The sequence below is a fragment of the Solanum lycopersicum genome, chromosome 10 (genome assembly GCF_036512215.1).
Source record: "Solanum lycopersicum chromosome 10, SLM_r2.1".
In the NCBI taxonomy this organism is placed as follows: Eukaryota; Viridiplantae; Streptophyta; class Magnoliopsida; order Solanales; family Solanaceae; genus Solanum; species Solanum lycopersicum.
Window position 1 is genome coordinate 57,550,350 of NC_090809.1, and position 60,948 is coordinate 57,611,297.

General features: G+C 33.7%; 4 protein-coding genes, 1 long non-coding RNA gene and 1 pseudogene across 8 annotated transcripts; 4 read left to right on the forward strand and 2 right to left on the reverse strand.

The window, feature by feature from the left end:
- Positions 1-4,020: 4,020 nt before the first annotated feature.
- On the reverse strand, positions 4,021-5,412 carry LOC112940166 (uncharacterized). The gene is made up of 2 exons (XR_003244101.2): positions 5,228-5,412; positions 4,021-4,442 (listed from the first exon to the last, which is right to left on the reverse strand). It is a non-coding gene; the product is annotated as an uncharacterized lncRNA (long non-coding RNA).
- A 21,535-nt stretch (positions 5,413-26,947) lies between these two features.
- LOC112940084 (organic cation/carnitine transporter 3-like) lies at positions 26,948-28,782 on the forward strand (annotated as a pseudogene).
- A 1,990-nt stretch (positions 28,783-30,772) lies between these two features.
- LOC101259686 (NADH dehydrogenase [ubiquinone] 1 alpha subcomplex subunit 1) lies at positions 30,773-35,893 on the forward strand. Its single transcript, XM_004248978.5, has 3 exons — positions 30,773-31,035; positions 31,142-31,250; positions 35,578-35,893. The coding sequence occupies exons 1-2, from the start codon at positions 30,928-30,930 to the stop codon at positions 31,238-31,240; spliced, it is 207 nt and encodes a 68-aa protein (XP_004249026.1). The 5' UTR covers positions 30,773-30,927; the 3' UTR covers positions 31,241-31,250; positions 35,578-35,893.
- Positions 35,894-38,696: 2,803 nt separating this feature from the next.
- On the forward strand, positions 38,697-47,257 carry LOC101259991 (KH domain-containing protein At3g08620). The gene is made up of 7 exons (XM_010329398.4): positions 38,697-38,989; positions 39,082-39,173; positions 40,956-41,107; positions 45,199-45,315; positions 45,418-45,534; positions 46,197-46,340; positions 46,719-47,257. The coding sequence occupies exons 1-7, from the start codon at positions 38,910-38,912 to the stop codon at positions 46,863-46,865; spliced, it is 849 nt and encodes a 282-aa protein (XP_010327700.1). The 5' UTR covers positions 38,697-38,909; the 3' UTR covers positions 46,866-47,257.
- A 1,855-nt stretch (positions 47,258-49,112) lies between these two features.
- On the forward strand, positions 49,113-51,097 carry LOC101260284 (protein RETICULATA-RELATED 3, chloroplastic-like). The gene is made up of 2 exons (XM_004248980.5): positions 49,113-49,524; positions 49,705-51,097. The coding sequence occupies exon 2, from the start codon at positions 49,720-49,722 to the stop codon at positions 50,806-50,808; it is 1,089 nt and encodes a 362-aa protein (XP_004249028.1). The 5' UTR covers positions 49,113-49,524; positions 49,705-49,719; the 3' UTR covers positions 50,809-51,097.
- Positions 51,098-51,431: 334 nt separating this feature from the next.
- On the reverse strand, positions 51,432-60,254 carry LOC101260587 (probable LRR receptor-like serine/threonine-protein kinase At1g06840). Of its 4 annotated transcripts, none has more exons than XM_004248981.5 (21): positions 60,059-60,254; positions 59,703-59,819; positions 58,770-58,920; positions 57,989-58,060; positions 57,799-57,870; positions 57,234-57,377; positions 57,072-57,143; positions 56,842-56,913; positions 56,266-56,340; positions 55,935-56,003; positions 55,749-55,814; positions 55,434-55,505; positions 55,242-55,325; positions 55,051-55,119; positions 54,364-54,872; positions 54,112-54,267; positions 53,718-54,001; positions 53,439-53,490; positions 52,503-52,753; positions 52,280-52,414; positions 51,432-51,914 (listed from the first exon to the last, which is right to left on the reverse strand). In XM_004248981.5, the coding sequence occupies exons 2-21, from the start codon at positions 59,803-59,805 to the stop codon at positions 51,561-51,563; spliced, it is 2,862 nt and encodes a 953-aa protein (XP_004249029.1). In that variant the 5' UTR covers positions 59,806-59,819; positions 60,059-60,254; the 3' UTR covers positions 51,432-51,560. The 4 variants fall into 4 exon arrangements, with proteins under 4 accessions (XP_004249029.1, XP_069146590.1, XP_010327701.1 ...); XM_069290489.1 differs by lacking the exon at positions 60,059-60,254 and adding an exon at positions 59,941-60,050; XM_010329399.4 differs by lacking the exon at positions 60,059-60,254 and adding an exon at positions 59,901-60,050.
- Positions 60,255-60,948: the final 694 nt, after the last annotated feature.

Sequence of the window (60,948 nt, forward strand, 5' to 3'; positions counted from 1 at the left end):
AAACTTCCTTTTCCTGTCAGCTCTCATATGTCTAAGAATGTGTTTGAATTACTACATTGTGATGTTTGGGGTCCCTATAGGGTACCAACTCATAACAATAAAAGATACTTTGTTACAATTGTGGATGATTTTAGTCGATACACTTGGATATACTTAGTTACTTCTAAAGCTGATACAGTTGTAGTGCTGAAACATTTTCTTCTTCAAGTTCAGAATGTGTATTCCACTAAGGTTAAAATATTGAGAACTGATAATGGATGTGAGTTCTTCAGTACTGCTGTTCAAAGTTTATTAAGCGAGTTGGGAATTCTTCACCAGAGTACATGTGTTTATACACCTCAGCAAAATGGGATAGCTGAAAGAAAACACAGAACTATTCTAGCTGTGGCCAGAGCTCTCAGGTTTCAAGCATCTATACCTCTCAGATTTTGGGGTGAATGTGTCATGACTGCTGTGTATATTCTGAACAGACTTCCATCTAGGCTTCTAGCCTACAAGTCTTCTTTTGAGAAACTCTATATCCATTCTCCATCACTTACTCACATCAAAGTATTTGGTTGCCTTTGTTATGCTGCTTGTCCAAATGTGCAGGACAAATTTTCATCCAAAGCTATTCCTGCAGTGTTTATGGGGTATTCTTCCACACAGAAGGGTTATTTACTATATGATTTACACAATCATTCTTTCTTTGTGAATAGAAATGTAGTATTTCAGGAACATATATTTCCCTTCAAACATATCCAAACTTCCTCCAACCCAATGTTTCCAGTTCTTGACATGTTACCACCTGATGATGTTTCCTTATCAACACATATAACTGCAACTCCTCCTTCAGACAATGTTACTTCTTCCTCTAGATCTTCTTCTCCTCTTTCAGTTGTACCTCTAAGAAGATCCGGTAGAACAAGTAGGCCTCCATTATGGCTACAGGATTTTGTGACACATACTATGAATACTAGGTGTTCCTATCCTCTATCCAATCATATTACTTACTCCAACTTGTCATCTGGCTATCAACAAGTGTTACAAGCTTATTCAGCTGTAAGTGAACCTACTTCTTTTAAAGAAGTTGCCTCTGATCCTGACTGGGCGAAAGCAATGGAACTTGAAATAGCTGCATTGGAGAGTAATCAGACTTGGACTATTGTTGATTTACCACCTGGTAAGAAGTCTATTGGCTGTAGGTGGGTATATAAAATCAATTTTTTAGCCTCTGGAGAAGTGGAGAGATTCAAGGCTCGACTTGTTGCCAAGGGTTATAATCAGAAGGAAGGGGTTGATTATGGAGAAACCTTCAGTCCTGTGGCTAAAATGGTGACAGTCAGAGCTGTTGTAACTCTTGCTGCTTCTAAAGGCTGGTATATCTATCAAATGGATGTCCATAATGCCTTTCTGAATGGTGATTTACTAGAAGAAGTATATATGGATATTCCTCTTGGTTTTGCTAGACAGGGGGAGTGTAAGAAGGTCTGCAAATTAAACAAATCTTTGTATGGTTTAAAACAAGCGCCAAGGCAGTGGAATGTCAAATTAACTGAGGCATTAGTACAAATGGGATTCAAACAAAGTCACTATGATTACTCATTATTTACAAAGGATGTTGATGGTGATATTGTGATTGTGTTGGTATATGTTGATGATCTACTGATCACAGGAAGTAATCATCAATTTTTGAATGATACTAGACAGGAAATTCAAATGAAGTTCAAAATGAAGGATTTAGGGGAACTAATGTTTTTTCTAGGAATTGAGTTCTCTAGATCTAGTGAAGGTATCTTGATGACACAAAGGAAGTATGCACTTGAATTGATCTCAGATTCTGGACTAGGAGGAGCTAAACTTGCTGGCACACCACTAGAAGTCAACAAAAAGCTCACCTCTCTTCAATATGATGAACAGGTTTCTAATGAATGTATCAAGAGTGACAGAGTTCTTACAGATCCTACAAAGTATCAAAGACTTGTAGGTAGGCTTCTTTATCTCACCATGACAAGACCAGACTTAGCTTTCTCTACTCAAGTTTTAAGTCAGTTCATGCATTGTCCTAAGGAATCTCATATGGAGGCAGCACTGAGAGTGGTTAGGTATATCAAAGAAGCTCCCGGTTTAGGATTGCTAATGCCAACAGACAATACTACACAACTTACTGCTTTTTGTGACTCTGATTGGGGAGCATGTATGGAGACTAGAAGATCAGTTACAGGGTATTTGGTTAAGCTAGGAGAAGGATTAATCTCTTGGAAATCTAAGAAACAAGAGACAGTTTCAAGAAGCTCAGCAGAGGCAGAGTTTAGAAGCATGGCTGCTTGTGCAGCTGAAGTTACTTGGCTGATAGGTTTGTATAAAGAATTAGGAATCAATGTGAGTCTTCCTGTGAATATGGTGTGTGACAGTAAAGCAGCTATTCAGATTGCTGCAAATCCAATATTTCATGAAAGAACAAAGCATATTGACATTGATTGTCATTTTGTTAGAGAAAGAATTTGTCAAGGAATGTTGAAGACAACACATGTAAACACCAAGGAGCAATTAGCTGATCTGCTTACTAAAAGTTTGGGAATGATACAACATGATGTATTGTTAAGTAAACTGGGAATGAAGAATGCCTTTCAACCATAAGTTTGAGGAGGGGTGTTGATCAGTGAATGATATCAACAAACTTATGGTGTGAAGAATCTGTTAAAAGTTAGTTAGAAACAAGTTTAGTGTGAGTTAGTTAGTTAGTTACAAATAAATCAATAGATTAGTAATTGTATAAATATAGTTAGAATGTAGTCCAGATTCAATGTAACAAAAACTCTTCTCTTTGAATATACTTCTTCTTCCTCTTCTCTGTAAAACTTCCATAATTCAAACTCCATCAATGGAGTTATCAGGAAAAAGGTTCATCCATGGATTTCGTAGGAGTAATATCCTTCACCAATTCACCATACGCCTTCTTCTCCGACGCTTCGTCTAGTTTCCTCAACCGAGCTTTGAGTTCCTCACTTTTTTCTCTAGGTTTTGGACTGCAGAAGACGAAATTGGATCCGGATAACAAGCCCATCAGATCAGGTCGTGTTACAAGGTTAGACCCGATCCAAACCCACCTCAAATGTTTGTATGGTACCGTGGGCTGATCGGAAAGGGAAGATGCGAGTTCTCTCAGGTCATTGGAGAGTTCAACTCCGGCGAGAAACAAACGTATTTTATAAATAATTTTTCGCCACTTTTCAGTTTACATAATATTAGCTTGAAAAAAATAATCAAGCGTTGGGTCCAAAAGATAGTGCCGTAAAAAAAGAATAGAAAAATATCTATAAAAAATAAGCTCAGGGATAATAGGCAGTGGCGTAGCCACATTATGTCATTAGACACCCTTCGTCGGAAAAAAATTAGCACATATACAAGTAAAATGATATACGAAATGATTAAATAACCTATTTTGAACATCCTTAACAGAACAAATTGCTATTTTGGACACTCTTTAAAAAATTTCTGGCTCCGCCACTGATAATAGAACCTTAGTATAATATAGCGTGTCTTTAAAATTTCAAATATAAGTTGAGGGGCTATTTATGCATTTTCTCTTTATTTTACAAAGTATGTTAAAAAAAGGAAAAGAAAGCTTAGGTCTCTTTTTGAGCGTCAAAAATCACAAGGCTATACAAAATCTCGTTATGTTAAAGGTATCCATGATAGGTTATTTAATCAGTTTGTAAATTATTTTACTTTTATATATATATATATATATATATATATATATATATATATATATAATATTTTTTTTTGTATTCAATTGGACATCTTGACTATAATATAGCTATGCCACGATTAACTGACTCATATCCTATCTGTCATATCTGCCATCAAACCAAAGTATCACCCTAGCTTATACAAATCTAATTTGAAATTGATACGTATAATCTTATAATGAAGTAAGTTTTTTTTTTAAAAAGTATTGGTATAATTTATTAATTTGTCGTATCATTTATGTGGGAACAAGTACATGATACATATTATATAAGCCCAGCCTAGATCTTGATAATCAAAATGATAAGGTTTTATTAAAATTTGAAAGTACAAATACTGCAACAACATTTGTAGGGCAACAGAACCCATCTTGCCGTTACATTTTTAGCTAGAACTAGAACTAAAACTCAATCAGTCCTTTTATTTAATTTTTCAACGAAGGAAGTTCAAATAGAAAAAAGAAAAACACAAATAATTGACCATATTGTATATAATATTGGTCATACATCAATTATTTTTTTAGCCACATCCATAGGTATGACGAATAACATCGTAGTAACAATATTTGCAATATCTATCATAGCAGTCACTATTCACTCGACAATATCCACCACAACCACCTTGCAAGCTTTGGCCAGTTAGTTTTGATTTGAGTTCTGCCAAGTCTCTCACAGCAAGGATTTTCACTTTTGGTGAATGAGCCAAGTAAACTATAATCCACACAAAAAGAAAAAACAAAAAACAAATCTAAGTGTTAAAATCAATATATTATAGAGTATAATAGTTAATAGCATCTGTATATGTGGTTCCGATTTGAATTTTGCAAAAAAATGTCATGTCATTACAACAAAAACAACTTTTAGCGCCAATAAATAGACACATTAATAAAGAGTACTAAAGTCTTTATCGGCATTAGTTAAGTGTCATCGGATCCAATGTCGTTAAAGCCTTTAGGGACATATACAAAGTATGCTAATTGCCGCTAAAAATACATATTTAATGATAATTGCTAATTAATCGCTGCTAAAGCTCATTTTTTAATGTAATGTGTCAAGAAGTGCCTTTTTAGAGAATTGAAAAGACGAGTTTAACAACATCTTTTTCAGAATTTTAAGCAACTTTAGATATCATTGTTGTTTGAATATATGCAATAAAATCTTGCATAGAGATCTTTATAGTATTGTGCCACAAATATATCATGTGAAATGTTAATATAAGGTGAAGTGAACATTTTCAACTTTATGAGTTCTAAATAGGTTTTACGGTAGCAATATCATGTGTCAGTTATTGGATACCATTATTTTTATATATGTATTTAAAGAATTTCTTAATTAATACAAATATTTGAACTAAAATTATTACTGAGTATGTTACTTATTAATTTTTCCATTAGATCGATATACTATTGAATTAAAAAGCTATTGAATGTATATAAAAGAGATACTCATTTAAAAAACAATAAGATAAGATAAATAAATTAAAATGAAGAAGATACCAGATATCACCAAGAGTGCAAAAGTGAAATAGAAAGCATAATTGCGAGCCATGGCAACAATTTTATGTGTTATGAAAGAAATATTACTATGTGTTATTATTGAAGTGTGATATTTTTGTTTCATGAAGGGCCATGAATTTATAGGCCTCTCTTTCAATATAATTCTCCCTATTAATTTACAACTTGTCTTTAATTAAATTAGTTTTACCAAGTTGAATTTTATTAAGGATTAAAGAGGAGGATCAAGTCTGGGTGATGAGCACCTATTTAATTAGTAGAGATTCCCCAATTAATGGCATGCTAATTAGTTACCAAGTGGGGATAATATATAGATTTTGATTTCACCTAGATTAAACATTCTAACCAAAAAAAACAAACTAGATTAACAACTAAAATAGTATTACAAGTGGCTAAAACTGTTAAACACTGGTACTAATTAAGTTCTTGCAACCCTAACACTTTGTTCTAATGATTGTTACCTATTATTTCTTTATATATTGTATTGTAATGCATTGTGTTATATCATATCATACTACACTATTTTAATAAATAATGTCGATAGAACTATGATGAAAAGGTAGATAAAAGATATAATATAATTATTAAATAATGAATAAAGACAAATTAAAAAGAAAATCTTAAGATAATCATACGATCATACCATAAAATGGGTCTTTTATTTGTTACTTAACGATAATTTAAACTATACGATACACTAGAATTTAAGTAACAACTCTTTACTTCAATTTTGAAAAATAGACATTATTCAGATACATGTCGATTTACTTTTAAAATATTTATTCTATCCTTATATTATCAGTATTTTTCTTTTTTATTTCTTTAAGATTATGATACCTTTTTTTTAAAAAAAATGTATGTAATAAATTAATCTATAGAAAAATAAATATTATTTTCAAAATGAAAAAAAAAACTGAAAAATATTTAAACTACAGGTCAATACCAAGGCTAAAAAATCAAATATTTTGTATGATATAAAAAGGTATTACATAGATTGTGATTAAAAAAGTCAAGAGTAAAATAGACATCGCATTAAATAGAGGAGACAATATTATATTCGTTCAAATTTGAAGGAGAGAGTTTGATTTTTAAGCATAATTAGGGGATTAAAATGATTTTCACTCTCTCTTTTACTTTACACTATTTAATTTAGTATAAGCATTTGATTATTATATACTCTGTTTGTCTCTAAGTACTTCTTCACTTTAAAACTAACACATTTATTAAGAAAATAATTATTGACATAATAGAATTATTATTTTATTTCTATTAATTATAAAGTAGATGAATTAAAACTTAATATTTTTAATTTTTTTTTATTTTTTCAAAGTAATTAACTAAGGATATAATAAGTAAAAAAATTAACTTTTCTTTATTTGTCAAAATAGACAAATAATTAACAAGAACTAAAAAAATGAACAAGTAATTCAGGAGAGACAATCACATTCCTACATAATCAACCGTAGAAAGGATATACTCTCCGTCCATTTTTATTTGTCATAATGAGTTTTTCAAAAATTGATTTGACTTATTTTTAAAGTTAAATTATTGCATTAATTTGATTTTACAAACAAAAAATTTAGATATTCAAAAATTATACGAAAAATACTACACATTGCAATCTTTTATATATCAATATGATTAAAAAATATATTTTAAAATATTGATAAAAATTTTTAAAATTTGACTCTAAAATGAAAAGTATGACAATTAATAGTGAACGGAGGGATATATTATTTTCCAAAATAGAAAGGACTTTATTCTTGTGGAAGGTGCAGGGAAATTGCTGAAGATTTCGAGAGAAAAAATAAACTTATTGGTAATTAAATTTAGCAACTTTGTTTATTTTAAGTATTGGTAATTAAATTTAGCAACTTTGTTTATTTTAAGTATTGGTAATTAAAAAATCAACTTAATTGATGAAACAAAATTTTTGGTAATTAAAATTAGCAACTTTGTTTATTTTAAGTATTGGTAATTAAAAAATCAACTGATCAATTGATTAACGTGCATCGATTGGATCTTCAATTTAAAGATAGTTAACTAATCCTAGTACTTCACACATATGACTTATAGTTTTTTTTTTTAAAAAATTAAAATAAATTGAATTAGAGTCATACTTATTTGGGCATTTCAAATTGAATATGAAATTTCTATTTGAATCCAAATCTATTTGGTTTGGATTGGATCAGGTTAGATCAACTTTTAAGTTTGCTTTTGGATTAATCGATACAAATATTTCGAATTTTTGATAGTATATATATGGCCTCAGGCAAAGGATTTCTGGAGTTAATAACTTTTATCATTCTTTTGTTAAAGTGTAAACTTTTTTCCGGAGTATGATCAAAATCTAAAATATATTCTTGTGTATATAAGTGTAGAAATTTTTTTTGGAACTATCCAAAAAACTGCAAGATTCACTCTTTTGTCTTTTTTTTTTTGATAATGTACAAGTATCCCTTCAACCTATGGTCAAAATCTCAGAGACACACTTATGTTATACTAAGTACCTATTACTCCTCTAAACTTATTTTTTAATAATCCCTTATCGGCCGCCTACGTTAATAACATATAGTATTAAATAAATAGTATTAAATCATATTAGTATTTACTGTGTACTAATCCTAGTCCTATTAGGATTAGTACTCCTTAATCCTAGTCCTATTAGGATTAGTACTCCTTCCTATATCTCCTATATATATCTCCCATGTATTCCCTTATTAGGTTAATACTTCAATACAATCAATATTCCTTCATGGTATCAAGAGCCAGAAAACCTAGATCTTCTTTTCTCTAGGTTTTTTCTCTTTAGAGCACCGATCGTTCCCTCTCTTCTCTTGGGCGGCGGCAGCCATGACAACCGAGGTGGATCCTCTCGATTCACTTCCTTCAGGCGTTAAACTCCTTCTCAGGCATCTTCATGCCCTGATTCCCGAAAAATTATCAGACATAAATTACCCTATATGGAAAATCACCGTTCTTACAGCCCTTGAGGCCAATTACCTTCTCAAATACGTCGATGGAAGCACAGAACCGCCGCCGACAGTCATCACCGCCACGGACAAATCAGAAAAAACCAATCCGGCCCATGCCGCTTGGAAAGCCGTGGATGGCCAGATCCGATCATGTTTGATTGCGGTCATCTCTCCCACAGTTCAGAAACACGTCCGATCCTACACAACTGCTTTAGCCCTGTGGACGGCCCTCGCAACATGCTATGCATCAATTTCCCACTCTCATATTTTTCAATTGCGTGATCGTCTCCACACAATCACCAAAGGCACAAAAACTATGACGGAGTATTTAGACGAGGTCTCCACCATCATCACAGCCCTCGACACCGTGAACAAAATCATTCTCGAAAAAGATCTCGTCATGTGCGTCGTTCGGGGGCTCCCATCAGCTTACTCCTCCATTAAACGCCCGTTGACCTGCTACTCTCTCCTCGTGGCTAAAAAGTGAAGATATCAATGTGGATCTGGAGAGCAAACTTCTTCTCCGAGAAGCCGCTGTTATGGAGCCGGCCACTGCCCTCATCGCAAGCCATAACTATCGCGGGGGGCGTGGTGGCGGCCGGCAGGGGAGCCGCAGCGGCTACAGCAGAAACAGCGGAGGCCGCGGGCGCGGCGGTCGGCAGGGCAGTCGTCCGCCGTACGACGGTCAGCAGCACGGCAGCAATAACAGCCTGCACTCCTTCGGCAGCAGTGGACAGTCATCTTCAAGCGGCGGGCAGGGCACTTACGAGCAGGATTGTCCAACTTGTCAAATCCGTCAGAAAATAGGACACACCGTTGTTCGTTGCTGGTTTCGGTATGAGGAGAGCCGAAATAGTGATAACCGTGCCAATTATGCATCTCAAGCTGGCCCTTCCTCTGAATGACTGTTGGATACTGGGGCCAACATGCACGTTACTTCTGATCTATCCAAGCTTAACACTCCAAATCCATATCATGGCTCCAAATGGTATTACTGTTGGCAACGGTGAGTCCCTTAATATTTCTCACACTGGCACGGGTACCATTAAAACCCCCACCGCTATCTTTCACCAAGGTAACCTTACCCACGCCCCTTCTATTAAAATCAATCTCCTTTCAGTTCACCAATTCACAAAAGACAATAATTGCTCACTCTTGTTCACCTCTAATGATTTTCAGATCCTAGACAATACTACCAAGAGGGTGATTTTTCAGGGCCCCTGTGAGCATGGTCTGTACGTTCTTCCTGGCACAAGTTCGTCTGCCCACCCAGTTTCAAAAAACGTTTCTGTGGCTCCGGTGGCTCTTTCGGCTGATGGCCACAGTCTTTTGTGGCATAGTCGTCTGGGTCACCCGTCTACTCAAATAATAAATTCTTTAATGTCTCAATTAGGTTTTTCTTCCATTCATGTAAACAATTGTGACTCCTGTTCAATTGCTAAATCTCATAAATTACCTTTTACTTTATCTGAGAAGCGTACAACGGCACCTTTTCAACTTATTCATTCTGACCTATGGGGTCCTACTGCTGCTCCTTCATTTGCTGGTTTTCGCTATTATATTTGTTTTGTGGATGATTTTACAAAATACACTTGGTTGTACCCACTAAAACACAAATCACAGGCATACACCACCTTTGTCACTTTTGAAAAAATGGTCAAAACACAATTCAATTCTCATGTTAAACTTTTTCGAAGTGACAATGGAAAGGAATATGTAAATAACATCTTTGGCCAGTTTCTGCAATCCCTGGGAATTATACATCAAACCTCCTGTCCATACACTCCCGAACATAATGGGGTGGCTGAGCGTAAGCATCGCCATCTCATTGAAACGGTGGTTACTCTTCTACATCAATCTCATCTCCCTGTCTCCTTTTGGGTAGAAGCTCTAGCTACCGCAAACTACCTCATTAACAGAATCCGCAGTCACACCCTCTCCAACAAATCACCCTATCAACTCCTTTACCAAGAACTTCCCAATTATACCAACCTCCGCGTCTTTGGGTGTCTTGCCTACCCTTGGCTACGCCCTCATATTACTCACAAATTACAACCCCGATCCCGTCCTTGTATTTTTTTGGGCTATCATCCTACCTCCAAGGGTTATCGCTGTCTTGACCCACAAACTCATAAAGTCTACATATCTCGTCATGTCAAATTTGTCGAAAATGAATTTCCCTACGAGTCTATTTCCTCCTCCACAAATACATCATTCATTGGCGTCCTTCCCCTTTTTCCAACATACTCACAGGGTCCCTCACCACCTTCCCCCACACCTCCACCCACTACCTAACCACCCCTCATCATCCCTTCGACCGTCACACACAATACACCTGCAACCACCACCCACACTCACAACCAACCCGAACCACCCATACCCACAACATCTCCAGCCCGATCCATTTTAGGTCCTTCCAGGCCACCCCCGAATCACCACCGCCGTGCCACCCCCCAATACTCATCCCATGTTAACCCGTGGCAAAGCCGGTATCTTTAAACCCAAAACTTTTCAGGCTACATTCTACCAAATACACCCCTTCCCGATAGTGAACCAACAACCTACTCTGTTGCCTCAAAAAATGCTTCTTGGCGTCATGCTATGGATGACGAGTTTAAGGCTTTGATTGATCAGAAAACTTGGGTTCTTGTACCTAAGCCCCATGGGTGGCACCCAGTGGGCTGTAAATGGGTGTACAAAATTAAACACAATGCAGATAGCAGTATTTTCAGGTACAAGGCTCGTTTGGTTGCTAAAGGCTACAATCAGGAGTATGAGCTTGATTACTCCGAGACATTCAGTCCTGTTATTTGGCAGGAAACCATTCGCCTGGTACTGTCACTCGCCGTGCACAACAATTGGCTCATCAATCAGTTGGATGTTTCCAATATTTTTCTTCATGGCATGCTTGATGAAACTATCTACATGACGCAATCACCGGGCTATGTTGATCCCCGCTTCCCTCAACATGTTTGCAAACTTCAGAAGTCTCTGTATGGGCTCAAGCAAGCCCCCCGTGCTTGGTACACACGTCTGAAAACGTTCCTCCAGAGACTCGGCTTCACGTGTTGAGTACACGACACGAGTCTGTTTACTCGACATTCAGCACACGGTACAGTCATTCTTCTTGTCTATGTAGATGATATCATTATTACAGGCTCTACTGCAGCTCTCATTCAGGATGTCACTCGAGCTATGCATACTACCTTCAAAATGAAGGACCTTGGCCCGTTACATTATTTTCTGAGAATGGAGGTTTCTCGGACAGGCAGCGGCTTGTTTCTTCATCAGTCAAAATATGCTCGAGATCTGTTGCAGAAAGCTGGACTGGAAAAATGCACCAGTCAACCAACACCGATGGCAGTCTCTTCGTCTACGAATGGAGCCGACACCCCCTTTGCCGATATCACCCACTTCCGCAGCCTCATTGGGGCTCTACAGTATCTGGCCATTACCCATCCTGACATCCAGTTTGCTGTCAACCGAGTTGCTCAGCGCATGCATCAACCAAGTGAACATGATTACCATTGTCTAAAACGCATTCTCAGGTACATTTTTGGCACTCTTGGTCGTGGTTTACTCATTCGACCCTGGGACTTGGAGCTTCGGGGTTTCTCAGATTCAGATTGGGCGAATGATAAAAATGACAGAAAATATACATCGGGGTTTCTCGTTTTTTTGGGGCCGAACCTGATCTCCTAGTGTAAAAAAAAACAACCCAAGGTCTCTCGGTCCTCGACTGAAGCTGAATACCGCGCCCTTGCTCTTCTTGCTGCTGAGACCATGTGGGTCACATATATTCTTCGCGAACTCCGCGCCACTCACACTGTTCCTACTCTCTATTGTGACAACAAATCAACCATCTGTGTGGCCAAGAATTCCGTCCTACACACCAGAATGAAGCATGTTGATACCGATTGTCTCTTTGTTCGCGATGAAGTTCAGGCCGGCACCATGACTGTGCAGTATGTACCCACTGAAGAACAACCGGCTGATATTCTCACCAAGCCTCTCCCGAGCCGACAACACGATTACCTCAGTTCCAAGCTTCCGTTCGCTTCCGCTCAGCTCAGCTTGAGGGGGGATAATAACAGATAGTATTAAATAAATAGTATTAAATCATATTAGTATTTACTATGTACTAATCCTAGTCCTATTAGGATTAGTATTCCTTAATCCCAGTCCTATTAGAATTAGTACTCCTTCCTATATCTCATATATATATCTCCCATGTATTCCCTTATTAGGTTAACACTTCAATACAATCAATATTCCTTCATATGTGACACTAACTTGTAGGCCCAACTCTGGTTGAACTTTTTTTATCCGATACCTTTAGTAACTCTCTTGAAATTATCCACTGAATAGAGAATTTTGGATTATCAATCCCTAAAAGAGGTTTTAAGAACAACAACAAGTCAAAAAGATTTTAAAAAACAGTAAAATCAGTAAGCAAATAATAAAAAGTATGATAAACATGAATACCCAAAAATGTTAATCTTCAAATCCAATCTTGAAACGAAAGTAAAGGAAAATAATCAAAAATTAAAATATATTGAATCTGAAAATCTGGTGATAATTGATTTGGATTAATCTTATAGAGAGAAATTTTAAAAAAAAAGCATAATTAAAGGACTTTAATATCTAACCAATTACCAAAATATAGGGGCCGGTGTAATGTATGAGGGAGAAAACATGATTTGTATTAGAATATTCTTTTATTTTTAAAATAATGATATTTTTGATATATTTACTAATATTATTAAAGTACGGAAATTATCACGAAATAAGTTGATTTTTTTTTGATTAATTAACTAAATTTTCCTATTTATAATGAACCAAAGTCCAAAAGTCAAAATCCTCATTAAAACAATATAATATCGTCACGTATCTTTTCACCTTTTGTCTTTCTTTCTTATTTTTTTCTATTTATATATATATTAATTATATTGGTGAACCAAAAAGACATAATTTGTTAAACATTATTTTCAAATCAGTTACAAACTAATTTACTTTTTCTAACATCTCCTATATATATTTTCTAACCCAATATTCACGTGTGTTTATATCCTTTTATATTTTCTTCCTCACGTTGGTTTCAGTAATTTGACTTATCAGCTTATTTTATGACTTTTGATATTCAAAAGTTGATTTAACATTAATTTACTATTGAGAATTTTGTTTCTATTCATTTTGTGTAGAAAAAATCAAAATTATAATAATATTGGTATAATATTATTACGATCCAAAAATGAATATGATGGCATACATCTTATCCCATTAAGACAGAGTAAGTCTAAAATTCAATCGTTGCAATATAATGTGGAAATAAAAAAAAAGTTGTATACTCAGTTACTTATGCAGATAATAAGTCTACTTGACTAAATCTCCAAAAGTTGGTTGTCACGTGTACAAGTCTCTAATGTATTACAATGGATTTAAAGAAATACAAGTCTAAAATGATGTTGTAACTAAAGTAAAACAAGATCATAAATAGGAGTAAGAAGGTCTACTGAGATTATAAACATCTACCTCATCACAAATCTCCATAGGAAGCCTCGAAAAAAGAAGAGAATAGAAAGTATCACGAATATCCAAGCTCGTAACCTACAAAAATGTAGAAGAAAGGGGTGAGTATCAAACCACACAGCACTCAATGAGTATCAAATCTCCATAGGAAGCCTCGAAAAAAGAAGAGAATAGAAAGTATCACGAATATACAAGCTCGTAACCTACAAAAATGTAGAAGAAAGGGGTGAGTATCAAACCACACAGTACTCAATGAGTAAACTTTCAAACACATGCCAAATGAATGGAATATGGATATACCTATCATTCCAACTGAACCTCTACAACTACAGCCTGTATAAAACCAACTCAACCTTACAATTCACAATTTACATGTCACATATCTCAATAACAATACTCCAATAATTACAAATCAACAATACACGAGATCAAGTTCACCAATCACAAGTTCCACAAAAAGGTACTCACAAGTTCACAAATGATATAGATGTACAATGCCATGAAATGCAATGCCAAGTATAGTGATGCACATGTCTGACTTAATGAAACACACCCGTTCTCTATCAGTCCGGGATCCATGGGGGACATAATAGTCCATGCATTTGTCCGGCGTGTGACATGACCCTCAATAACAAAATTCGTCGTGGCGTGCAACATCTACCTCGAATCATAATATTGGTCGCGACGCGTGACACATCCATTGAAATGGTACATCCTTTTTAATTTCTTATTCTTCCTCAATTCAAATCACACTTGTCACAACCATGTCTCAGAACCAATACAAATGATATGTTCACACAAATAATGAAGAGATGACATAACAATGCACAATTCAGAACAACACAATCGTGATACAACATCAATAATGGATGATCAAATAAACCTTTCAAATCTCTCAACACATTACATGCTAATAATTAATCACATTGTCTTTAACTACCTTTTTTCATCATTAGAATGATTCAATATGGATAAGTCAATACATAACCAAGTCTCTTTACTTTCCAACACATACCACAAAGAAATACATGATTTTATAAACTTAAAAAGGTTTGAGAAATTCGCTTGCCTCAAACAATCGAACAATCACTCGGGGACTTGAGTCTTCCCCTTTCTTTGGACTTCCAAATAAAAGAAATATATTGAAATAGGTAATCGCAATAAGATTTTGAAACTAACAACACTCATATTACTCTATGTCCATCCATATTACTCTATGTCTAATCCATACCCATAAAAACTCATCCAAATCTATAATCAAGTTCTTAATCTTGATGTCAATTAATATGTCAATTCTCATGTTTTCCGAATTTCAATCCTAGTATTAAGTTCTAATTTCTCCCACATCACTAATTAGAAAAGAGATGAACAATTGCATCAATATTAAGTTATAGTCATATCCTCGAATTCGTATGATGGTGGTGAGTATTCTTCTAAAATAATTATGTACTAAATGTGATAAATCCTAGTAATGTATTTAATAAACATAAGGTTAGTGGGCTTAGCCAATTAGTTATTAACTAAGTTAATTATCTAAATTACTCGTGAATTAATCAACTATAATTATATAAATAGTTTCAAAATTTTCAAACCAACTTTATTGATTAATTATGAATGACTCGGGGCAACTATCATAAGGGGCGGAATGATAATTTTACAAAAAGAGAATGGATCATTACAAATATTAATGTACTAAATTTTGATGTTGGAAATAAATCTAGAGTAAATTATAATGCTATTATTCTACATTTTTAAATGATGAAAATTTCGATGACAAATGTAAACATAGTGGATATACTTTTAAATATTTCAATAGTTAGTTTTGGAGGCAAAAAGCCTTAAATTGTGATAATAACCAAAATTTAAAACTTATGTAAAGTACGATTGTAATTTGTAATGTTAATTTTCAAGACACAAAAACTTGTAAGTTCTAAAGTATATATGTACGTAGTAAAAATTAAATTTTGCATCCAAGTAGTACTTATCTCATATTTAATTACTCATCAAGTAATTAATTGTTAGGTTATTAGCATTTTAATATTAATATTTAACATATTAAATTGCTTTATTTTGGAGTTATAAGAAAAACATTGGAATGGATAACTTCTACATCATCCATTAGCATTGGTTATCCATCACTTTATTTCATTCTTAATACCTCAATTACTCTTTGTAACCTATCTAACATATGTAACTCCTATTGTAACCTATGTAACCTATGTAACTCCCATTGTAACCTATATAACTCCTATTGTAACCTATGTAACTTATGAATCTCCTAAGGCCATTATCTTCACTATATACTACCTCCATTATCTTCCTATTTATTGCTAGGAAGACTTCCTGTAGTATAAATAGTGGTGGTCTTCATTTGGTTTGGGACACACAAAACACAAGAGAAAACAAAGAGTGAAAGAGTTAGTCTAAAAGAGAGTTTTTATTAGTTGAAGGAAGGTGCTCTTTTTTGTAGAGCTTTGGACTCAACTCTAGTCCAAAGTTATTGTGTTATACTTTGTGAATGTTGTTGTATCCTGGAGGGGACAAGTCAAAGAGGACTACTGTTGGACCGGTGATAACATTTGCTGCAGTGGGCTTGAATCTCCTTAAAAAGAGCGAGATATCCGCGCCTCAGCCTGAAGAGATTAATTTCTTCATTTTATTTTCAATTGTAATCTTGTAATTTTATTATCTTGTAAGTTTTTTCACTAACAATTTTAAGGAGATTCATAGATGGCTACAATTGAAAAAATCGCGGATGTCAAGATGGGAAATCTTAACAAGCCATTTCGGTTCAATGGTAACCATTTCAAGAAATGGAAGGGTAAAGTACTTTTCTACTTACGTCTTCTCAATGTTTCTTATGTATTAACTGAGAAGAATCCAAATAAAGAAGACATCACCACTATGAATGATGATGAAACTATTTCTCATCTAGAGAAAGTGGAAAAGTACGATGGTGATTCCTATAAGTGTCGGTATTATCTTCTAAATTGTCCATCTGATAATTTCTATGATTATTATGATAGAACTTACTCTAGTACAAAGAAAATTTGGAAGGCATTGCAGAGTAAGTATGATACCGAAGAGGCTGGAGCGAAAAAATATGCAGCTAGTAGATTTTTTCGTTTCCAAAAGGTGGACAACAAATCAGTGGTAGATCAAGCTTAAGACTTCATCATGATTATTGGAGAGCTTAGGTCCGAAGAGGTTAAAATTGGAGATAACCTTATTGTTTGTGGCATAGTGGATAAACTTCCACCTTCTTGGAAGGAATTTCAAAAAACTATGCGCCACAAACAAAGGAAACCTCTCTTGAAACCTTGATAATGAAAATCCGCATGGAAGAAGAAGCAAGGGGCCAAGATGCACTTTTACAAACAGAAGAGAACAACATCACATCGAAGGTAAATTTAATTACTTTGAATAATGCTACTCCTGAAACTCACAAAAATACTTCTTTAAAGCCTAAGAATAAAAAATTCAAGAAAAATAATGGTAGACCTCCCAAGAAAAATAATGGTGAAAATCACCAAGCACAAAATCAACAAGTTCAAGAAAAGGGACCATGCTTTGTTTGTGGCAAGAGAGGGCATATTGCTCGATTTTGCAGATTCCAGAAATGCGGTCCTAACCCTCAGGCAAACATTACCGAAGAACCTTTTGTGGTGGTGATTACCGACATAAACATGGTTGAGAATGTTGATGGATGGTGCGCTAATTCTGGTGCAAACCATCATGTTTGTTATGACAAAGACTGGTTTAAAAATATACTCATTTTGAGGAGCCCAAAACCATCATGCTTGGTGATGCTCACACTACTCAAGTGCTTGGAAAGGGAGATGTTGAATTGTGTTTTACTTCTGGAAGGATATTAACATTGAAAGATGTACTTTATACTCCTTCTATGAGAAAAAATTTGATGTCTAGTTTTCTTCTTAATAAAGCAGGCTTTAAACAGATTATTGAATCTGATCAATATGTAATAGTGAAGAAAGGTATTTTTGTGGGGAAGGGGTATGCATGTGATGGGATGTTTAAGTTGAATGTTGAAATGAATAAAACTTCTACTTCTGTTTATATGCTTTCTTCTACTAATTTTTGGCATGCTCGTTTGTGTCATATTAATGATCGTTATGTTGGAATCATGAGTAGTTTAAGATTAATCCCAATGGTTAAAAAGAATTTTGAAAAGTGTGAGGCTTGTAGTAAATCCAAAATCACTAAAAGGCCTCATTTTCAAGTTGAAAGAAAAACTGATTTGTTAGAATTAGTTCATACAAATATTTGTGAACTTGGTGGAATTCTAACTCGTGGAGGTAATAGATATTTTATCACTTTCATTGATGATTTTTCTAAGTTTACATATGTTTACTTGATGAAAAATAAAAGTGATGCTTTTGAAAATTTCAAAACTTATCTCAATGAGGTTGAAAATCAGTTTGGAAGAAAAGTAAAAAGAATTAGAAGTGATAGAGGCCATGAATATGAATCAAATGAGTTTAATTCTTTTGTTAGATCATTGAGAATAATTCATGAAACTACTCCTCCTTACTCTCCTTCATCTAATGGAGTAGCAGAAAGGAAAAACGGGTTGAATTGACTAATGTCATGCTAATTAAGTCACATGCACCTTTAAATTTTTGGGGTGAAGCTATCTTAACTGCTTGTTATGTGTTGAATCGTGTGCCTCATAAAAAGTCTAAATTGACACATTTTGAATTGTGGAAAGGTTACAAGCCAAGTTTGGGAGAGTTTGGGGTTGTCTAGCCTTTGTGAGGCTAATGGAACCCAAGATTACAAAGTTGGGTAAGAAAGTTACTACTTGTGCTTTTCTTGGTTATGCTTCAAATAGTACAGACTTATAGATTTTTTAATTTTGAAGATAATATTGTAATAGAATCTGGTGATACTATTTTTCATGAAAATAAATTTCCTTTTGATACTAAAAATAGTGGGGGTCAAAGGATTGAACAAAATATTTTGTCACTACCTAGTTCTTCTACTTCAACTTTGAAAAATTAAAGAAGTTGTTGATTTTAAGTTAAGAAGAAGTAAAAGAGCTAGAGTAGAAAAAGATTTTGGTCCTGATTTTTATGTGTTTTATGTTGAAAATGACCCTCTAACTTTGAAAGAAGCATTATCTTCACATGATTCTATTTTTTGGAAAGAAGTTGTAAATGATGAAATGTAATCTCTAATTTCTAATAAAACTTGGAAGTTAGTTGATTTACCACCAGGTTGTAAAAAAATTGGTTGTAAATGGGTCTTACGGAAAAAGTTGAAATCGGATGGATCTATTGATAAATACAAGGCTAGGCTAGTTGCAAAAGGTTTTAAACAGCTAGAAGGCCTAGAATTTTTTGATACTTTTTCTCCGGTAACAAGAATTACATCCATTAGACTTTTAGTTGCTATGACTGCAATTTTTGATTTGCAAATTTATCAAATAGATGTAAAAACTGCTTTTCTAAATGGATACCTAAATGAAGAAATTTATATGGACCAACCCGAGTTTTTTGTTGAAGCAGGCCAAGAAAACAAAGTATGTAAACTTACTAAATCCCTATATGGCTTGAAATAGGCACCAAAGCAATGGCATGAAAAGTTTGATTCCTGCATGATTGAGAATGGTTTTAAAACAAATGAGTGTGATAAGTGCATATATCATAAGTCTTGGAATAATTCACATGTGATCATTTGCCTATATGTTGATAATTTGTTGATCTTTGGCTCTAACATGAATGTTATTGATGAAACTAAAAATGTTCTTAGAAGCCATTTTCATATGAAAGATCTTGGTGAGGCAAATTTTATTCTTGGAATAAAAATAACAAGAACATGTAAGGGGATTTTCCTTGACCAGTCACATTATGTTGAGAAAATTTTGAAAAAATATAACTTTCATGATTGCAAGCATGTTGCTACTCCTTTTGATTCAAGTGTTTACTTATTTCCTGTTGAAAGTGAAATGATGTAATAAATCAAAAGGAATATGCTAGTATAATCGGAAGTTTGAGATATGTGACTGTTTGCACTAGGCCTGATATTGCATATGCAGTAGGAGTACTTGGCAGGTTTACAAGCAAGCCAGGTAATGAACATTGGCATGCTATAACAAGAGTTATGAGATATTTAATTGGAACGAAAAATTGAGGTTTGCTTTATAGAAAATATCCTGTTGTACTTGAAGACTTTTGTGGTGCGGATTGGAAAACTTTGTCAGGTGATTCCTGTTCTACAACTGGTTATGTCTTTACTTTAGGTGGTGCTGCTGTTTGTTGGAGATCAAAAAAGAAAACTATAATTGCTAACTCTACCATGGAGACTGAACTAATTGCTTTAGCTTCAGCTAGTGAGGAAGCGAATTGGTTAAGAGATTTATTGTTTCAAATTCCTTATTTTGAAAAACCAATTTCTCCTATTTTAATTCATTGTGATAGCACAGCTGCAATTGGTAGAGTTCAAAACCGTTATTACAACGGTAAATCCAGACCTATAAGGAGGAAACACAGTAATGTAAGATCGTATTTGACAAATTGTACCATTAATGTTGATTATGTCAAATCTTGTGATAATCTTGCAGATCCTCTTACGAAAGCCTTAACAAGAGAAAAGGTCTGGAGCACATCGAGGGGGATGGGATTGAAGCCTACATATCCTTGAGTCATATATGAGGAAACCCAACCTGGGGACTAGAGATCTTATAACCAGGTTCAAAGGGAAAAACTAATCATATGATGACTTGTTGAGAAAAATGCACTATTTTTTCCCCTCCCTATGATGTGAGTGCATTATTTCCTGTAGTTTGTGAAGGTTGAGTTGATAAAACTCTTAATGAATATTTGTAGCCCGTATGGGTGGAGTGTTAATCTTACAGGAGCACTCTTGACAGATTTCACCTATGTGATGTGTGGAAGTAGGTCGTTTCCTATGAGAATGGGGCTTATTCTCAAATGCACTCATGAAACCGGGATAGCACATGGCCATAACGTGCTGGCTGTTAAAGATCATGTCAACACCTTGATTATTATGTGTGAGCAGTGATATTTTATTTCCCTTAAGCAGTCATAGTTCAAGTCTGAGACCACTACGACTCTGGAGTAAAAGTTACTGTTTCACTAAGTGGAGGTTCAATGCAGAGCACACCTTCATTATGCATGGTAGTCTTTCTTCAACTGATATACTCTCTTATTTAAATATTAAAATGAGTGGGGGATTGTTAGGTTATTAGAATTTTAATATTAATATTTAACATATTAAATTGCTTTATTTTGGAGTTATAAGAAAAATATTGGAATGGATAACTTCTACATCATCCATTAGCATTGGTTGTCCATCACTTTATTTCATTCTTAATACCTCCATTACTCTTTGTAACCTATGTAACATATGTAACTCCTATTGTAACCTATGTAACTTCTATTGTAACCTATGTAACTCCTATTATAGCCTATGTAACCTATGTAACTCCTATTATAACTTATGTAACCTATATAACTCCTTAGGCCATTATCTTCACTATTTACTACCTCCATTATCTTCCTATTTATTGCTAGGAAGACTTCTTGTAGTATAAATAGTGGTGATGTTCATTTGGTTTGGGACACACAAAACACAAGAGAAAACAAAGAGTGAAAGAGTTAGTCTAAAAGAGAGTTTTTATTAGTTGAAGGGAGGTGTTCTTTTTTGTAGAGCTTTGGACTCAACTCTAGTCCAGAGTTGTTGAGTTATACTTTGTGAAGGCTATTGTATCTTGGAGGGGACAAGTCAAATATGACTACTGCTGGACCGGTGATAACATTTGCTGCAGTGGACTTGAATCTCCTTAAAGAGAGCGAGATATCCGCGCTCAGCCTGAAGAGATTAATTTCTTCATTTTATTTTCAATTGTAATCTTGTAATTTTATTATCTTGTAAGTTTTTTCACTAACATTAACAATGGTACTATCGTAAAGAAATTTTAATATGTTTCATCCTCATCAAGGAATAAAGAAGTTAATATCTCAGATTGTCACTCAACTGTGCACTTTTCTCTCAGAAAGTCACTCAATTTTTAATTTTAACTCAAAAATCACTCAACTATTTCTTCTTCTCTCAGAAAGTCACTCAGCTTTGAATTTTAACTCAATAGTCACTCAACTATCTCCTCTTCCCTCAAAAAGTCACTCAATCTATTTAATTTCTTTTTAAATCAAATTTTGTTGAAATTGATTGTTTATATAACAAATTAAAATTTTAAAAGATAAAAAATACCATTTAGTGACCGATTCACTTAATGCAAAAAGAAAATTAATTTAATACTAAGAATGACAATAATAATGAATATTTATTTTTTTGTTTTACATAGATTTAGACAATTAAAATACATGATATAATTTTACTTTCTTTTAATATTTAGTCATGTAACTAATACTTACTAAACTTATTTTAGCATGATTTAGTACTTTAAATTATGACCAAATTCATTATGACTTATTACTTTGCAATATGTGTTTTACGCAATTTTATTATTTATTTTTTTGTTGGATATTTTAGTGTCATTAATCATATCATATTTTGTGTTATTTTTTTGAGAAATAACTTAGATAGTTACATTTTGGTAGGAGTAAAGAAATATTTGAAGTACAAGTAAATTATATGTCTGTATGAATATTTTCTCGAAAAAATTCAAAAAATTCAAAGAAACCCGAAAAAACCCAAAATTGAAAAACTCAAATTTTATTGGTTTAATTTGGTTTCTAAATTTAAAAATCCAACACAGATAATTTAATTTAATATTTTGAAAAACCCAAACTAATTCGGTCAGATACACCCCTACCACTTACATATGATTGACATAATTTATAATCGTGAAAAGCGCAGAGTACTTTACTAGTTCAAACAAGTGTGAATGCTATTCAATAATTGAAATGTGTGGAGATTCCACAAAGGTACCAAACTAATTCAATCATTAATATATAAATCTATTTTTGGCATCTTATATATGTTATATTTTTAATTTATATTTGCATTAACAAATGAGGTAACTTTATCCTTTTACTCTTATTTAGTATTTTCTTAAATCAACTTTATTAATAAATGACGAGATTAATTAATTATTATATCAATGGTATAATAGACAAAACATGATAATTTATGCATAAATTTTATAAAATGACAAGTATTGTGGTCCAACTATTTATTAATAGGAATGAGTATGTGAGTTATTTAGACACAAAGTCCGACAAGCCCAATTTTTTCTATTTTAGCCTACCTCGTTGATTAACAAATAAAAAATTAAGAGACGTACGATGAATTAAATTAGTACCTAAAAGAACCCCTTTTGGTAAAAACAAGTATATAGGGAGAGAGGCAAGCGAGAAAGGATAGAGAGGCGAGCAAGAGAGTCAATATATCTAGATTATACATGTAAATCACTTTTGAATATAATGTAAATGAAATAAATTACACCTAACTTTGATCTCATGTATCCGAAATACACGTATCTGAATGCGCCAGGTATACATGTATCTGGATGGATATAGGGAGAGAGACGAGCGAGAAAGGATAGAGGCGAGCAACAGAGTCAATATATCTAGATACATGTAAAACACTTTTGAATATTAATTTATATGAAATAAATTACACCTAATTTTGACCTCATATATCCGAAATACACGTATCTGAATGAGCTAGGTAAATACATATATCTGGACGCATCAAATACATTATTCTGAAGACCAAAATTTCTAACAAATGATTATTTCAAAACTACACTGGAAGGCATGTAAGTAGATCCTAAACTAGTGATATTTGTGTTGTTTTCTCATAATTAATTAATCAGAAATAATTGAAAGAATTTTCGATAATCATATATATATATCAACTAGGAAATAATCTCTTCGCCTCCACAAAATAGGTATAAATCATTGTACACTCTACTTTCTTTAAACCCCACTTATGAGAAATTTTACTAAATATGTTATTATTGATATCTTTAAGAACGTACCAAAAAGTCATTTTTATGTGTAACAATTTTTTTTTTTGTTTTGAACATATAATTTTTGAAGAGAAATACTTCATAGCAGAACTTTTGCATTCATATGTATGCATGGTAGTCCTGAAAAAGGGAAAGAAGAAAAAAGGGGAAAAGGCTATTCAATAATGCTTAGGACTTTAAGTTTATTTTAATCTTTCACATTCAACTTGCCATTATATACATCGTAAGTGGTAATGATACTAATTAATACAATTCATAAGATCCATTTATGTTAAATAATAAATAAATAAAGCTAAAATACTCGTGATAGATTTATTAGTCATTTAAGTTCCTTCTCAAGAAGAAATGGAAGAATCTATCAAAAAATTCTATAAAATAGGTCCTCTTAATTCACATGGATAAGATATAAGATCATTTATCTAAGTTTGAATATTCAAAATAAACAAATTCTTTAAATATAATTTAATTTACTTAAATTCAAACTCGTAAATCCTAGTCATTTGACTCATTTTCAATTCAGTTTAGTGTACAACTTGCATTTCTCTTTTAGTCCAAGTTTTCAATACTTTTTTGTCCTAATTTACATTCTATTTTTAATTTATGCGACGGTGTTTAAATTTTAATTTGACCATGTTTTTACATGTAATTTAAATATTATTTATTGTGTTTTATAGAATATTTTACACAATTTTTACATATGTAAATTTTTCTTTAAAAACTTAAAAATTCTATATCATAATTTACGATGAAAATTAAGAAATTAACTCTTTTAAGTCTAACTATGACGGGACAAAGGGAGTATATCCACATTTTAAATAAATTTCTAAACATAAATATCCTATTTGAACAAAAGCTACTAAACCCAGTCGAACAAAATGTCTCGTCCTTAGTCTTTTGCTAAGCACACCTATGATTCTTACACTACTCGTCTTCTTACACCACTTGTTCAAGATCTATCTATGCCAAATCAACCTAAATCTCTAGGAATCATTGAGAAATTATGAAAGGGAACACAAAAGGATTGCTAGGAAAGATTGTATTGTAGAGATCAATTTTGATTTTTTCTTGATGAATTTACAAAGCATTAACAAATGTATGTCCCTCTATTTATATTAGATACTCAAGAGCTACTATATTGCTATGTTGATGTTTTGATATTTTGACAAACTTCGAGGATGATTAAACTCCAATTATCCTAAGAATTCTTGTTGATAGGAGGAACTGGTGAATATGTTTGTCAACATTAAAAAGAGGGAAAAAGCTATATTGATGTTTTGATGATTTGACAAACTTCGGGGATGATTAAACTCCAGTTATCCTAAGAATTCTTGTTGATAGGAGGAACTGGTGAATATGTTTGTCAACATTAAAAAGAGGGAAAAAGCTATATTGATGTTTTGATGATTTGACAAACTTCAGGGATGATTTAACTCCACTTACCCCAATAATTCTTGTTGATAGGGGGAACTGGTGAATAAGTATGTTATCATCATAAAGGGGGGAAATGTTAGTTCGAATCTAAGTTAAGATGTTAGATCGAACTTGATATGAAGTTTTGATGATTTAACAAACTTATCTATCTAACAAGGAACCAGATCCTTGTTATTGGAAATGCTGACAGTGAGATGAATGATAAACTCAGTGTGAGGTATATTTGTGTGCTATCATCAAAAAGGGGGAAATGTTATATTCAAGGTGTTTTGATGATCCTCACAAATGCGGGGACCTGATCCCTATCAGAATGCTCTCATCCAAATACAAATGGGATACATCTGTAAAAGTTGTCATGTTAGGTGGTAGGTGAAAAGTGCAGCGTCCTACACTAATAAATAGAGCGGACAAGATTGTATGTTTCAGTATCTCAATAATGCAGGGACCTGGTTCCTGGCAGAGTTCTCTTCATCTGATACATAATGGTGTACAACTGTAAAATTGTCATGTCAGTGGTAGGTGAGGCGCCAGCGTACTGAACCAATCAGAATAGAAAAGGTTGTTTGTCCAACGGTTAATAACTTTTTATTGTTGATACTTTCAACATGATAAACAACATATTAAGTTCATTCACTCAAGAAGAAAGAGAGAGAACAACAAGTCTTTGTCAAGAACTCAAGCATCAAAGAACGCAGCAAGGGACCTGGTCCCTAGAAGTCTGCGCACGAGAAAAGGACGAAAAGATTACAGTCAAAGACTGTCAACTCTGAGGGCTTGGTGCACAACTTTTCATGAAAGCAGGCTCTCAGTCAATAGCTTCGTCCCAAGGGTTTGTGTCCATTTGAATATAGTCTCATCTCCAACAACACAAACACAAGTTTTGGCAAACAAAGTTTTGGATTTCAGAAAATCCAAAAGCTCAAAAAGCAAAGGCCACCTTCATGAAGAATCATCCTAAGAGCAACAGGGACCTAATAGAGCTGCAAGCTACCTAGTTGTCTTAGGATTATATCTTCCATGCTTACATTGTAAATTTGTTCCTAATTTATAAAGGATTCAGATTCTTGGTTTGTTGAAAAGTCTAAGTTAGTTGAGTCAAACTAATTTAGCTTGTGTTGCTTAGTAAAAATCCTAAGTCATTCGGAGCGTGGTGATTTAGTGGGCAACTTGTGTGCTGCTTAGTTGAATCCTGAGTTGTATAATGGTGATAGCTTAGTGGGCAGAGTAAAATCTGCTTAGGCTCTTCAAGCACTAGAGTTATTGCTTGTTGTGAGATTAATAGTTTTTTCTCACGTTGTTATAATCGGGTTTCACTTTTGCTTGTGAAGATTAGTGATAACGGTTGAAAATCATATGTGACAGGTCGTGATTTTACTCCCTCGAGCAAGGAGTTTTCCACGTAAACTGTCTGTGTTGTGTTCGTCATATTGTTTAATCTTTTGCACTGTTCTTTCTGTGTCAATGGACCTGGTCCGTTGATTGATAGTGGACGCTTATATTCTAACATATATAAATAAGAATTGTTAAGCAAATCCCTACATATTTACAAACAAACCTCCATACTATAATACTCTACATATCTTATTCTAAGGACTTTTCATGTAAATCTATAAAATTGTAAGGTCTTTCAAGAAAAAACTTCATATATCTCTAAGATATTCCATTAAGGACTATGTGATACTTATGTGGCGCTTATATATGACATGATAACGTGGTGGATCGTCACAAAAATCTCCTTATATATATATATATTTCCATATATATACATAGGCATTCCCACACATACTTTTTCATATACTTTCATCAGTTAGATACATATTAAACAAATAACAAAATGGATAACCAAACAGATCCATTCCTAAGTAATGGAAAGTTGAAGAGAAAAGCAGGATCGTCTCTTGATGAAAAAATAGAAAGTTGCATAGGTGAATTTGGATGGGCACAATTTTTACAAGCCATTTTTGTTTCTCTTGCTTGGTTCTTTGATGCTCAACAAACTTTTATTAGTGTTTTCACTGACACACAATCAACCTGGCATTGCATATAATGTAATAACTCTAAGTCATTCATAAACAATAACTTCTGTACTCTCCCCAAAGGTACAAAGGCATGGGATTTACCTTCCCAAATTTCAATTGTCTCAGAGTGGGCTTTACAATGTAGTGGATCGATCGTCCCTGGCCTCCCATCATCCTCCTTCTTCGTGGGATGTCTTATAGGTATACAAATTCATGATTTAAATTTAACGAATTTAGTGTTTTGACAACAAGTCAAACATTTACTACTTCTGTTAGTAATAAGAAGAATGACATCTCATATTTGAAAAAATTTTGTATTATGATTTTACCCTTAAAGGATATGACTTGCTTTTAGACTACTTTTGATGATTTTTTTTCATTTTGCATATTGATTCACTCCTAATACTCGAGGTACGCCTTTTGCTTGCAAGAGGTTTCCTTCTATCAACCTTAGCTGGATCCTTGCTAGGTCGAAAAACAACCTGATTTTGTCATGTCTTCTAATGTTTATTACTGGAGCAATCACTGCTTATTCTGGATGTATTCATTATTAAGGTTTCTTTCTGGATTTGGAAGATCTTCAATTGGAACTTATGCACTTGTCTTGTCCACAAAGCTCGTGGGAAGGCATTGGCGTGGCCAAGTTGGAGCCATTAGTTTCCTTTTGTTTCACAACAGGGGTTGTTTCTTTACCAACTTTGGCTTATATAAACAGAGGATCTTCGTGGCGAATTCTTTATCTTTGGACTTCTTTACCTACAATGATATACTCATTCTTAGTGCATTTTGGTAGCTAATGAATCACCTAGATGGCTTTATATCAGAAGGATTTGTCTAAACTTTGAAAAGCATTGCACCTCCAGCAACAAGAAGTAGTTTAACCTTAAGCTTTTTCGGATCATTCATGGAATTAGAAAGCCAAGAAGTAGTCCACAACAACAACAACATGATCGATTTATATTCAGTTATCAAGATGTTAATGGGAAGAAATTGATCATTTCGTCGATTAGTGACAGTAATGTGTGTTGGATTTGGTATTGGCATGACTTACTATGGTATGCCATTAGGTGTTGGATATTTAAATTTCAAATCTCTACATAAGCATTACAATAAACGCATTATCTGAATTGTCATCTTGTATTTTGATTCTTTTGTTTATAGGGTAGCTTAATAGAAAATGTTCACTATTAGGATTTGCTATGCTAAGTGGAATTTTTAGTGTTATAATTGATGGAGGAAGATTTGAACGATTACAAATTGATATGATATTTTAGTGAGTGTACAACGTTTAGCATTCTATTGATCTACATATTGGAACTTTTCCCTACATGTGTGAGGAACTCAACTGTGGCAATGGTAAGACAAGTTATGGTTCTCGGAGGAGCCTCGAGTCCAATGCTAATCGCGGTTGGTAGGAACAACGAGTGGCTTTCTTTTGGTGTGTTTGGATTAATCATTGCTACATGTGGTTGTTTTGTTGTGTTTTTGCCAGAAACTAAGAGAAGAACACTTGGTGATACAATGGATGGAAAGGAGAATAAGGATACAACATTTGTATGTTAAGTGTTATTTATGATTTCTCAATAAATTTGGTCATTTCAAGTTTATTTCTTTGCTTATGTTGTAACAATAGTTATTCAGTATTGACTTGACACATATACTATGAAACAGAAAATGATAGGGCACTTTTACCAATCATCCTTATTAAATATAAGTCGTCTAAGCATTTAAAAATGAACGATACTTAATAGCAAAGTAGGCAAAACCATAATTATCAATTCATTGATAAACTGGACAAAATATTATTGGGTATCTCATAATAATATATGCCCTCCGTTTCATTTTATATGTCATCCCTGGTGCTGGCAATTTAAGTTCATTTCTCACTAACCCGCCCAAATAGCCCTTCAAATATGGGTTGAAAGAGTGATTTTAAATATGGATAATATTTGGGATTATACCCATATTTTACCCATTAAAATATGGGTATATTATAAGTAAACTATGGGTCAACTATGGGTATTGCAAGTTTTCTCCAAATTTTCAAAAAATCTTCTGTTATCAAGTTTTAGAAGCAATTTTTCAAAACTTTCATATATAGGTCCCTATTAATATTTCAACTCTCGACCTCCACCCCACACTTTCCAAAAAAGATTAAAGTTTATTTTTAAAAAATATTTTGAACTTCAAAATTCTATTTTTTTACCCCTACGCTCAACCCCCCACCAACCTCCTCACCCCCCACCCCAAAAAATACAAGAATTTAAGTTTGTTTTTAAAAAAATTATTTTCAACTTCAAAATTTCATTTTTCATCCCTACCATCGTCCCCCATCACCCCACCCGCACCCGCACCCCTACCCCCACACAAAAAAAAATTAAGTTTGTTTTAAAAAAATATTTTCAACTTTACCCTGGACCCACCCCACCCAACCATTGTCCCCCTACCCCCAACCAACCCCCACTCTTCAAAAATATTAAGTTTGTTAAAAAAATATTTTTAACTTCAATTTTTTTCGCCCTACCCTGGACCCTCACCCGCCAGCCCCCCACCCCGAATTTTTTTTAAAGTTTTTTTTACTTTTATAATATAATAAAACTAAATGAATCATTTTCAACAAATTTCATCTAAAAAAAAAGACTAAAATATTTTGTCCATATTGAATTCTTAAGTAAAGAACTATTTATTCATGAAATATGGGTAAAATATGAGTAAACTAGTATTTTATCCAAGCCATTTATTACCCAACCCATTTGTACCCATATCAAATATGGACGGATTGAATGATCACCCATTTTATCTTTACCCATTTTCAACCCGTCTACTTTTGACTCAACCCGCCCATTTGCCACCGCTACTCACATTTCATAAATATAAAAAAAGATTAGGGCACTCCCTTCTTTATTCTAGATCTGTCTACTGACCCTTAATCTATCTTACTCTTCATTGGTTTCTTTCATGATTCCGCGGACTTGGGATAAAATGAATTCAAGGACAAAGTCAATGTAATTTCAGAAGATATTTGGTAGCAAAAATACATGTATATATAAGTGTATTAGATATAAAATTATTAATTACTGAGACATTATATAATCATTTCAAACTATATGAAGAATTAGTAAATATGATATAAATATTTGTATAATTAAGTAGTGAAATCACATGATTATACAAACATATAAAGTACTAGTTAATTAGTCATCATAGCTATATTTTTAGTTTATTACCACTCCCGACCAACATTCAGTGATACTTACGTAGGATGGGGTTCGAATTTATATAATTTAAAATTTGTATATCTTTTGTATAATATAATGTGTATAATTGTTTAAAGTTTAGATGTTTGTGTTTGTATAAATTTGTTATTTCGACTTTAAACAAAAATAACTCAGTTATACACACGTACCCAAAATATACAAATGAAATAGCTTAAACTGTAGCTATAACCCATAAATATGCAAACTATAACTATAAAACATAATTAAGTTTATCACAGTGATTAGTTACGAAAACTCCTCTTTTTTCATTAATTAAAGAGAGGCCAGGCTAGGCCTATCAAGCAGATACAAAATGGGCCTGGACCAAGTTATGGCCCAGTTTTACTAGTGAGAGTTTAGAGGATTGTTGAACAAAAAGGGAATGGCAGTATCCATTTTCTGGAGAATTGGCTTCTGCAAATCAATCAAATCTGTATAAAGGGTAAAACATCTCGAGAGAGAGAGAGAGAGAAGAAAAAAGGAACGAAGGAAGATGAGTTTGAGGTGGTTAGAAGCTGTTCTTCCACTAGGAATCATAGCTGGTTTTCTTTGCGTAATGGGTAATGCTCAGTATTTCATCCACAAAGCTGCTCATGGCAGGGTAATCCCCTTTTTACCCAGATCCAAGATTTGATCTTTTTCCCTTTTGGGTATTTGCTATCATTCTTTTTGACACCCAATTCGTTTTCTTGGGTTATTGTTTGCAGCCGAAGCACATTGGGAATGACATGTGGGATGTAGCAATGGAAAGGAGGGACAAGAAAATGATGGAGATGCTTGCTTCTCCTTCTTCTTCTTCGTCTTAGTCGTTGTGTGGTAATTTAATCAGCTGCCCTTTTAATATTATCATTTTGTTTTTGATGCTAATGAGGGAGATTTATTCTCATCTGCTGGAAAATTAGGATTTAGGGTTACTAGTCTGTTCTGTTAATTGTTGTCAATTTGGATTAAATTCTAATAAAGGGTGACCTTTGTTGATGAAATTTCGTGCTTGAGCTTGAATATGAGCTTGTATACTTATCCAAATCTAAGAGTTGAAAAATCAAGCTTTAATTATTCTTTTCGTTCTAACCAGTATTGACTATTGTCCCTATTAGCTCATGTTGCATCTCGATTGTTTACCGGCTAACCCCATCATATGTGCCCGGTAAATCTGTGAGGGTGGGGAAAAAATCAATCACCTAGCAGTTTCTGCCTTGGTAGGATTTTATCCTTATCTCTTGTAGTCGTCATCTCATTTCATTGATTATTAGATCATGCCCTTGTATCCTTTTAAATAGACCTGCCATTCCTCCAACCTTTTTTAAAAAAAGAAAAGGTAAGGAAACATGGAAGTTGCTGTGGGAAAATAATACCAATAACTTTTCCTTAATTGTGCTTTATCTTTGGCCAATTGAGCTTTGCGATCCAGCTGTTGCTATGGGCGTCCAGTTTGTGTCATGGTAAAGTGGTAGACAGTCATGTTACTCTTGAAATGTTTTGGTTTATCAGACAACTGATTGCTAATAACTTCGATGACTAATTATCATAACATAAATAAGCAACTTTTATAAGAGTGGAATCCATAATTTTTATTTCTTTAAAAGAAGAGTTGTATCTATGATCACTGAGCTTAGGCTAAAACAAGACGCGGTTGTATTTATATATAAAATACATAAAGAATGGCTGAGACATGCTTTCACATTCTGATGCATTTTCATTGTGAATCCGTGGCTAACTTTTGTATTCAGTAGTCCATCAAAAATGGCAATTAGAATTGTCTGTAAAGTGAGTGAAAGCTTTTCTATTTTTATCTCACTAGGGATTCTTGTTTAGATGAGGTCATTACTCGAATGAAGAACTATTTTCGCTATTGCTATTATCAACTAAAAAACCACAAGGAAGTTATGTTCTGTTAAGAAAAGGTGGTGGCATTCAAATATTGATGGGGTATTAGAAAAATATTGATGCAATAGTTTCCACGTTATGAGGAGACACAATGTTTAGGTCAATCATGAATTCTATTCCCATATGTGTACTGATTCACTCATAACCCATTAGATATATCAGCTATAAGAATGATCTGTTCTTTAAGTCTATAACTTGGCATTTAGCAATGATGGGTTTCCTGAACTGTACGTTGTCTTTATACTTTCTTATGGTCTATTCTCAAGGATGCCCCAGAGCTGGTTTAAAGAATCTAGATGGCTGACACCCTCTCCATGTGTTTTAACCTAAGCAATGAATGTTTTGACTGTACCTTTAATGAATAAAAACGACAGATTTGTTGGGTGGTGGATTTGGAGGATGAAATGCTTATTTCTCACTAGCATTATGGTGATGATACTGTTCGTTATATGTTTAGTGATATTCATTCAAAAACAGTTTAGATTCTAGGCTTTCTCAAAGAGTTCGGAACTAAAATAATACAAAAACTAATTAAATCACAAAAATGGGAAGTCGAAACTTTACTGGACATAACCGGGTTTATCGGAGTTAAAAACTGCGATATATAGCTCCATCCGGACTATCCCTTCTAGCGAGCGTTAAATTCATAACAGAGCTTATATATTGCAGTTTTTAATATACACCCCCCTCCTTTAAAACCCTCCTGTCCCACTGGCAGTGGCTAGAAAATGGCCTAATCCTCCAATATGTTGCCATTAAAACTGGCGTAAGGCTTCTCCAAGCTTCCATTCTCCCATTTTTCTAATTATATTTCACTAACATAACTGAGATGCATAGCATACTAAACGTGTAGAACAAGATTTTGGGCTTGAAAACCGGACAGAGAATGGATTTTCTTCAAAAGTGATAATTTTAAATTTCGTAAATAATATTACTGATCATTGCTTCTCAAAGTGAGGCTAAAGAAGCTTTAGACAGATGATCCTAAAGAGTAGCAATTGAAAAAAAAAACACTAACATACATGCTTACTTTTATGAAGTAATATCGACTATAATTAATAAATCTTGTGCTGCACCTGCAGTATGCTATGGATCTTATTCTTAGAAAAATTTGTTTGAAAAATGGGAGAATGGAACTTTGGAGGAGTTATATCATAATGGTGAGATATGGGAGCAGTTTACTGGCCACTGACAGTCTGGATGGGACCATATATCGCAGTTTTTAATAGCGATTAACCCAGTTATGTTCAATTAACATCTATTCGTTGGTCAATATTGATGATAGGGATGGATGTGGCACTTACAATGCCATGATTCATTTGGGGTAATATCGAGTTATCAGAAGTTTTTTGTTACGCAAGTGTTAATAAGAGTCATGGTACTTGTTTCTTTTTTAGGGTTTCCAAGGATTCTGGAAATTTAGCGATTAAATGGTGAGTCATTCCGAAAATGAGTCTATGAAATTTGGAGATCTCATATGTTGGTGATCTGTTAACAAATAAGGTGTTTTAACCAAAATAAAAATAGTCGGATGCAATTGTCTTTGTCAACTCTTGTAAGTTCAGTTCCTTGTAAACTCCGGCTTTCTGAAGAAATCCGTAGTTAGTGTGCCTTCTTACTGAATCATATTATTGTCTATGATTTATCGTGCAATCACACTGTTAGAATGTATTCTTTCATAGTCTTACAAACTCTCACTTTGTGTACTTCTATTTTTCAAGAATGGTATCAAGATTGTGGACCTTGCAGTTCAGGCAAATACCAGCTTATAGACAAATTTCCCATTCCATTGAACATAGACTGGAGGGGTTTCAAGTATCACTTAATCACTCTTTAGATTACGTTATTCAAAACTTAAAGAGCAAGATGTTTATGTGGTTTAGGTCATGTTAATTGTTAGGTACTTCCCCATTATTTTTTGGACCATGTTTTTTTTAAGCTCTGTTTCATTTCAAGTCGCTTCATCGATTTCAGAATTTTCTTCCAAGTACTATGAGCTTCATCGGCATTGAAATTATCCATAGGCATTTCTTCATTGTTCGAACTTGTGAATCCACTTAACTGATGATGAGCTCTTTGTAAAGGCAATGAGCAGATAGTTGTGTGTATTGACTTTTAAAGTCTTGGCTTCCTTGTCCCATCACCAAAATATATGAGCATGAACCCCTTTAATAATTGTCTCACAAACTAAATTCTAATGTTTTACAAAGTGGTGGTTAGACTAGCTATGTTGTATGTGGTGGAGTGTTGCCAGTCAAACTCTCACATCCAGGAGATGAAGGTGGCGAAGATGAGAATTTTACGATAGATATGTGGGTTTAGTAGGAGAAATGGGATTGGAAATGAGGATATCCGAGACAAGGTGGAGTGACTGCGGTGGAAGACAAGATGCGGGAAGCTAGATTGAGATGGTTAGGGCATGTGATGAAGAGATGCAAGATCCTCCTCTGTGGAGGTGTGAGAGGTTTGCTATGGACGGATTCAGAAGAGGTAGAGGTAGAGGAGAAGTATTGGGAAGACAAGGACATGGCAAGTTGTGACTTATGGAGGAGATGACCTTAGATAGCAAGGCATGGAGGATGCGAATTTGGGTAGAAGGTTAGTTGGTAAGAGTGTGTCCATGCTAGTAGGTAGGAGTGCATTGTCTTGGTGCCTTTACTAGTAGTCAGAGCTATGGTTGTGGTTCTTTGTTCTTTGATTTTTGTTGATATTTGTTGTTTTGTGTAGTTCAATTGTAGTATTTGGTTGCTATTCTTGTACTTCCATCACGGGTTTTCGAGTTTGTTTTTGTTTTGAGCCAAGGGTCTATTAGAAACAATGAGGTAAGGTCTGTGTACACTCTACCCTCCCTAGACCACACTCTTTGGGAATAAAGTATGTTATCCATAACACACAAAAAAAAAAACCACTATCAAAGACAAACTCTTCTTTAATTATTTGTTTTATTTCTAGGCATCATAAAATGCAAAGTTGACACTTGACTCTGAAAAGGAGAGATTTTATAAGCCTGTAGTCTGTAGATGCGTGTGACCTTGTTAATTTGACTTCTACTCATTGTGATTCTTCAAGTTCATTGTGATGCTTGTGTATTTTTGGAATCCCATGGATTCCATCATTATGCTAGAATTGGAGGTGGCTCTTTTCCTATTTAAGTTGCAAAATATTTGGCATGACTGAACATTGCAACTTTGTGTTATGATTTATTCATGTGCATCAAACTTGTACTGATACTGTACATCGCCTGGTGGCATTGCAGGAAACCTGCGTTTGGGAATAAAATGGTCTTTTGAGGCTCGAGATCATGTGCAAAATACTTCAATATCGTCTTTCTTCCTTCTCCTGTTGCTGGTTTTCCATAGCCTATGAGCTTTATAACAATGAGACATTTGTGAAATGCTTCTTTGTTGAATCTGGTGCAGTTGTTGGTTTCTGTTTAAACTTTTGTGGAATTTTCACTAGTATTCATCGACTCTCTACTTGTAAACAGACTGGAATTTCTCTGTACTGAAATCCTAGATATGTTCCTAATAGAACAAGGGCTTTCGTTTTATGGTAACAATAACACTTAATAACGCTTGATGTGTGGGTTAGACGCATATGATTACTATCATAGTTCAAATCCTACTGCAAAAAAATTCTTAAATGAGGTGAAATTTAGATAGCAAATGGATGCATCAAACATGCAAAAGAAAAATAATGTTTCCCAAAATGTTATATATATATATATATATATATTAGTTCTCGGACACGTATGTTGCACGTGTATTCTATGTTATATAATACCAAACATTTCAAATGATATAATTAATTTAGAATAATTGATGCATTATATAATATTTAAAGGGTAAAAATGATGTTTCTGCTAAAACATTCAACTAAGGTTGCAACTTGTAAAGATCAATAGAATCTGAAGAATTTTTGATTGTATTGATAAAAACTTAATCATGTGGGATACATTATATTTATTGATAAAAAAAAGATTACTACTTCAATTATATGATTTTTCAAGATTGCCAAATATCTTTTCCATACAAAATGAAAGAAGTTAATTAAACAAAGCAATATATCAATAAGAAAAAAAATAGAACGATGAATAAAAGATTACATAAGAACTATAAGATGTGAAAATATAAAGTGTAATGGACTAATATTTTCTATTCAGTTTATAAAGAGAGAAATTGTATATATGAAAGGTTGTGAATGAATGTATTTAATTGTAAAAGCTAAAAAGTTTAGCAATTAAAGTCATCAAGTGAAAAATAATAAATTATGACATCTAACCATGTATTCTCTTCAATTAAAATATTGATATTGTATGAATCTCTCCATGTGCTCTAACCTCTCTCTTCATATGCTCTAACTTTAAATTTTTTTAATCTAAAACGGTAATTGTTATAAGTGCTTAAAATTCAGCAATTAAGAAGAAAAATTGTTAATGCAACTCAATGATAATGACAAAAGGAATACTCATAAATGCACTTCAAATTATTACGATAACATTTTAATGATATGTAAAAAAAATTATTATAAAACTTAAATTACTATTTAAAAATAATAATAATATAATTACTTAACTATATAGGGTTATTTTGATATTTCAACTTTTAACTTTTTTATTTCCACTTATAATAATATATATATATTATTTATTAATATGAAATATATGTACAAAGCACTAAATTTGATTAAAGTTCAGATACTTCCAAATATTAAATCATATAATTAAAATTTAAAATAACATTTGTATTTATAATATAAAAAAAATGTATGATCATTTATAATACATCTAATGAAAGTGTCGGCCACACTCTCTGTCAATTCCTCCAACTGCGCTATGCAAGCTAATTGTATCATTATTTATATTTTCTTTCTTTTAATTTATTTATTTAATTATAATTTAATATACAATTTTAAAAAAATAGATAAGATTTTTATATTTTATTTAATTTAATATAACATAAAATGTATCAAAAAATTATTTAATTTTATAATTTTGTATGTGTTACTTAAAGAGTTTAAATTATTAAATTGTCATAAAAGGAGAAAAGATTCTTTTGTAAAACAAACTAAAAGAAAAGACAAAGCAAATTTTAAGATACATATTACTCGTTTTTAACTTATTAAGGAAAAAAAATAATTATAACATCAATTAATAATATAAATATCATAGTAAATTATTTATATAAACTTTTTTTTTTAATGAAAAAAAGTGTAAAATTGAATATGAAAGAATTAAGTACTATTTTAACCCTAAAAAAAAGGGGGGGACAAATCCCACCTCGATATTATCTACCTCGTATCATAAAGGAGTAAAAAAAAAATGTTAGCTTTTTTTCATATACAATAATTGAATCTACTTTTCTCCATTTCTTATTTTAAAAATTAAATTTTGGTAATGATTTTCTTTAATTCACACCACACATGACAGCGGATTCTTAGGTGACAATAGTCCAATTCATATACTATACAATTAGGGCTCATTTGGTTGGTGGGGGTGGGAATTATACGGCAGAATGATTAATTTTATTATTTTAAAAAAATAAATAGTAGAATAAAATAATTTTTTGAAGATAATTACTCCCTTTGTCCTTAATTAATTGATCATTTTTTTAAAAATAGTTATCTCATATTAGTTGTTTAACTTATTAAATTAAGAAAATATTAATTAATTTTTTCCTAAATTACTCGTACAATTAACTTTTTTAAAAGTGTTCACATTTATTTGTAAAATTTTCAAGAAAGTTTTTATGGGTGAATTAGTAGATTGTTTTTTTATTTATGATTTTTTAATACGCGCCTACAGAGAGAGTAATATTCATATTCAGATATATGATTGTTGTTTTTATTAAGTTATTTTATCTATCATACAATATCTTATTCTGAAATTAAAATTTTGAGATTGTAATTCTTAGAAATATTCACGTTTAAGAGAAGGGATAACACAACTTTAATTTGAATGTGATAATATGAGATATTTCATAATTTAAGTTTGAGATAAATTTTGTACTGTCGTTTAGTTGATGATTTAAATTTATCGTGAGCAAATTTTACGTTTATTAAGTAGTAATAAATTTTATTCGAACTATAATCTTAACATATCTCATCTTTATCTTACGTATAAAATGATGAGTTATTATTATTGTTTTGCATGCATGATCCGATTAAATTTAACTTGTATCCAAAAGTTTCATATCGGAGGTAAATTTGGCAAAAAAATTACTCATGAAAGCAATTACATAGTTAATAATACTTGAATTCAAGACATAATATTTATCACTTTACCACGATTCTAATGCCTCAATCTATTCAAAATACATTTATGTATATACTTAGGTATCTTTTATATTTACATATAATATAGTACTTTGTTGGTATATTTATTTCAATTTATTAATTATTTATGCAGCCACCAAGTAGTGATGCTGGCAGTCAAGTCTGAGAAAAAGAGAAGATTTTGCTGCCTTTCTACCAATTTTCACAGACTTTTAGACACTTCTGTCTACTCCCTTCTTTTTCTTTTTCTGTCTTGTGCCGCTATATACAGGGAACCCCATTTCATTTGACTCTTTTCTAAGGAAAAACAAAGCTATGTCAGGTTTATATAATCATAACTTTTCACCTTCAAGAGCTGCATCTCCTCAGATTAGAACTAATCCAGATGTTGAAAGGTATCTTTTTTTTTTGTTTAATCTTGGTGAATTCTGCATTTTCTTGAATTTTGCTATGTGGGGTTGTGATTGTTATGTGTGTTCTTTTTCAGTAATCAGTATTTATCTGAGTTGTTGTCGGAGCATCAAAAGATTGGTCCTTTCATGCAAGTTCTTCCTATATGTAGCACACTCTTGAATCAAGGTAACTTCTTTTTTCGTCTAGTTGATATATGTGGCACATTCTTGTGGTAAATCTGTAGTTTTTATGAGGTGGGGGTGAGGACTTAGAGGTTTTGCTGCATTGGTTCTGATTTGTTGTGGTAAATCTGCATTTTTTATGAGGTGGGGTTCAGAGATTTTGCTGCATTGGTTTTGATTTCTTGTGGGGAATCTGCAGTTTTCTATGGGGTGAGGGTTTAGAGGTTTTGTGCATTGGTTCTGATTTGTTGTGGTAAATCTGCACTTTTTAAGAGGTGGGATTCAGAGGTTTTGCTGCATTGGTTCTGATTTGTTGTGATTAAAAGATGACTAGTTAGATCTGGCTTGATTTGTTTTTACCTTCGTAGACCACCATTTGTTTCACTTTATCTGTTCTCGTTCAACTTTTCTTAAGTACTTTGATTTGTTGAGGTAGGGTAAGGTCTGTCTACACTCTAGCCTCCTCAGACCCTAGTTGTGGGGTTTCACTGCGTATGTTGTTGTTGATGTCCAACTTCTCACTGTGACAGGGTTGTGAATGTGATCCAATAAAAGAAATTTATCTTTTTTAGATTGTAACCCCTTTTTGGATCCTCTGTATATGTAATTAATCTTCATTTATAATTATTCTGTTGTTGTAATAGATTTGGTTAGCTAATCGAAAGAAAATTAATGAGGCACTTGGGAGGCATTTTACTTCTCGTTTAAGAAGGTTTTTTTGCACCTTAATGTTTATACACAAGGCTCTAATTTGCTAAATTATGCAAACGGCAGAAGGAAATGATACGTGAAAAAGATCGATTTTTTCTCAAGGAAGTGGCATCTTTTTTCAAATGTTATACATGTTTACTCAACAATGCCAACTTATGTCCATGAAATTTTGTGCTATTATTTATCTTCAGAAGGATCTGCAAGGACATGGGCAAAAACTTTCCAAGGGGATTTGTAACTTTGACAGTTTAGTTACTACTTTTGGGAAATCTAATAACTAAAATAAGAAAAATATGATTTATTTGATCAAACAGTGGTCTAGGGAATAACCTGCTTGAGAGTGGACACTTTTGCGCTGATTTTTTCTTGAAAGAATATCTGACCAGTCGACCCTTCGGGGTGGTCCAGTGGTTTGGGCTTTGATACTTTCATGTTGTAGGTCTGAAGTTCGAAACTCATTGCCAGCGAAGGCAATGGGTTTTCCTTCTAGATCGAGCTCATCCACTAGGCTTGCCTAGTGCAGGTTACCTCTCCGGTGTGATCTGCGAGCTGTTGCATAAGAGTGGGTGTCTAACCTTGTGCTCACCCAAAGGGTAGCGGCTGCGGGTTTCCCTTGTCATTAAAATAACAAAAGAATATCTAGCCAGTCTGGAAAGTTTCAAACTCGTTTAAATGTGAAATATTAAATGCATGTTCTTAATGTTAACATACTTGATCTGTTTTAGTTTTGGTGGATATGTCTCTTGAGTTACCAAGAATTCAGAATTCGTGAGGTTAATTCAAATTGTCATCTTTTATTATCCAAAAACAGATAATATAAGATGTTTATTTCTCTTACCTCATGTTACTTTTTTAGGTTTATTCCCAAGCTTTTGATGATCATGCTACAAGTTTTATTGTTAAACTATGTTGTGCATTATCGTTGAACTGCTATTTTATTGATGCTTGATTACCATAGCTAGATTCTAATTTTCAGAGATCTTACGGGTAAGTAACTATGTTTTTTCATAGTATCATGCTATTATTACAATGTTGATTTAGTGATCAATTACCTTGACTTCTTTTCGATTTTCAGAGATCATGAGGGTTTCAGGAATGATGCCAAACCAAGGTTTTGGTGAGCTAGATAGGTTTCGGCATAGAAGTCCCAGCCCTATGACTTCACCAAACCTTATGTCAAATGTTGGCGGAACAGGACTGGGTGGCTGGAGTGGACTTGCGCAGGAGGTAATTAGCATTGTCATCTTATATCTGACAAGTTGTCCACTTGCCCTATGTTGTATATTTCTTCTATTAACAGGACCGTCCCTTTACTCTCTCTCTGTCACATATACAAGAGGAGCACATATACAAGAGGAACACCAGTAATATCTGACCTGTACAAATCTAGATCTAATGATTAGCAGAAAGTATAGTAGGTGGCTGGGTTTCTATGGTTTTCCCAACAGTAGTATAACTTTGACGGAAGTTGCTGTTATTAAATGGATAGGTGCTAAGCTCCAATCCTTCAAGAACTTAGTTTCTTAGCTTTCCATCCATACCATTAAAGACATGGAGGTAGGAACTTGAACAACTAGCTTGTTTCTTCTACCATTAGGCATTTGATGTTTAGCTAATTAAATTTGTTTCGAGGTACTGCCATTACAAATTTCCTTTAGATCTATTCCTTTTAATTGTAGTGGTGTCTGGGTCAACTTGCACATACCGCAACTAATCCACCTGGCAGCCTGCTAGCCGAAAAGCACAGGTACCAAGTAAATTTGCCACCAAGGTTGGAGCAGGTAGATTCACACTGAGTGTTAGCCAGTGGCGGAGGCAGAATATTCATCCAGGGGGTTTAATAATAGGTCGGGGCGATTAAGGAAAAGACTAAGCTTAACTCCTACTCGCCCTATCATGGCTCTTTTAACATTTCTTTAATTTTTTGTTCTGCGCCGGCATGTTTTTTAGAAATATTTTGTGCATTTTTAAAATACCTTCTTGATTTTCTAAAAATATTTTGTGCATTTTAAAAATATCTTCTTGATTTTCTAACAAATAACTTATTTTGAAACACGTTTAAAAGACCAAAAAACACTTAAAGAACATGGAGGAACACTATACTTGTTTCTTCATAAATGAAATTTTCATAATTTTAATTCCATGTATGAAAGCACAAACTTTTTCATTGAAAATCTTCAATCATTATGTAAATATTTTTAGTCTTCAGAAACCATTGTTAAATTTGGGGAGATGTCCAATGTGAAGGAAGATTTTTTGTACAAATTTGTCCTATCTTTCAAAACTTAGTTCTGACACTAAATGATATAAACGTATTTTAAATAGTAATAAGAGTTCATATCTATGTTTTCGATGTCCAAAATGCTTTGTTGAATCGAGGATATCGTGTAGTTAAAGTTAATTAGTTAAACAAATAGGAAGTTAATAAATTTAACAGGAAAGAATTAATTTAATTATGACTCATAATTCATTTTTATAAAACTTAATTGTTAAGGGGAACATTATGTGGAGAAAAAATTATCAGTTCAAATATATTACGACAACCAAATTTGATATGTTCAAATAAATAAAAACTTTACCATGGTTAAGCATAAAGTAAAGAAGACAAAAATAAGTGAGGGAGTCTACTTTTATTAATGCTGGGAACGTAATTTAGAAAATGGGAATTTAATAGCTAATAATTATTATCTTTCTTATTCTTTATAATAATTCACGATTCACAAGAATTTGTATCCATTATAAGATGGTGTGGCACGTGGGTAAACTAGAGACCTCTTGCAACATTTGAATCCCTTGACCGCTGAACCAAGCTTCAAGTCTATGTTGAGGGGGTTCATTTTATAATATCTATACCTAAATGAAATTGAACCTTATATATACAATATAATTTTTTCGCGAAGGGCGTTCGGTCTCTGACCACCATGTAGCTCCGCCCCTGGTGTTAGCTAGGGATTTGAACTTCAAATCTCCACATTTCTTTTAGATCCTTATTGCACAATATCTATTGCCTCACAATAAAGATGGTCTAGATGAACGTACCATTACTGATTTTTATCATCCTTGAGGCGTTTTATTATTGAAACTCTGTTGCTACCTTTACCTAAGCTGAGGGCCGATTAGAAACAACCTCTCTACCTTCATGGGGTAAGGTCTACGATTCTACGTACACACCACCCTCCCAAAACCCACTTGTGGGATTACACTAGGTATTTTGTTGTTGTTGTAAACTATGCAGCCACCAAACTTGTTGTCTGACTGTAAATGTACCAAAGCACTGCATGTCGGATGAGAAGGATCTTATCACTGACTTAATAATATCAAGTGAAGCAGCTAGTGGCCTAATGCCTAGTGAGCTCTAAATGGTTCCTGAAATGCATAATGCTGCTCGCTGTAATACAGGATATATTTAACTTTGATGCATACTATTGGTGGCAATTGCTGTGAGAATTTAATAGAGAACAAGTGAATGTATTGTGCACAATGGAAATTAATTTGGACCAAAATGGTTAACACGTTACATGTGTAGCTAATGCTCAGATCACCAAGCAGAGTTAGTTCTATTGTATGAAAATGGTGAATATATAACAAATAGCCTTGATTTAGAATTTGAATTTACTAATGAACTTGATTCTTTCACATTTATGCACTTTTAATGGAGAGCTTTGATGACATTTCTTGTGAACCCAAGAAAGGTCGAAGAGGCCAGCGTAAAAGCACTGAAACGGAAGCAACTTGTCCACAAGCTTGATGTTCAAATAGTGGTCTTTTTTTCCTAGTAGCTAGTTTTGAGTTCCCCTAGTTCAGCTACTCGAGGGCAAATCAATGTCTTCGCTGAATTTTATGAATCATTGAATTACGCTGACTTTGTAATGAACTTGGAAAATATCCCAGATGAAAATATTTCAATTTCTAGTTTCTGTTAGCCTCTTGAGATGTTACATTATGTGCACAGACATGCATGTTATTACTTTTAACGATCAACTTTTCTTGTTTTTGTTGTTGGTATTTACTATTTGGATTCGTTTGGGTCATCTGAGTTCTGACTTTTGTGTCATGATGAAAAATCTTAAATATTTAGAGGTCACTAATGAAGGTTCACAGGGATTTCAATAAATCTAATAGGTAGCCATTGTATGTACACAAGAAAGTGCAAAAAGTTAGTAAGATCAACAACTGGTTGAACTAAACAAAGATCATTAATATCTTTATTGCATAATGGTGGTCATAATTGCTCTACTCACAGCACGACAAGAGGACAACTCCTTTCCCTGTACCAAGTTCAGAAACTGGTTCTTTGCTTTGTACAAATAATGGATCCTGGAATTCATCCTTTTCAATTGCATGTTAATATCCAAGAGTCCGTAATGAAGGTCTGGACAGGGTTAGCTGGAACCAACATTGACAATTACCGAACCTGAGATTAGTTTGTCTTTGCCTGCAAAAGTTGGATAGTAAAGGTTTAGATGTTGAGATGATGATTGTTCAAACTAGCTGTGTCATTTAAATTCGTAAAGGAGAGGAATCTCTTGTTCAATTTTGGGACTTCTCTTGGTTCTTGTGACTACTTCCTATGTCAACTTTTATCCAATATCATCAGAAGATGGTTATTGTTTGAAACAAGAATATAAGGGACTCTGAAGTTTTTGACTTGCAGTTCCATGTAATACTGAATCCACAAGGATGTGAATATGATTGACTATGGGACATACAATTTGGCCAATGTTAGGTAACATGGCTGACATGGATTTCTAATTTTGCTGTTTCCTGTACAGCTTTGGAACAGTTATGTTCTTTCAGTGGTGGTACTGTTATCAGTTTCTCCATCTAGATGTCAATGTTCAGATTAAAATGTTAGGATGTTGACAACCTAAAAGAATATGGATGGACCCTTGCACTACAGAAATGGCCCGCTAAAAAATTGGTTTTTTATCATTACTACAGAAATGGCCGCCCACTAAAAATTTGGTTTTTATCATTTCTTTAGGCATAGTGGCCCGCAGATTAGAACATGAAATTCATTGGTGACAGAGTTAAGTAGATACTTGAGATTGTAGAACTGTTTGAGTTGCTATATAAAGTGAGCAAATCGTTTTCGCAATTGGCATGTGAGATACAATGCTATTCAATCTGTCATTAGTTAAGCTTTGTAACTGTGTGTATATTCAGTTTGTCCATACTGGTGATGCATTTGATAATTGATTTCTAATCTATAGTTTTTTTTTTTTTTTTGCCTCTTTGAGGGTCAAGCACTTTATATCGTGTGTTAACTGGTTTCTTTAGCTTTCCTCCCACTTATTATGTTTATTTATTTGTGGCAGAGATTAAGTGGAGCTCCTGGAATGTCAATGGACTGGCACGGGGCACCAGCAAGTCCTAGTTCATACATTATGAAAAGGATATTGCGCTTAGAAATTCCATTAGAAACTTACCCAAATGTAAGGGTTTATTTATTGTTTTCACACACTGGTTATCAGAGCTATTTAGTTTAATTTGGGGCCAATGAACCCTTGCTGAACTAACTTCTCTGTGGATTTCAGTTCAATTTTGTTGGGCGACTTCTCGGTCCTAGGGGTAATTCCTTGAAACAGGTGGAAGCTACTACAGGATGTCGTGTGTATATTAGAGGAAGAGGGTCAATAAAGGATCCGGATCAGGTAATGCTAGTATTCTATTCTATCTCAGTTCAGTTGAATTGTCTGATTGATTAGCTCTAGCTGCATATGTAATTATCAGACGTATGAGTTGCCAAGTCTCCGAGATGCTTTTATTGAGTACAACTTTCTCTCATAATTAGTTCAGAACAAAACCATGTCATGTGTTTTCATCATCTTAATTAGATAAGGTGATTCAAGTTAATGCTTGACCTGCAGAACTTCCACAAACTATGTTCATCTTCCTTTTTTATTAATATCTATACAGTTTTCTGGCCTTGCTTCTCCCAGTATCTTTATATTAGAAGGATTATACTAAACTTGTAGCCTTGGTCAGTAGGTCATTAGGGGTAGGTATGATGTAGTTCACCATTCTATTTGATTATCGATGGGAGGCAAACTACCTACTTCGTTGTTTTGTGTTATGGACCAAAATTGTGTAGGAATAGTTTTATCTATACAGATCCATTAGTACCAACTTAGATTCACGCCCCTGCAGTTGACTGTAAAGTTATAGCTCTGCCAATATCAACTTGCTCCTTCGAATTCCTGTAAATCAGACATTTATTTTTGAAGATTTCATTAACTTAATTAATAGGCATTTATGCGAGCTGATCTCTGGAGTCTGGAGTTCTAATGTATTTTTTATGTTTGATAATCTCAAGGAGGAGAACCTGCGTGGAATACCAGGATATGAGCACCTGAATGAACCACTCCACATTTTAATTGAGGCGGAATTACCTGCCAATATCGTGGATATTAGATTGAGACGGGCACAAGAAATTATAGAGGAGTTGCTCAAGCCAGTGGTACGCATCCCTGTTTAATTCATCGCTTAGCACATTCAGGAGCAATGCTACTAATTGAGTTGCCATTATTCTTTTTATATCTTTGATATCATCCCGTTCCACACAAAAAGGATACAACTATCAAAATATTCCTCCATCTGGCACTACAACAAGTTATCATATAGTACACAAAAGTAATTAATGGAGAACGTATTTGAAACTTTAGCTTCGTCTCTATGTTTACTACATGTTGAAAATCATGTAGCGGCTTCTAGTCTGGTCTTATCTTTTTCTTTTCACATTTAATTAGGCAGATTTCAATGAAAACCAAGATAAACCAGTTTATATTTTCACATAGTTCTTACTGCCTCATACTTAGTACAATGCTACGATTTACAGGACGAGTCACAGGATTATATAAAGAGACAACAATTGCATGAACTTGCCATGCTAAATTCAAATCTCAGAGAAGAGAGTCCCGGACCAAGTGGCAGTGTCTCTCCTTTCAATAGTGGTGGATTGAAACGTCCCAAGACTGGTCGTTGAGAAGTTCAGACATTCCATTTCTTGATCCCATATCCGCGTAGCTACCTAAACTCGAGATATGAATAGAGAAAGAGAAAGACATTCCTTGCGCGGTTGGCATTGTGGTTGGCTTGTGGATTTTATTTATTTTTCCAGCAGAAGAAACAGAAAGAAAGGGAATATATATATATATATATATATATCATATACAGAAAGAATACATCTTGTGGGTTATAGTTGGATCTTTGGATTAATTTTTGGTCATGCCAGTGGTTATCAACTTCTTCTATTGGATTTATTTTTGTGTTTATTAATTGCTGTATGAAATAATTCTATTACTGTCTCATAATTGTGCTAGTGGTTTGTAAGCCTATAAGTATTTTTCGAGTATAACCATAGACATTTCTTGTTTCCGATTTGGTGTTCAGTATCTATATTGGAGTTCCGACTAAAGTCGAATAGAGTATTGTAGTGCTTATTTTGTGGGGGTGGCGCCTCCCAATAAGATTTTCTCCATAACCATGATTCGAACTTGAGATTTCAGCACTACCGCCACCCCAATTCTTAGGAAGTATTGCAACTTTTATGTGGTCATTGGTTAGGGGCGGATCTAGGGAGCGGAAGGGTATTCACTTGAATCCTCTTAGCAAAAGTTTACATCGCATTCATAAGGTAATATAGTCTTTGATTGATTGGTTTAATGATTTAAGAGGTTCAAAAATTTTCATTTGAGGTTCTAAGGTTAAATTTTGTACATTATTTTTTTATCTTTTGAACCCAATTATTTGCATATTATTATTATTAGATTTTTGTATATTTTCTTTGTAACTGCTTAAATTATATGGGGAATATCTTTGGTATTTTTTTCCAAATATTCTACTATCTAGAGAAAATATCCCAAATAGAATAGCTTTGGTGGCTTAGACAAATCTTTTGTGATGTTGATGTTGTGGGTTCATGTATCATCATTCTACATTAGTAATTTGAGTTCGATTACAATCACACCATGTGAAATAAATCAAGAAAAGAACAAACATATGGAAACAACCTTAATTTTGACTTTCGACCGGTCTTCATACGAGAGATATGAAATAATTTATTTTAATTTTAATTTTAAGATAAGTTTATTTTTATATTTTAAGTTGAATTAAAATTGTAGAATAACAATTTTAAAATTATGATATTATTTTTATCATATATTAAAGTAAAATAGTTAATTTCGAAATAAATAATAGCTATGAGCCTAGAACTGAACTCCAAAAATGTTACAATCAATGTTTGGACGGGTCTACAAGGCAGGATGTGCTGGTATTTTATACATGTTGCTTTCAAGTAGTTGAAATAATTCTTTTTTCTGTTTCGTTTTGTATATGATACATAAAACGAGTTTTTATGACAGTTCTTTATGTTTTTGAAACTTGAATAGGAGAAAATAATTCTACAACGACTTGATCTCACATATTAGGTTAAGATATTTTACGTATATAAAAGTATTTTAAAATATTTGATATAAAATTAAAAATCATATATAAATCAGAAAATCAATTAATCAATGCTTTATTTATCATGCTCCTGTCTGAAAAATGACATGAATATATTAATTGCATAATTAGAGTAAGATGTAGAGTACTTATTAAGCAAATTGAAGAGAAAATTTAAGAGAGCGTGAATAATAATTCTTTGTATTGATTAAAAATAAAAGAGTACAACATCATTTATAAGTAACTTAAATAAGAGATTGTTATTTGTCTCATAAATATTAAATTAAAAAACTAATTAAATATTTTGCAATCAATCTACAGCCTAAATTTAGAAGAGAAATAAATATTATGGAATATAAATTTAAACTAATGTTAACCCCTCTCACGAGCTCTAATTTTTTTTCTCTCTTGGTGACTCGAACTTACAACTTTAAATTTAAAGTAGAATTACTTATCATCCAAACAACTCCATCTTGTTATATTTATCACCAATTCAATAATAATAAAAACGATAGACTTAAATACTAATAAAATTCCACTAATATAAAATATTTTAAATATTAAACTCAATAAAACTTAATCTCAGACTAAATGACTTGCATAATTAGTTGAAAGCCACCAACTTTGAGCCATATTGTAGTAGGTGCTGATTGATGACTGAAAAGGTCAAACCAACAACCATTTTTACCATTTTCCATCATTAAAATTCTACTCATTTTAGGCCCAGTGAGTGCAGTCATACCAACACATACCATAAATCAAACTCGATTCGTGTTTCAATTTATTTGTCGTATTTTAATTTTTAAAATTTAAATAAAATTTTCATATATTTTTTTAAATATTAATTATTATAATTTATACTATTTTAAATTTGAATCACGTAGAACAAAATAAATTAAGATTGAAGCAATCGCACCACAACAACACGGGTGGTTGGTAGGTTGGTTTGTTTGTTCTTAGTTTTGCTGCTACGTGCAAGTTTAAAATATATGCTTATTTTGGAGACCGTCCATTTGTCATATTCCCCTATTGTTTTTCTTTAACTTTGGCTCTGCCGCCTGTATTTTTCGTTTAGGTTATAAAGATTCCCACTTTCATGCAGATCCCCATTTTAGTCACTTTAGCCTAGTATAGCCGCTGCTGCTGCTGCCATCTTTTTGTTCATCTGTGCAGCCACTGAACACATCTGTTCATAAAAGGTAACCCCTTTTACTTTTCTTGATTTATTGTTGCATCTTTTTTTGTTGTTGTGTGTATGTATAGATATTATTGTTTGTGTAAAAGAAAGAGTCTTTCTTGATCTTTAAGTGAATCTGAATCTTTGTTTGTTGATGTGATGAATAATATAGCTATTGCATTCTATTTTCTTATTTTATTAGGTTGGTTGGTAGAAAATGGTGGCGATGTCTCAGCTTCGTTGTTCTCCTCTTACGGGTTACTATCATAGTCATAATCAAAGTCGTGATCTTTCTGGTGTTTCAGCCAGATTTTGTGATAATAGGGTCTGTTTTAATCCTTTGAAAACTGGGGATGTTGTGTTTAAACAATTGGATCATCTGAAGTATCAAGTTCCTTGTGTTGGTGTTGGTGGAGGTGATGGAGGAAGTGGTGGGATTGGAAGGGGTAGTGGGGGTGGTGGGGGTGATTGGAGTAAAGGTGGAGATTCAGATGATTCAAAGTCTTCTTGGGATGGGATTGGACCAATTGGTGCTTTTGTTAATGGATGGAGATCAAGGGTGGCTGCAGATCCACAGTTTCCTTTTAAGGTTCTTATGGAGGAATTGGTTGGTGTAAGTGCTAATGTTCTTGGAGATATGGCATCAAGGCCTAATTTTGGGCTTAATGAATTAGATTTTGTGTTTTCGACACTTGTTGTTGGTTCGATTATGAATTTTGTGTTGATGTATCTGTTGGCACCAACGGCATCTGCTTCGATCCAAACTCTTCCTTTGATGTTCGCCAATTGTCCACCGAGCCACATGTTTCAGTCTGGTTCTTATGGTTTATTGAGTAGGCTTGGTACATTTGTGTACAAAGGAACTCAGTTTGCTGCAGTTGGATTTGCAGCAGGGCTTGTTGGGACTGCATTATCTAATGGTTTAATCAAGTTGAGGAAGAAGATGGATCCGAATTTCGAAACACCAAACAAGCCACCTCCTACACTTTTGAATGCAGCAACATGGGCAATACATATGGGTATCAGTAGTAATTTAAGATATCAAACACTTAACGGTGTTGAGTTTGTGCTAGCTAAAGGTCTTCCTCCTTTGGTATTTAAGACCTCGGTTATTGCTTTGAGATGCGCGAATAACATTCTTGGGGGAATGACATTTGTCATGTTAGCAAAGCTCACAGGATCACAGAAAGCAGATAAACCAGATGAAGGAAAGGTTGTTTGCGTTGAAGACACACTAGTTGGAGAGAAAGAAAGGTTGCTGGACCAGAATGACAGTATACATACCGCTGATGCTGCTTCAAAGTGATTATCAATATTTGTTTCAAATACACACCAATCCAAAACCGGCTCCCTCTCTCCCTCCCGGTAGAGACATTTACCCGCTATTCTCTTACTATGATCTATAAATAAAAATGAACTTTGCTGTCGTTTTAGTCCAAGAGATAGTCTTTCTGACTTCTTGTAGGAGCTTGGAGTGTGTCAGCCATGTCTAACAAAACAGGAGTTTGCTCATATTGATTCGCGGATTTGTTTCTGTTCCTTTGTGTGGTTTACGATGACATGTTATGTGATCTAGCGATAACATTACTTCAAAACTAACGAGTTTTCCCTGTTTTGTTGTACTATCATGGTAGCCATAGCTTAGATAACATTTCTATTTCTGGTAATGATGTTGGATTGATTACAACAGGGTTCATCATTTATAAAGATTTAAAAAAAAATCGACCTTTTATATATAGAGTGTGATTTTCTGGCGATGAACCCCCTTCCGCCCCTTTAGCTCTGTCATTGTCTGCTTGTTGTCAGTTGTTTTAAGGAATTGGTTGGTGCAAGTCCTTGCAGAAAAATAGAAGTACCTATCTCAGTCCATTTTGTAGCAGAGTTTTGGATTCTGATAGCATACACATAGTGTCAGAACTCAGAAGGCTATCATCATAAAGAGATTTTTGTTAACAAATCCTTGAAATATACATATATAAAACATAATCTATATGGTATAACTCACTATTCTACATGCTTTTTTAGTACAAAAGATGAACAACTATTGTCTCTATTCTGTTAGCGAGGCATAGTAAGACTGACACCACTGATACTGTAAGCTCCAGACACATTGGAGGACGATAAAAACGCGTCCTTGCTAGTGCAATCAGAAAAAGAAGACGATGTCTTTGGTTCGTTAAATTTTGCTTTAGAATCTACTGAATCAGCGTCAATATCTGGCATCATATTGAGAATAGACTGAATAGTTTCCAGCTCCCTGACCACATCTAACATTGAAGGTCTGTCTTCCGGTTTGTCTTCGCAACACTTAAGGGCCAAAGCTACAAACTTTTCCACACATTCAGAAGGATAAGATCCCATTGTACTGTCCATAACTGAGAACATCTTCTCAGAGCCATGAGCCAAATTTACCTGCCATTGATGGTACAAGGGACTATTAAACACGGTGGAGCTAGATTCGAGGTGTGAAGGATCATAGCAGAAATGGAAGGAAAGATCGCGTAAAAAGTATGTTCACGTTGCCCTTCTCTGGCCAGAGGACGCACCATAAAAGATGGGTTCTATAACATACATATGTAAAATCAATATCAACAAAAGATTAATTCTAAGTGTGACATGTAACTAAGAGCATTACAAGTTTAATTCATGAATCTGCCTCTATCCCTACCCTTGCATCAGTCAGGAGTATTTCACATCATATGCGCGGATAAATCATCTATCAAACATATGCACGCGATAAGACATGGAAATCAGGAAGTTAACAATGAGAGAAATACCTCACGGACAATATTTTTTCCATGTGAGATGGGACGCATTCCAGTTAAGATTTCTAGAAACACAACTCCAAGGCTATAAACATCACTTTTATCTGTCAATTTACGGGTCAAGAAGTATTCGGGATCTAGATAACCCTGCATATACAAGTAGAGTGTCAATACATCAAATTTAAATGATACGAGTGAGGTCAAGTAGAACATAATGATGTAGTGAAGGACTTACAGGTGTTCCCTTCACAATAGTTGAAACATGATTAGGTAGTACACCTTCATCATCCTGCACAGGTGCAAGCCTAGACAATCCAAAATCAGCAACTTTAGCTGTCATTTTTGAGTCAAGAAGAATATTGCTGGCTTTGATATCCCTATGGAATATTGGTGGATGAGCTTCTGTATGGAGGTAAAGAATGCCCTTTGCTGCACCTAGTACAATCTCCAATCTTGTAGCAAACGACAAGGCTCCTTTACAATTAGCTGTCAAAAAATGATATCAAGTGTTACAACAACAGTAACATACTTGTAGTCCCACAAACTGGGGTCTAGGGAGGCTAGAGTATACGTAGACCTTACCCCTACCTTAGAGATAAAGAGATAGATCATTGACTCAAGGAAAAAAAAGTCCAAAGCAGTCCAGAAAAAGAAGTACAAGAAACAACACATTGTAACAAAAACAACAGATAGTAACGGAGCATTAACTACAAGAAAATAATCTAGATTAGGTGATATCCATATAGACATACAGTTATTAGATCAAAGTTTTCTTCTTGACATCTGATCTCCATCTATAGACTTAAAAAAAACAATGTTTAAAGAGCATATATTACCAGTCTACTGTACCAGTCCAAAGATACTGCTACTATTTGTTTAAGGAACATAGAACAGTGGCCTAGTGGCGGTAACTTGGAGTAACAAACTCGGTAATCAAAGTTGGTGAGCCATCTTCCTATACCTTGGAGGGTGGAGTTATCTGATATTTGTGCTAGTGGGAGGTAGCACGTATTTAATAGATTAGTCAAAGCACAAGCAAGTTAGCTTACTCGACATAATTATTAGAAGAATGATAAATATCAAATTCCTCTCCTGGCTCTATAGCTTCCTAACCAAAAATAAAGCAGATGAAGATGATGGATCAGAATGAACCAGGGAACTGTTTCCTTACCAGAAAGCCAGTTTCGCAAAGTTCCATTGCACATGAATTCATAAACCAGCATCTGCAAATACATAAACAGGAACATGCTAATTGCTTCACATGGATGATATACTAAAGAGATGTCAGAACGAATAACAAAAGATTGCTAAGGAGCAAAAAAGAAGCTATAGCATACAATGTGAGCCTGAGCTACTCATATGGCCGAGGAAAGGATCAACATGATGAATTGCATGTTAATGAGTAGATTCAAAAAGATTTGAGATTTTGAAGTTTTGAGGTTTATCATACCTGTTCTCCTTCTTCATCACAGTACCCTAGCAATGAAACTAGATTCCGATGATGTACCCTTGATAACAAAGATATCTCAGTCAAAAATTCCTTCTGCCCTTGTACTGATCCTTCTTTTGCTCGTTTGATAGCAACAATTGTTTTGTCAGCTAAAATTCCCTTAAATACAGCCCCATATCCTCCTTCACCAACTTGATTTGAGTGATTAAAGTTGTTAGTGGCCAAGGTCATTTCTCTAAAAGTGAAGCTTCTAAGGCCGTCCAATTTTATAGAGAGCTTTGCGGCTGGCATTGTGAAATTAAACATTTTATGCTCGTCAATTTTGCTGAAAGAATTGAAAGAAGCATATTCTTGTGAAGTAAAGGTAGCTTATAGCCAAAATGAGATAACTTACACAGTCGTTTCCTTGATAGGATGCTTTGGTATTTAGTATGCCGTTTTTTGATTAACACAGTTAAAATTGCTGAAACAAATGCAGCAAAAACACCTGATACAACGATAGCTATGATAGCACCTTTGTTTTTATGTTTAGCTTGAATATCAGGATTTACTGCAGAAAAACACGGATCATATGAAAACCAAAATTCTGAGGAAAGAAGATATTAATCATGATAACAAAGATCAACCATAAAGGCTGAGAACTTACAGTAGGAATAAGGTCCCTCCAGAGTGAAACTAAGGAGCTCATAAGGTCCAAAAAGGTCAACTACAGAGATTTCCCAATATTGCAAAATGTCGCTGATACGAATGACCTCACTTTTATTAAATGTACTGACCCCAACTACTGGGAAAAGCTTCAATTGCATTCGTAGACGAGGTCCTTCTTCCCAATAATTTGACTCAATCAACATTTGGTAAAGGTCCAAACGAAGATCTCTAGTCATATACTGCTCAAAATGACGCACATATGGATCAAAGTAAGAAAAACTAGGACTTTTCAGCCGCCAGCCAACTATGAGAGGTGAGGCACAAGTGCAAGGAACAGGTGAGTTTGGAACATATTCATAATAGTTATCCTTTGGGCATGCAGCAATAGGACAAGCACCAGTTACAATCACTGAGTTGTTCTTCTTATGTTCTGCTCCGGCTTCAGAGCCACAGAACTTGACGATGTTTCTTACATTCACATTTCTGCAGACAGGATTGCCCTGCAACCTGAAAATTGTCTGATAATGTTAGGAGCAGAGGAACCGCCAAAAGTTAGTACAAATCACTTACTGAAGCACATAATGTCTTGTATGATTGAAAATGTGGATATGAAGTGATAGCCAGATCATAAAATAGTAATTTAATGGCTTATCTTAGGTTTTGTCGATGGAAAGAAAAACCTTACCTTAGAGTGACATTCAGAGGAGGTTCAAGAGTACCCGAAATGTCCGAAAGTGAATTATTCCGAAGATCACTAGGTTTGCAAAGAAGATAGAAGGATTAGTAAGACACCTCTATATAAATCCAGACTTCTGTGTAAATGCTAGTACATCTCATATCAGATATTTGATGTTACAATTTAGCTTCAGGTCTTACATCAACAGCGATGACGTTGAAGTTGACTTGTTTTGCCAAATGTCAGTAGAAAAGGAACCATTCAAAAGGTTGTTATCCATTGTCCTGTGACAAGTCCGTCGGATCAATTTGTTATACACAAAATTGAGCTTTGAAATGTTAAAGAAACAGTACTGAAGAGAAAGTATTACAAGACACGGTGAAGATCCTCACAGTTTCTGCAACAAAGGAAGAGATGAAAAACTCTTCGGAATAGATCCATCAAGACGATTGTGTGACAGAATGCTGCATGAGAATGTACCACAACACATTAGATTAGGGAAAAACACAGAAAAAACATAGAGAAATGTGCAATCTGTAGTTATAGATGTAGGGCCTAACTCAACCCCAAAGGCTAGCTCTTTAGTAATGTTTCTTAAAGGGCTGATGTAAAACTCTTCAGAATATGAGATAATGAACTAACACAATATGGCTGAACTAAGACGCTAAATGTATGAAGAATTCTGTAGCATGAAATAGAAAGCATACATAGCTGTCATATTGTTGGAAAGCTTATCTGGTAGAGATCCAGAGAGTTGATTCCAGCTGAGATCACTGTACAAACAGTAAGCAAAAAGTGTTAACATTTTAGAAGGTCTTATAATCATGTCGCATGAAGTATAAAGGTCACAAATCAAAGGGAACAGAAGAAGCAATTTCAAAACTTGAACTTACAGATAGTGTAGACTCGGTACTCTGCTAAGATCAGGAATGGATCCTTGCAATGTGCAATTTCTGAGACTTCTGCAATATTATCAGAAGCATTGAATCTCCATTTGATTAGGTGACAGTAGTATTCAACAGTTACATCTTATTTTATCACCCAACCCGTCATAATAAGATGTATTGAACATTCTCTCGTTCATATACATTGTGCACAATGAATACATGCTTATGTTTGTACATATTATTTACTATTGTTGTCCTTCAAACGTAAAACTTATAATGCCGAGTCATAGAGAATAAGAGAAGAACAAAAGTGAGGAACATTTCAAAGAGCACTTACAGTTTCACTAATGAGGACATGTTCCCATAAGAAGCTGGAATCTCGGAACGGCTGAAATTATTGTTATCAAGTTGTCTGCATAAGAAAATTCAGAACTTTCATCATAAATTTCAACCCATGGACTTCTCAGTGGAACTGCAAATGGCATAAAAGTTATTGTATGACAAGGATTACTATATTTGTCTTGTGTAAAATCAATTTTTTATCATTGGATACTACAAGCAAAGATCATCAATGAATATTATAATCAACAGAAAGATCTGATGATGATAAATAGAGGGTCTGAGGATAGATCTGTAACAAAATGTTCTCAGCTTCAGTTGTTCGATCATTTGGCCAATAACGCCACTTCAACTAAGACAAACATAGACAGTCTCACTCATAGGTAGTAAGAAATCAGCATTCCTTCAAATTTATAACTAGTTAATTCAGAAAGTTCAGTTTAAAGTTGCCTCTGAATAACAATTGTTTTTTGTAACAGTATAGTTATACTCTTGAGCAAAATATCAGCTAATGAAAGTTGCATTTGAGGTTGAATATATGCATATTATATATGTGTTGTGATTAGGGACATACATAATTCGAAGACGCGGTAGTATTGAAAACTCAGGAGGAAGGTATCCTGAAAGATTGTTGTTGTCCATAAGCCTGTTGACAAAAATAAGTATCATCACAAAAACATTACTTTGTTATTCACAGGCATCAGCAGAGATAAAGGTCATTTTAGAAGTGACAAAAATGTGCTTCACACAATCCTCTACTGAGATTATGCATGTCTATTGAAGAAGAGAAACTAAGAAACTTACATGTGAAGCAGAGTGGACAAATTGGATAGCTCGGGCGGGATTTGTCCAATCAGTGTGTTGTTGTTGAAGTGGCTGTAGACACATGATATATCACATAAGATTACAAAGGTAGAACCTTAGACTTGTTCCATTGTTTAAAACAATCAAATGAGTTGCACTTACATATGTTGGACACTGTTTAAATTGGAAAAGGATTTAGGAATTCTTCCGGAAATCTGGTTCTCGTCTATCTGGAATATTCTCAAGTTTGGAAGATACCCAAGTTTATCAGATAAAGATCCTGAAAGTTTGTTTCCAGTCAAGAGCCTGCATGAACATAATTCCGAAGGGATTAATCCAATAAACCTAGTCATGATCTTTCCAAGCATTAGGCTTTACTTCTTGAAACAATCTTACATTAAGCACAATTTTCAGGAGAAATTCAAGAAAAACAAATGTTCCTCTATGCTATTCAGGGGCAGATGAAGCATGTAATTAACAGATTCAACTGAACTCAATATTTTCGACACAGTGGCAAGAATGTAAAGATTGGAACCTTCAAACTTAAAATCATAAATCCACCTGTTCTATCCAACATAAAGTATATCACCGTCATAGCCAAATGATTATCAAGATCTCCTAGATGAGATGTTTCAGGGTTCAAAGCATTCGGGGAAACATGTAGCGTGACTACAAAATCAAGAAGATGGGGCCAAAAAAAAAACGGATCAAATTTCGTTCAACTTACAAAAGTTTCAGAGACTTGATGTTTCCGATTTCTTCCGGTATACTCCCAGTCAAATCATTCCACATGAAATTCCTTTCAGAAAGATAATTATAAAGATAATAATAAGTTGAATAGATAGAAAAATCAGTAAAACTCTACTACATTAATATCAAAATATCTGTACAATGTAGTAATATGTGTAACAACTCACAGAAAATGAAGTTGAGATAGTTGTCCAAGCTCAGGTGTTAAACTTCCAGAAAGATTCATAGCCATCATACGGCTGCACAAAGGGGGAATATAATATGCTTAATGCGTCATGCATCGCCCTCACACAAGAATACAAGATAGTCATAGTAGTAAAGACACATCTTTTGCTAGAGTTTACAACTAAGTGCTCTAATTTACGAGTCAACTTGGTTTTGATGATCAACAAACAACTACGAAAGAACAAGGTCCCTTGGAGATACTAGTTATGCTGCTAACTCGATTGCAGGAGTATTATGCAGATACCGAAAGAACCAAGTCTCTTTTTTTTGCTGTTAATGCTAGAGGAACTCCAACTTGAAACATAGTGAAAGGTAGTTTCTTAACCACAATCAAAAGCAAAGGGGTAAAATTTAGACCTTTTTCCTGATATATTCTTACATGTGAAATCCACCACACTGGAACTCGATTAAAGATAATAAGATTTTCTAAACATCAAGGTATTTTTATGGCCTAAAGTAGAGGGTACGTACAGAGTCAAGGTTGGTTCGGGTTTTTCAAACACCAACCCAAGCTTTGCTAGAGTAAATTGGCTTTGAATCTACCTAATTACAACAACAACAACAGCATACTTAGTGAAATCCCCGGCTTGGAGAGGGTAGAGTGTATGCAAGTCTTACCACTACCTCGTGAAGATGGAGAGGTTGTTTCCGAAAGACGGCTCAAGTGGTATAAAGAAGAAGAAAACATAACAACTAGTAAGAGAGAAGAATATAATAACATACAGTTCCTTGACATGAAAGTAGCCATTGGCTCCAACTTTGTTGAAACAATGAATTCCTGTCCAGTTAGATGTACATGGATCACCCTTCTCCCAATCTTCTAGGTAGTTCATATTATCAACCAAACCTTTCTTTATAGATACCAAAGCTGACACTGCAAAAAGAATGACATATTTCTAAATTTGAATACAATTTAACTAGAATAACAAACTTTTATAAGCCACTATGCATGTTTAAGACCACAACTTTCAAAAAATTTATAGACACGCGAATGTTACGAAATCTTCAAAGAATATAAGTTTAGATTTCATTTTTTTCCTTAAATTTTATGCTTAATTAAATTACTTCATACTATTAAATGGAACTGAAGGAGTAATATTAACGAATTGTGAAATACAAGAATTAGAGAGAAGGAACTAAACTCACTCCAGACTCTGGAGAGCTAAAATTGTTGGTGTTTAACAATTTTGGCCATAAATTTTCATCCTGAACTCCCAAAAACATGTTTAGCCATAAAATTTCGAATTTTCAAGAATTTGAAAAACAACAAAAAGGTGTTCACTCCAAATTTACTCACAAAAAAAAGTCAAAAACAACTCTAGTTTGTATTCATGACCAAACACAACTCCACCAAATTTTCAAATATCATTTTTTTCACTTTGAAAACAAAAAACCAACTTTTTTTTTTTTTTACAAATTTCACAATGAAATATTGACAACATATCAAAAATTGAGATTCAGATCCTCTCCATTTTCTTTTCCTCAAGTTTTTCCTTGGATGAATTAAATGACACATACACAATTTTTTCCAAGTTTTAAATTGTAAAAAAAAATGTACCTATCTAGCTACTTAGATACTTAATTTTACAAAATTAAAACAGTTTATACATCCCCAAACATATATAAATTAATCAAAAATTGACTAGGTATATATACCTTCAGCAGGATCAGTAATTTGAGCAACTGTAAACTTAATCACAAAACAACAATAAATTGCTGTTATTGTAAAAACATATCCACAATATCTTACTCCTTCCATCTTCAACCAATCCCCTACATAAACAAATTTTTTTAATTAGCCACTTTCAATTTAACCCAGATACATTCATGTATTGAACATATATAAAAGAGTACCATATACTTGTGTGACATATGTATATTTAAAAAAAATTACTTCTTAATTCATCCCCCCAATGGTAATTTAACAACTATTCAAGTACTAAATTCAGATAAACTCAAAGTGAAGTACTGAATTTAGATAAACTCGAAAAAAAAAATAGAGATAAATTTACCTTTGTTTTTTTTCTCTTTCTTAGCTGCAAAAAATCCCAAAAGTAAAGTCAAATGGGATTTTATATATTTATGTCTTAATATTAAAAAGAAAAAGATTTATTAAGGTTGGAGTAGTTGAGGCTAGTAAGTAGTCATTATTGTAGTTGTAGATGCTTAAAAATTTTGGAGAGAGTGGGATAAATATTGAAACTATATATTATAATAATATTATGCATGTGTTTTGGTATCAGTCAAATATTTTTTTAAGTCATTTTCAGTATTTGGTAATTACCAAAACAGTATTTTTTAAGAAAACTTTCAGTTTAGTTTGTTACTACTATAGCTATTACTCCCTTCATTTACTTTTTGTTTTAAATTATGTTGTTCGGATTAATTTTACCAGATATTTATCGCCTTTTATTTATATCAGAATAATTTTTTTCACTGAAGTTGGGATAAATAGAAAGAATTAGCTACCATTTTTGTCTCTGTAGGTATTAGTCTTTATTCGTTCTTACTTTTTCGCTATTTTAAAAATAGATTTTTCATTTTTACTTGTATTTTTTTTAACTTATCAAGAAAAAGATAATTCTTTTTTTTATATTTCATTGCTCAACATCATTTACTTATTTCCCAGATCATTTCTCAAGATCTAAGACGATACATCAACTAATATGAATATTATAGTAAAACACTCATAGTAATAATTATTTCCTCTGTTCTAGTTTATACGATTTACTTTCCTTTTTAATCGATTTAAAAAAAAAAGAATAACACATTTATATACTAAATAACAATTTAACTTTAAAATATATTCATTTTAAAATAATTTACAGTCACATAAAAATCTTTAACTTATTTGAAACCACAAATTTTGAAAGTCTTTCTTTGTTTAACTTCACGTCAAATT

Excerpts from the sequence above, each read along its gene's own strand:
- LOC101259686 (XM_004248978.5), top strand. The coding sequence starts at position 30,928 with ATGAGTTTGAGGTGGTTAGAAGCTGTTCTTCCACTAGGAATCATAGCT. Across the intron at positions 31,036-31,141 it reads ACAAAGCTGCTCATGGCAGG|CCGAAGCACATTGGGAATGA; the intron begins GTAATCCCCTTT and ends TATTGTTTGCAG.
- LOC101259991 (XM_010329398.4), top strand. The coding sequence starts at position 38,910 with ATGTCAGGTTTATATAATCATAACTTTTCACCTTCAAGAGCTGCATCT. Across the intron at positions 39,174-40,955 it reads TAGCACACTCTTGAATCAAG|AGATCATGAGGGTTTCAGGA; the intron begins GTAACTTCTTTT and ends TTCGATTTTCAG. Across the intron at positions 46,341-46,718 it reads AGGAGTTGCTCAAGCCAGTG|GACGAGTCACAGGATTATAT; the intron begins GTACGCATCCCT and ends TACGATTTACAG.
- LOC101260284 (XM_004248980.5), top strand. The coding sequence starts at position 49,720 with ATGGTGGCGATGTCTCAGCTTCGTTGTTCTCCTCTTACGGGTTACTAT.
- LOC101260587 (XM_004248981.5), bottom strand. The coding sequence starts at position 59,805 with ATGGAAGGAGTAAGATATTGTGGATATGTTTTTACAATAACAGCAATT. Across the intron at positions 57,871-57,988 it reads CTATCTCAACTTCATTTTCT|GAATTTCATGTGGAATGATT; the intron begins GTGAGTTGTTAC and ends TCTTTCTGAAAG. Across the intron at positions 55,815-55,934 it reads GTACCGAGTCTACACTATCT|TGATCTCAGCTGGAATCAAC; the intron begins GTAAGTTCAAGT and ends CTGTTTGTACAG.